The sequence below is a fragment of the Salvelinus fontinalis genome, chromosome 22 (genome assembly GCF_029448725.1).
Source record: "Salvelinus fontinalis isolate EN_2023a chromosome 22, ASM2944872v1, whole genome shotgun sequence".
NCBI lineage: Eukaryota > Metazoa > Chordata > Actinopteri > Salmoniformes > Salmonidae > Salvelinus > Salvelinus fontinalis.
The window spans coordinates 13,832,623-13,904,711 of record NC_074686.1 but is presented as its reverse complement, the minus strand read 5'-3'; the positions used below and the strand labels follow the sequence as shown (position 1 = coordinate 13,904,711).

Sequence of the window (72,089 nt, the reverse complement as noted above, 5' to 3'; positions counted from 1 at the left end):
ATCTCCCCTACATCTTCTTCCTCCCTCCCCATCTCCCCTTCCTCCCCTCACCTACCTTCTCCTCTAACCTCTCCTCTCTCTCCCCCTACCTTTCTCCCACTTCCCCTCTCCCCCCTTCCTCCCTCTCCCTCTCCGTCCCTCCCCCTCCCTCTCTCTCTAAGCCTGTGGGGAGGAGGGGAACGTGTTGTGGGCGGCGCAACATTAAATTGATTCCCCCTGCTTCAAGAACCATGAGGCGCGATGTTAAATTGCTCCCCCCCACGAGAGCCCCCAGGGGGCACCACGCCTGCTGCTCTCTGAACGAGCAGGTCTCAGCCTGGAACCAATCTTCCCAGGTCAGTGCGCTCAGGGGGGAGCATTTTTATGACGCGCACACTGAGGAGGCGGTCGGTCGATGAAGTGTTTTGAATAGAGGAAGAGTGAAACTGAGAGATGGAGAGGGACTTTTTTTAAAGGAATGAAAATATTGTAAAAGAAACTAATGTGAGAATGAAGAACGAATGTAAATGGTGGCTCTTTTTCCTTTAGTTTTCATGTGTCTTTATTGGTTTCTCCCCCCCTCTGTCTCCCTCCATGATAGCTGCCTGACTACAACTGTGAAGGAGACTAGCATCTTACTGCACCTTCTTTGTTGTTGCGGATCTTTACTTTGTGTTGCAGAGTAGGCTCTAAATGAACTGGGCTCTAAATATAACTAGTTGCAGCTCAGAGTTAGGAAACTCCTGGGATGATCCATGAACCACACAGACAGAAAATGTGTGTATGAGTGGCTTGTCTAACCATTTATACTATGAATGTGTGTGTGTATGAGTGGCTTGTCTAGCCATTTATACTATGAATGTATGAGTGGCTTGTCTAACCGTTTATGCTATGAATGTGTGTGTGTATGAGTGGCTTGTCTAACTGTTTATAATATGAATGTGTGTGTGTATGAGTGGCTTGTCTAACCGTTTATACTATGAATGTATGAGTGGCTTGTCTAACCGTTTATGCTATGAATGTGTGTGTGTATGAGTGGCTTGTCTAACTGTTTATACTATGAATGTGTGTGTGTATGAGTGGCTTGTCTAACCGTTTATACTATGAATGTGTGTGTGTATGAGTGGCTTGTCTAACCATTTATACTATGAATGTGTGTGTGTATGAGTGGCTTGTCTAACCGTTTATACTATGAATGTGTGTGTGTATGAGTGGCTTGTCTAACCGTTTATACTATGAATGTGTGTGTGTAGGAGTGGCTTGTCTAACCATTTATACTATGAATGTGTGTGTGTATGAGTGGCTTGTCTAACCGTTTATACTATGAATGTATGAGTGGCTTGTCTAACTGTTTATACTATGAATGTATGAGTGGCTTGTCTAACCGTTTATACTATGAATGTATGAGTGGCTTGTCTAACTGTTTATACTATGAATGTGTGTGTGTATGAGTGGCTTGTCTAACTGTTTATACTATGAATGTATGAGTGGCTTGTCTAACTGTTTATACTATGAATGTGTGTGTGTATGAGTGGCTTGTCTAACTGTTTATACTATGAATGTATGAGTGGCTTGTCTAACTGTTTATACTATGAATGTGTGTGTGTATGAGTGGCTTGTCTAACTGTTTATACTATGAATGTATGAGTGGCTTGTCTAACTGTTTATACTATGAATGTGTGTGTGTATGAGTGGCTTGTCTAACTGTTTATACTATGAATGTATGAGTGGCTTGTCTAACTGTTTATACTATGAATGTGTGTGTGTATGAGTGGCTTGTCTAACCATTTATACTATGAATGTGTGTGTGTATGAGTGGCTTGTCTAACCGTTTATACTATGAATGTATGAGTGGCTTGTCTAACTGTTTATACTATGAATGTATGAGTGGCTTGTCTAACCGTTTATACTATGAATGTATGAGTGGCTTGTCTAACTGTTTATACTATGAATGTGTGTGTGTATGAGTGGCTTGTCTAACTGTTTATACTATGAATGTGTGTGTGTATGAGTGGCTTGTCTAACCATTTATACTATGAATGTGTGTGTGTATGAGTGGCTTGTCTAACCATTTATACTCTGAATGTGTGTGTGTGTGAGTGGCTTGTCTAACCGTTTATACTATGAATGTGTGTGTGTATGAGTGGCTTGTCTAACCATTTATACTCTGAATGTGTGTGTGTATGAGTGGCTTGTCTAACCATTTATACTATGAATGTGTGTGTGTGTGAGTGGCTTGTCTAACCGTTTATACTATGAATGTGTGTGTGTGTGAGTGGCTTGTCTAACCGTTTATACTATGAATGTGTGTGTGTATGAGTGGCTTGTCTAACCATTTATACTCTGAATGTGTGTGTGTATGAGTGGCTTGTCTAACCATTTATACTCTGAATGTGTGTGTGTGTGAGTGGCTTGTCTAACCGTTTATACTATGAATGTGTGTGTGTATGAGTGGCTTGTCTAACCGTTTATACTATGAATGTGTGTGTGTATGAGTGGCTTGTCTAACCATTTATACTATGAATGTGTGTGTGTATGAGTGGCTTGTCTAACCATTTATACTATGAATGTGTGTGTGTATGAGTGGCTTGTCTAACCGTTTATACTATGAATGTGTGTGTGTATGAGTGGCTTGTCTAACTGTTTATACTATGAATGTGTGTGTGTATGAGTGGCTTGTCTAACCGTTTATACTATGAATGTGTGTGTGTATGAGTGGCTTGTCTAACCGTTTATACTCTGAATGTGTGTGTGTATGAGTGGCTTGTCTAACTGTTTATACTATGAATGTGTGTGTGGCTTGTCTAACTGTTTATACTATGAATGTGTGTGTGTATGAGTGGCTTGTCTAACTGTTTATACTATGAATGTATGAGTGGCTTGTCTAACCGTTTATACTATGAATGTGTGTGTGTATGAGTGGCTTGTCTAACTGTTTATACTATGAATGTGTGTGTGTATGAGTGGCTTGTCTAACTGTTTATACTATGAATGTATGAGTGGCTTGTCTAACCGTTTATACTATGAATGTGTGTGTGTATGAGTGGCTTGTCTAACTGTTTATACTATGAATGTGTGTGTGTATGAGTGGCTTGTCTAACTGTTTATACTATGAATGTATGAGTGGCTTGTCTAACCGTTTATACTATGAATGTATGAGTGGCTTGTCTAACCGTTTATACTATGAATGTGTGTGTGTATGAGTGGCTTGTCTAACCGTTTATACTATGAATGTATGAGTGGCTTGTCTAACCATTTATACAATGAATGTGTGTGTGTATGAGTGGCTTGTCTAACCGTTTATACTATGAATGTATGAGTGGCTTGTCTAACCGTTTATACTATGAATGTATGAGTGGCTTGTCTAACCATTTATACAATGAATGTGTGTGTGTATGAGTGGCTTGTCTAACCGTTTATACTATGAATGTATGAGTGGCTTGTCTAACCATTTATACTATGAATGTGTGTGTGTATGAGTGGCTTGTCTAACCGTTTATACTGTGAATGTGTGTGTGTATGAGTGGCTTGTCTAACCATTTATACTATGAATGTGTGTGTGTATGAGTGGCTTGTCTAACCGTTTATACTATGAATGTATGAGTGGCTTGTCTAACCATTTATACTATGAATGTATGAGTGGCTTGTCTAACAATTTATACTATGAATGTGTGTGTGTATGAGTGGCTTGTCTAACCGTTTATACTGTGAATGTGTGTGTGTATGAGTGGCTTGTCTAACCGTTTATACTATGAATGTGTGTGTGTATGAGTGGCTTGTCTAACTGTTTATACTCTGAATGTGTGTGTGTATGAGTGGCTTGTCTAACTGTTTATACTCTGAATGTGTGTGTGTATGAGTGGCTTGTCTAACTGTTTATACTCTGAATGTGTGTGTGTATGAGTGGCTTGTCTAACTGTTTATACTATGAATGTATGAGTGGCTTGTCTAACTGTTTATACAATGAATGTGTGTGTGTATGAGTGGCTTGTCTAACTGTTTATACAATGAATGTATGAGTGGCTTGTCTAACCGTTTATACTCTGAATGTGTGTCCAGGTGAAGGTGGCTGTTCTGAAGTACATTGAGACCTTGGCCCTGCAGATGGAGCCTCAGGACTTTGTGAACTCCAGTGAGACGCGCCTGGCTGTGTCTCGCATCATCACCTGGACCACAGAGCCCAAGAGCTCCGACGTCAGGAAGGTACTGCACAGACATTTCTGTATGCTGCAATTTGTTGATTATTGGTTGACGCGAACTTTGATTGGTTTCTGGTGTGTGTCTGTCTGTGTGTGTGTTCCAGGCTGCCCAGTCGGTGTTGATCTCGTTGTTCCAGTTGAACACCCCAGAGTTCACCATGCTGCTGGCAGCTCTGCCCAAGACCTTCCAGGATGGCGCCACCAAACTGCTACAGAACCACCTGAGGAACACAGGCAATGCTGCACAGGTAACGACACCTGGCCTTGGCTGTACCCCTCCCAGCAGGTAACGACACCTGGCCTTGGCTGTACCCCTCCCAGCAGGTAACGACACCTGGCCTTGGCTGTACCCCTCCCAGCAGGTAACGACACCTGGCCTTGGCTGTACCCCTCCCAGCAGGTAACGACACCTGGCCTTGGCTGTACCCCTCCCAGCAGGTAACGACACCTGGCCTTGGCTGTACCCCTCCCAGCAGGTAACGACACCTGGCCTTGGCTGTACCCCTCCCAGCAGGTAACGACACCTGGCCTTGGCTGTACCCCTCCCAGCAGGTAACGACAGCTGGCCTTGGCTGTACCCCTCCCAGCAGGTAACGACACCTGGCCTTGGCTGTACCCCTCCCAGCAGGTAACGACAGCTGGCCTTGGCTGTACCCCTCCCATCCTGGCCTGATGAAGGATCTTAGGAGTTGGGAAACTAAAAGGTCCTAGCATGTACTTGATCCAATTATGTGTTACTCTCTCACCCAGGCCCCGACAGGAAGCCCTCTGACACGCCACACCCCCCGCTCTCCTGCCAGCTGGTCCAGCCCCCTCACCTCTCCTACCAACACATCACAGAACACATCCTCACCCAGGTAACATCCACACTCCTCCCAATGTACACGTAGACCCAGGTTACACACACAGACCTCAGAACACACTCATATAATGTTGACCTATTGTGATGGTAATATGACTGATGTGTTGTGTGCAGTGCATTTGACTACGACACAGAGAACATGAACTCAGAGGACATCTACAGTAGTCTGAGAGGAGTGACGGAGGCCATCCAGAACTTCTCCGTCCGCAGCCAGGAAGACATGAATGAACCGGTCAGACGGAGGGAAGGAGAGGAGGTGGGGAGAGAGAGAGAGAGTGTGTGTGTGTGTGTGTGTGTGTGTGTGTGTGTGTGTGTGTGTGTGTGTGTGTGTGTGTGTGTGTGTGTGTGTGTGTGTGTGTGTGTGTGTGTGTGTGTGTGTGTGTGTGTGTGTAGAACCGACATGATGGGATGCATCTTCAAAATGATTATTTATAGTCTGTCAGGTGGATTCTGGGGGATTAAGCCTTCACACACACAATGTTCCTGAGAACAGATATGACCTGCCACTCCCCTTGTTGTGTGTGTGAGACACTGAACCCCATAACCTTCTGACCCCAACTGTTATCGCACTGTCTGGTATCAAAGCATCTCATCCCTACCTTTCTAACAAAGTGGATTTCACTGGAAATAGATTTTTTATCTGGTGGGTGTAAGCTAATATCAGGGGGAAAATAACACATTCAGTATTTTTACAGGTTAAAATACACTACATGACCAAAAGTATGTGGACACCTGCTTGTCGAACATCTCATTCCAAAATCATGTGCATTAATATGGAGTTGGTCCCCCGTTTGCTGCTATCACAGACTCCACTCTTCTGGGAAGGCTTTCCACTAGATTTTGGAACATTGCTGCAGAGACTTGCCACCATTCAGCCACAAGAGCATTAGTGAGGTCGGGCACTGATGTTGGGTGATTAGGCCTGGCTCGCAGTCGGCATTCCAATTCATCCCAAAGGTGTTTGATGGGGTTGAGGTCAGGACTCTGAATAGGCCAGTCAAATTCTTCCACACTGATCTCGACAAGCCATTTCTGTATGGACCTCGCTTAGTGCACGGGGCATTGTCATGCTGAAACAGGAAAGGGCCTTCCCCAAACTGTTGCCACGAAGTTGGAAGCACAGAATCATCTAGAATGTCATTGTATGCTGTAGCGTTAAGATCGTTTCCACTGCTCCAGAGTCCAATAGCAGCTTTACACTACTCCAGTCGACTCTTGGCATTGCACATGGTGATCTTAGGCTTGTGTGCGGCTGCTCGGCCATGGAAACCCATTTCATTAACTTTTACCGCCTCAGAAACCCGGATCCGGGATCACCCCCCACCCCCCCCCCCCCCACACTGATTAGCATCACTAGCATAGCGTCACATTTAAATAGTAGCATCTAAATATCATTAAATCACAAGTCCAAGACACCAAATGAAAGATACAGATCTTGTGAATAAAGTCACCATTTCAGATTTTTTAAATGTTTTACAGGGAAGACAAAATATGTAAATCTATTAGCTAACCATGTTAGCAAAAGACACCCTTTTTCTTTGTCCACCATTTTTTCTCAACACCAGTAGCTATCACCAATTCGGCTAAACTAAGATATTGATAGCCACTAACCAAGAAAAAACCTCATCAGATGACAGTCTGATAACATATTTATGGTATAGGATAGGTTTTGTTAGAAAAATGTGCATATTTCAGGTATAAATCATAGTTTGCCATTGCAGCCAGCATCACAAATCTCACCAAAGCTCCTAGAATTACTACAGACAGCAACGTGTATTACCAATTTACTCATCATAAAACATTTCTTAAAAATACACAGCACATAGCAATGGAAAGACACAGATCTTGTGAATTCAGACAACATTTCAAATTTTCTAAGTGTTTTACGGCAAAAACACAATGAATCGTTATATTAGCATACCACATATGCAAACGTTACCAGAGCATTGATTCTAGCCAAAGAGAGCGATAACTCAACATCGCCAAAATATATTAATTTTTTCACTAACCTTCTCAGAATTCTTCAGATGACACTCCTGTAACATCATATTACACAATCCATATAGACTTTGATCGAAAATGTGCATATTTAGCGGCACAAATCGTGCTTACACAATGGAAATAGTGTTCAACTACTCAAGCAATCTGGCCGGCGCCATTTTGAAAATACAAATATTTTTATCAAAAACTATTTATAAACTTGACTAAAAAAATACAGGTTGGACATGAAATGAAAGATGTATTAGTTATTAATGCAACCGCAGAGTTAGATTTTTAAAATTAACGTTACTAGACATACAGTGTGCGTTACAGCCAGACTAGTGACGCAATAACGGCGTCACTATTCACCATTATTGAGTTTACATTTTTCCACATAAAAACGGAATAACATCATAAATAGCTCTTACTTTTCGACGAGCTTCCATCAGAATCTTGCCATGGTGGTTCTTTGTCCAAAAGAATCGTTGCTTGGTTGTAAAACGTTGCATTCAACTTCTGATAAAGCAGCTAACACTAGCTAGCCATAGCTATTTTGCACCAACGTGTCCAAATCCTCAAGGCGCAATACTGTTGAAATTCCGAAAAATAGCAATATACTCGCATAATCTGATATAACTCTGTTTAAAATAGCTTCGTTATGATGCTTCTAACACCTATGTCTAATTAAATTACAGATGGATACATCTAACGTTTAAAATTGAGCGTTTGAAAATGGCATCCTGAGGTCCACTTCGCGCAATGTTCAGCTTCGAAAGGAAGGCTCCTCTCGCTCCTTGGCCTTTTATAACCTCTGAGAGCTACGCAGCAAGCCCATTCCACTTCTCATTGGTTACTGACATCCAGGGGAAGGCGGGTGCAGTTCATGTCGTTCCATAGGATATTCACAGACTTTCAAAACTGATCTGAAATCAGAGCTTCGCTCTCAGACCATCGCAGTACCTGTCATGGATTTCGCTGTAGAAAGAGTTCTGGGTCACCCACAAACAAAATTCCAACGGCTATAGAAACTAGAAAGTGTTTTCTATCCAATAGAATTAATAATATGCATATTGTACGATCAAGAATTGAGCACGAGGCAGAGAGCTTGTGGGCTTGTGGGGCCTACCACTTCGCGGTTGAGTTGTTGTTGCTCCTAGACATTTCCACTCCACAATAACAGCACTTGCAGTTGACTGGGGCAGCTCTAGCAGGGCAGAAATCTGACGAACTGACTTGTTGGAAAGGTGGCATCCTATGACAGTGCCACGTTGAAAGTCACTGAGCTCTTAAGTAAGGCCATTCTACTACTAATGTTTGTCTATGGAGATTGCATGGCTGTGTGCTCGATTTTATATACCTGTCAGCAACGGGTGTGGCTGAAATAGCTGAATCCACTAATTTGAAGGGGTGTCCACATACTTTTGTATATATAGTGTAGGTTGTGATGGGAGTATCATGCGTGTGTGTCCGAGTGCGTACAGTATGTGAGATGTTATTAATTATGACACCCCTCTCCATGGTATGTTCCAAGGAAGGGCTATGTCCAAGCTGACATTTCCTCTAGAGGTCAGTCTGAAACCTGACCCGCCCACCCATCCTCAACCTGCCAATCAGACTGACTCCATCACCTGACCCGTCAGGGGGTTTTCTGGTTTGAGTGAAAATATTAACAGGAACTGTAACAGATCTCATATCTCTCCTCATTCCATCCACAGAATGATCAAAACCCTATCCTAACCCACACACACCGCTGTGTGTGCGTGCATGCGATGACAGCACTTGACAGCGCTTACATTTCTGTCTATGTCTGTCTGAATCATACCACCCTGTGTGTGTGTGTGTGTGTGTGTGTGTGTGTGTGTGTGTGTGTGTGTGTGTGTGTGTGTGTGTCCCTCCCCCTCCCTCAGGGTGGTAGTGCTGGTGCTGACCAGGTGGATGTAGGTCGTACAGCTCTGGACAACAAGACGTCTCTCCTCAACACCCCTCTGCTCTCCTCTTCTCCCCGGGTGTCCCGTGACCCCTTCACTGACTCCCCCTTCAAACACAGCGTCATAGATACTTCACTAGACGAATCAGACCAGCAAACTGACGGTACACACAAACACACATACAGTACCAGTCAAAAGTTTGGACACACCTACTCATTCCAGGGTTTTTCTTTATTTTAGTACTGAAGACATCAAAACTATGAAATAACACAAATGGAATCATCTAGTAACCAAAAAAGTGTTTAACAAATCCAAATATATTTTATATTTGAGATTCTTCAAAGTAGCCACCCTTTGCCTTGATGACAGCTTTGCACACTCTTGGCAATCTCTCAACCAGCTTCATGAGGAAGTCACCTGGAATGCATTTCAATTAAAGGTGTGCCTTGTTAAAAGTTAATTTGTGGAATTTCTTTTGAGCCAATAAGTTGTGTTGAGACAAGGTAGGGGTGGTATACAGAAGATAGCCCTATTTTGTAAAAGACCAAGTCCATATTATGGCAAGAACAGCTCAAGTAAGCAAAGAAAAACGACAGTCCTCTTAGACATGAAGGTCAGTCAATCCGGAAAATGTCAAGAACTTTTAAAGTTTCTTCAAGTGCAGTCGCAAAAACCATCAAGCGCTATGATGAAACTGGCTCTCATGAGGACCACCACAGGAAAGGAAGATCCAGAGTTACCTCTGCTGCAGAGGATAAGTTCATTAGAGTTACCAGCCTAAGAGAGGCCTCTCAACATCAACTGTTCAGAGGAGACTGTGTGAATCAGACCTTAATGTTCGAATTGCTGCAAAGAAAACACTACTAAAGGACACCAATAAGAAGAGACTTGTTGGGCTGAAAAACACGAGCAATGGACATTAGACCGGTGGAAATCTGTCCTTTGGTCTGATGAGTCCAAATTTGAGACAGCCGTGTCTTTGTGAGACGCAGAGTAGGTGAACGGATGATCTCCGCATGGGAGGTTACCACTATGAAGCATGGAGGAGGAGGTGTTTTACTGGTGACACTGTCTGTGATTTATTTAGAATTCAAAGTACACTTAACCAGCATGGCTACCACAGCATCCTGCAGCGATACGCCATCCAATCTGATTAGTGGAACTTAGTGGGACTATCATTTGTTTTTCAACAGGACAGGGACAGCAATTTGACCAAGAAGGAGAGTGATGGAATGCTGCATCAGATGACCTAGCCTCAACAATCACCTGACCTCAAATCAATTGAGATGGTTTGGGACGAGTTGGACCGCAAAGTGAAAGAAAAGCAGCCAACAAGTGCTCAGCTTATGTGGGAACTCCTTCAAGACTGTTGGAAAAGCAATTCAGGTGAAGCTGGTTGAGAGAATGCCAAGAGTGTGCAGAGCTGTCAAGGCAAAGGGGGGCTACTTTGAAGAATCTGAAATATATTTTGAGTTGTTTAACACTTTTTTGGTTACTACATGATTCCATATGTGTTATTTCATCGGTTTGATGTCTTCAGTATTATTCTACAATGTAGAAAATAGTTAAAATTAAGAAACTCTTGAATGACTAGATGTCAACTTTAGACTGGTACTGTATATTCATTTACACTAACACACACATGTATTCATATACACACACAAAATGTCTTGAAGTGTAATATGGATAGATACTGATTGCCATCAATTTATCAATCTCAACCCTTTTTGGCTGTTGCCCCTGACAGACAGCAGCATTGACCAATCGGAGCTGGTGTCTGAGCTGCTGAAGGAGCTGTCCAATCACAATGAGCGTGTGGAGGAGAGGAAGGCAGCGCTTTGTGAGCTCTTGAAGCTGATTCGAGAAAACACCCTGCAGGTCTCCTGGGATGAACACTTCAAAACCATCCTCCTGTTACTACTGGAGACGCTGGGGGACAGAGAGGTACACACACACACACACTCAATATGTGCATCAATGCAACGAACACACTTTGACCAAACTCTCTCTCCCCTCTTCAGCATGTGATTAGGGCGTTAGCTCTGCGTGTTCTGAGGGAGATTCTGAGCCGCCAGCCCTGGAGGTTTAAGAACTACGCTGAACTCACCATCATGAAGGCCCTGGAGGCGCACAAGGACCCACACAAAGAGGTACACACACACACTCTGTATAACACACACGCACGTACACACACACTCCTTATAATATACACACACTCCATATAATCACTCTCACATACACCCATACATTCACTCTCCTACTGTCGTTCCTGTGTGTGTATAGGAGCTATTGTAAATCTGGTACTATAACCCTGTTCCTGTGTCTGTAGGTGGTGCGAGCGGCAGAGGAGACTGCCGCCATGCTGGCGTCGTCCATCAGTCCAGACCAGTGTATCAAGGTGTTGTGTCCCATCATCCAGTCAGCTGACTACCCCATCAACCTGGCTGCCATCAAGATGCAGACTAAAGTTATAGAGAAGGTCCCCCATGAAGGACTAGTCAGCATGCTGCCTGAGATAGTCCCCGGACTCATACAGGTAACACACACACACATACAGGAAGCACACACACACATACAGGTAGCACACACACATACAGGTAGAACGCACACACATACAGGTAGCACGCACACACATACAGGTAGCACGCACACACATACAGTTAGCACACACACACATACAGGTAGCACACACACACACACACACACATACAGGTAGCACACACACATATACAGGTAGCACACACACACACACACATACACATACAGGTAGCACACACACACACACACACACACACACACATACAGATAGCACACACACATATACAGATAGCACACACACATACAGATAGCACACACACATATACAGGTAGCACACACACACATACAGGTAGCACACACACACATACAGGTAGCACACACACACATACAGGTAGCACACACACACATACAGGTAGCACACACACACATACAGGTAGCACACACACACATACAGGTAGCACACACACACATACAGGTAGCACACACACACATACAGGTAGCACACACACACATACAGGTAGCACACACATACACACATTCAAGTAGCACACACACACATACAGGTAGCGCACACACACACACACATACAGGTAGCGCACACACACACACACATACAGGTAGCGCACACACACACACACATACAGGTAGCGCACACACACACATACAGGTAGCACACACACATACACACATACAGGTAGCGCACACACACACACATACAGGTAGCGTACACACACACACACACAGGTAACGCGCGCACACACACACACAGGTAACGCGCGCAAACACACACACAGGTAACATGCACACAGGTAACGCACACACATCAGGTAGCGCACACACACACACATACAGGTAGCACACACACACATACAGGTAGGACACACACATACAGGTAGAACGCACACACACACACACACATTCAGGTAGCGCACACACACACATTCAGGTAGCGCACACACACACACACACACACACACACACACACACACACACACACATACAGGTAGCGCACACACACACATACAGGTAGCGCACACACACACATACAGGTAGCACACACACACATACAGGTAGCGCACACACACACACACACATACAGGTAGCGTACACACACACACACAGGTAACGCGCGCACACACACACACACACACACACACAGGTAACGCGCGCACACACACACACACAGGTAACGCGCGCACACACACACACAGGTAACGCACACACATCAGGTAGCACACACACACATACAGGTAGCACGCACACACATACAGGTAGCACACACACACATACAGGTAGCACACACACACACACACACACATACAGGTAGAACACACACACACACACACACATACAGGTAGCACACACACACACATACACATACAGGTAGCACACACACACATACAGGTAGCACACACACACATACAGGTAGCACACACACACACACACGCATACAGGTAGCACACACACACACACATACAGGTAGCACACACACACACACACACTCACATACAGGTAGCACACACACACACATACATACAGGTAGCACGCACACACACACACACACACATACAGGTAGCACACACACACACACACACACACACACATACAGGTAGCACACACACACATACAGGTAGCACACACACACACACACACACATACAGGTAGCACACACACACACACATACAGGTAGCACACACACACACACACACACTCACATACAGGTAGCACACACACACACACATACAGGTAGCACACACACACACACACACATACAGGTAGAACACACACACATACAGGTAGCACACACACATACAGGTAACACACACACACACACACACACACACACACACACATACATGTAACACACACACACATACAGGTAGCACACACACACACACATACAGGTAGCACGCACACACACACACATACAGGTAGCACGCACACACACACATACAGGTAGCACACACACACACACACACACACACACACACACACACACACACACACACATACATACAGGTAGCACGCACACACACACACACACACACACACACACACACACACATACAGCTAGCATGCACACACACACACACATACAGGTAGAACACACACACACATACAGGTAGCACACACACACACACATACAGGAAGCGCACGCACACACACATACAGGTAGCGCACGCACACACACATACAGGTAGCGCACGCACACACACATACAGGTAGCGCTCGCACACACACATACAGGTAGGGCGCACACACACACATACAGGTAGGGCGCACACACACACACATACAGGTAGGGCGCACACACACACACACATACAGGTAGGGCGCACACACACACACACATACAGGTAGGGCGTACACACACATACAGGTAGCGCACACACACACATACAGGTAGCGCACACACACACATACAGGTAGCACACACACATACAGGTAGCGCACACACACACATACAGGTAGCGTACACACACACACACACACACACACACACACACACACACACACACACACACACAGGTAACGCGCGCACACACACACACAGGTAACGCACACACATCAGGTAGCACACACACACATACAGGTAGCACGCACACACATACAGGTAGCACACACACACATACAGGTAGCACACACACACACACACACATACAGGTAGCACACACACACACATACACATACAGGTAGCACACACACACACATACACATACAGGTAGCACACACACACATACAGGTAGCACACACACACACACACATACAGGTAGCACACACACACACACACACATACAGGTAGCACACACACACACACACACACACACACATACAGGTAGCACACACACACACACACACACGCATACAGGTAGCACACACACACACACATACAGGTAGCACACACACACACACACACACACTCACATACAGGTAGCACACACACACACATACATACAGGTAGCACGCACACACACACACACACACATACAGGTAGCACACACACACACACACACACACACACACACATACAGGTAGCACACACACACATACAGGTAGCACACACACACACACACATACAGGTAGCACACACACACACACATACAGGTAGCACACACACACACACACACACTCACATACAGGTAGCACACACACACACACATACAGGTAGCACACACACACACACACACATACAGGTAGAACACACACATACAGGTAACACACACACACACACACACACACACACACACATACATGTAACACACACACACATACAGGTAGCACGCACACACACACACATACAGGTAGCACGCACACACACACATACAGGTAGCACACACACACACACACACACACACACACACACACACACACATACATACATACAGGTAGCACGCACACACACACACACACACACACACATACAGCTAGCACGCACACACACACACACATACAGGTAGAACACACACACACATACAGGTAGCACACACACACACATACAGGTAGCACACATACACACACATACAGGAAGCGCACGCACACACACATACAGGTAGCGCACGCACACACACATACAGGTAGCGCACGCACACACACATACATGTAGCGCTCGCACACACACATACAGGTAGGGCGCACACACACACATACAGGTAGGGCGCACACACACACACATACAGGTAGGGCGCACACACACACACATACAGGTAGGGCGCACACACACACACACATACAGGTAGGGCGCACACACACACACACATACAGGTAGGGCGCACACACACACATACAGGTAGCGCGCACACACACATACAGGTAGCGCGCACACACACATACAGGTAACGCGCACGCACACAGGTAACGCGCACACACAACGCACACACATACAGGTAACACACACGCATACAGGTAACGCACACACACACATACAGGTAACACACACACACATACAGGTAGCACACACACACATACAGCTAACACAACCTCGTTATTCAGGGTTATGACCCACTGTCATGTTATGGAGGGCTATAACCCTTCTATCGTGTAATACAGGCTAATAACCCCTCTATGTCATGTTATGCAGGGTTATGACAACTCTGAGAGCAGTGTGAGGAAGGCCTGTGTATTCTGTCTGGTGGCCCTCTACGCAGTCATAGGGGAGGAGCTAAAACCTCACCTCAACCAACTGTCTGGCAGCAAAGTGAGTGACCATGCCCACTTGCTACTAACCAGACCCATTATCTGTGTTCCAATACATCCACGCTAGCATACTTAATTCTTCAATTCATCAATTCATTTTAAATTACTGGATCAGGAGGATTCCAGAAGAACTGCTTCAGTTCTACAACCCAAACTCTCTTCCGCCTCTCCCCCTCTCTTCTCTCTCTCCAGTTGAAGTTGTTGAATCTGTACATCAAGCGTGCCCAGTCCGGCTCCAGTGGTGGTGAGCCCCCTGCAGACAGCCTATAGAGCAGATGAACAGCCCACGGGACAACTATGGAGCTGCACTCTCCCTCTGGAGACTTTTAACACAGACACACAAGGACACACTCTTACATGGATGCACAAACACATACATGCTTACATGAACACACACGTGCACTTACTTACACGCTTACATGAACACACATACGCTTATACGTACATCTGCTTACACATAAACATGCTGATAAGAAGGCTGACACACACACACTGTCCTGGACCCCCCCCCTCCTGTTACCTCCAAGTCGCCTACTGCAGGGCACTCTGCAATGCACTCTGGGAGGAGAGGAGTGTTGTAGTTCCCCTCACTGACGTTGAAGATCCAACCTGCTCTCTGAGATTCACCCCTGACGTCGACACACCTCGCCCTCTGACCCCGATCTCACTCTGAAGCCTCAACGCTAACGGTTTTAACTTTGGTTTAACTTCCTGATTCTAGTAGAATAGGGGAGGGGCCGGAACAGCAGCATGATGTAGCCACACCCCAGGCAGGACAAATAGATAGATAGAGGGAGGGAAGCGGGTAGAGGAGCATGTATGTGTGTGAGAGGAGGGGGGTGTATATCTGTGGTCAGTCAGCCTGTCCGTTATAGTGGTTGAGTGGGTTTTAGCCCCTGAAACTGAAGGCAAATCTGAAATGGCACCCTAAACCCTACGTAGTAGACTACTTTTGGCCAGAGCTACATAGTGCCACCACATATAGCTCTGGTCAAACTATAAGGAGTAGGGTGCAATTTCGTCTCAAAGCATTCTCTGTCCGTCGAATGGTGATAGTTCCACCCTGTGGCAGTGGGAACATGGTACGACCTTCCCTGCACAGCACTAATGCTCATAAGCGGGTCACAGTAGATCATAACTGCTCTTAGCAGCTACGTAGGCAGTGAGTGTGAGGTATAGGAGGCATAATGTGCTTGGCTATGCATGACGATGATTTTAACAAGATCTTTTTATCCGGAGCCTATTAACTGTCACAGTAGAAGGGAGGGGGTGAAATTAAAGTTAATGATGTCCACCCCTTTCAGAGAAGTCCATGGTACCTTCCACTGCTCCCCGCCATGTCTTGGATGAGCTCATTTCAGACAGAAAGAGGGGGAGAGGCTTATATACATCAAACTATGACCAGACATGGCTTATTATTATTAATATTATTATTATCACCTAGTGGATATGTAACTATACATGATATTATAAAAAATGGAATAATATCCGATAATGACGTCATTTAGGAGAGTCCCTGAAGGACGTGTGCGCTCTGCGTCCTGATCTATTTTATTTTCTGTTGCGCGTTCCGTAGTCTCTCTCACGTTAGTTTCCCCACCGGGGAGACATGTATTATTTACTGATCAGAAACTGTTGAGTCACCTTTCGCCCCCTCCTTCTCTTCTTTTTCCTTTCCTCGCTTCTGCTTCCTCTTGTTGTCATTCTCTCCCTCTTTTTGTGACATTCTAGTCTTCACTGTGTTTCCCTCAGTGCATTTACAAAGCTGTGCTTACAATAAAATGAAAAATAAAGAAAACTTGTACAGACCATAATAAACATGGTTTCTGTCTGTTACTGTGAGGGACAACTGTTCTGCTAACACACACACACACACACACACACACACACACACACACACACACACACGTGTTCTACAATTAAACCAAGTCGTGTCCCTTGCGCACTGACTGGAATCAACTGGTAATTATTTACCAGAGGACAACACAGGGAAGATACTTTTGCTGGACAGTGTGTGTGAATGTGTCTAAATGTGAAAGCTGCAGGATAGATGGTCAACGTGAAAGCTGCAGAATAGATAGTCTACCTGAAGCTGAACTATAACCTCGTATTAGGCTCGGAATGTGTGGTTGGGAGAGGTAACTTCAGTAGTAGGCTGTTGTAGTGGTTGTTACTGGATCTGTCCTGGAAGGACAATGTGAAAAGAAAATATCTAAGCCAGTAGAGAACAGTTTGGGTTGTCCCTTCAATGTGAATCCGGATCAAATGTGTGGCCTTTCACATTTCCTCTCAAACTTAATTAAACGCTCTTGTTTATTTTGATCCAGTACAATGATCATACAGTGCAGAATGGAAAGAATTCAGACCCCTTCACTTTTTCCACATTTTGTTACGTTACAGCCTTGTTCTAAAATTGATTAAATTAAATGTTTTCCTCATCAATCTACACACAATACCCCATAATGACAAAGCGAAAACGTTTTTTAGAAATGTTTATTTGCATAAGTATTCAGACCCTTTGCTATGAGACTAGAGATTGAGCTCAGGTGCATCCTGTTTCCATTTATCATCCTTGAGATGTTTCTACAACTATGAGTCCACCTAGGGTAAATTCAATTGATTGGACATGATTTGGAAAGGCACACCTGTCGATTTAAGGTCCCACAGTTCAGTGCATGTCAGAGCAAAAACCAAGCCATGGGGTCAAAGGAATTGTCCGTAGAGCACTGAGAGCACTGAGACAGATGTCGAGGCACAGATCTGGGACAGGGTACCAAAAAATGTCTGCACCATTGAAGGTTCCCAAGAACACAGTGGCCTCCATCATTCTTAAATGGAAGAAGTTTGGAACCACCAAGACTCCTCTTTGAGCTGGCCGCCCAGCCAAACTGAGCAATCTGGGGAGAAGGGCCTTGGTCAGGGAGGTGACCAAGAACCCGAGGTCACGCTGACAGAGCTCCAGAGTTCTGTGGAGATGGGAGAACCTTCCAGAAGGACAACCATCTTTGCAGCACTGCACCAATCAGGCCTTTATGGTAGAGTGGCCAGATGGAAGCCACTCCTCAGTAAAAGTCACATGACTTCCCACTTGGAGTTTGCCAAAAGGCACCTAAAGGACTCTGACTATGAGAAACAAGATTCTCTGGTTTGATGAAACCAAGGTTTAAGTCTTTGGCCTGAATGCCAAGCATCACGTCTGGAGAAAACCTGGCACCATCCCCATGGTGAAGCATGGTGGTGGCCGCGGCCATGCTGTAGGGCTGTTTTTTAGCGGCAAGGACTAGGAGACTAGTTAGGATTGAGGGAAAGATGAACGGAGCAAAGTACAGAGAGATCCTTGATGAAAACCTGCTCCAGAGTGCGCATGACCTCAGACTGGGGCGAAGGTTCACCTTTCAACTGGACAACAACCTTAAGCACACAGCCAAGACAACACAGGAGTGGCTTCGGGACAAGTCTCTGAATGTCCTTGAGTGGCCCAGCCAGAGCCCGGACTTGACCCGATCTAACATCTCTGGAGAGACTTGAAATTATCAGTGCAACGACGCTCCCCATCCAACCTGACAGAGCTTGAGAGGATCTGCAGAGAAGAATGGGAGAAACTCCCCAAATACAGGTGTGCCAAGCTTGTAGCGTCATACCCAAGAAGACTAGAAGCTGTACTCGCTGCCAAAGGTGCTTCAACAAAGTACTGAATAAAGGGTCTGAATACTTACGTAAATGTTATATTTCTGTTTTTGCTTTGTCATTATGGGGTATTGTGTGTAGATTGAGGGGGGGACTAATTTGATCCATTTTAGAATAAGTAACAATGTGGAAAAAGTTAAGGGGTCTGAATACTTTACGAATGCACTGTTTGTGAGGCATGGGATATTGGCATAACACTATGTTGGAGACCAAGGTTCATAGCAGTTTCTATATTCACTGGTTAATATGTGACATTATCTGATTCTTAACTCAAGATAAGGGTGGGTAGTCCTGCTATTGCAGGAGTGAATATTCATGACGGATTTATGTTCTTTATAAATGCACAGTGACCTCTTACAGCATGAAATCCAGACACAGGGTTAGTGGTTAACATGTGTGTCCTAAAGAGCCTCTGTGTCCCCATCCCAAATATCTCTCACTACAATCACTCCCACTAAATACATCTGAATTCACTTCTGTTGGCCTTGGTCCAACACCGCATCTATCCATTCCTCTCTTTTCTATAATAGGAACACAATGTTCTCTGGGAGCAGAGGGGTGTGAACATGCTAGCCTGTAGTAGCTGACTATTTTCACTGATTTATGTCTCTGTTGAATTATGCATTTGTGTATTATGATTATGAAAATGTATGTGATGGGTTGCCTGTGCCTGCTATGAACTGGTCACATCGGTGTTATAACGTCGATGGGTTGACGAAAGCTCCGAGGGAGCCCATTGGCTGAGCTGGGTGCGCTTGGCACCAGAGCGGCTCTCTGATTGGCCCAGAGACTCTGTGGCATCTACTGCGGCTGGAAGTTTTTTTTTTGGTTTTGTGAGGGCATAGTCTGTTGAGAAGCCATGTTTATGCTGGCTGCTTTTGTGACAACTGCCACTCTTCTGATGTTTAAAGACTTTTATTTAACCGGCCGGGAACTGTAGCCCTGGTCACACAAGTCCGCGATGAAAAAAGGAGAGAGGTTTCGGAGGGCACAGGAAGCGCTGGCTGCGACCTTCGCATAGGAGGATTCCAAACATCCGTGAATCAAAAGCAAGTGAAGTTTGCTAATGCTACTAGCCTGTAAATGCTAGCTAGTTAATTCGGACGGACATTGCGTGTGAATGCGGTGTGTGGACTGTCAACAACATCCCCCTGCAATTACGTAATGTTGCTAGCTAGCTAGCTAGCTAGGTGGCTAGCTATGGCTGGGTTTGGGATGTTACGGTGTGCCATGTCGCCGGCGAAATTGACTTTCGAGGACCGCAAGTGAGCTAACTATCGCTAGCTGGGTAGCTAGCGTTAGTGGTGCAGGGTTTCGCTAGCAAACGGTTATTTAGCATGCTGCTGGTAATCAACCCAACGTAATGGTTGTGGATTCTGTTGTTAACTAGCTAGCTAACGTATGTCTGTTAACTTTACCTAGCTAGTTAGTCTGTTTGTTGTCTTCACATCAGTCCAGATTTCTACTTTCACTTGCCAGCCATATTGTAACCAATTATGGCGATATATCACCCGGCTAGTGGAGCGCTATCAATACACTGTTATTCGATCTTCAGTTAGCTACCTACAGTAGTTATCTAACAGCAGCTAACTAGCCATCTTCTTAGCCAACCACCAGTAGCTAGCAGTTAGCCAGTAGTAGCAAACAACTATCTAACTAGCTACCTTGGTTAACTTTCTCTTAAATCTTCTCTAGTCCACCAGCAGCGGTTTATTCTCCCGCTAGCTGCGGTCCCTTCCCCGGAGGCAATCTGGCGGCCCTTCGGCTAGAGGCGGAGGAGAAGGAGCTGGGGGCCATGGCATGGGTGCTGAAGATGGACGATGCCACCATCGAGTCAGGGCTGGTACACGACTTCGATGCCAGTCTGTCGGGCATCGGGCAGGAGCTGGGGGCTGGCGCATACAGTATGAGGTTAGAGAGACCGTTTGGTATACAATATAGATATATCAGTGTGTCTGGACATGGGATGGAAGCTACAAACTGTTCCCACTATGTCTCCTAAACCCTGGGATTTACCCAATATGGAGGAATGACATTTTGTGTGTGTTGTATCCCATCCCCTCTGTGTGGTATGTGCGTGTTGGTCTTTGTTTTGGAGTGTGTTGGGATGGAGGGGGCCGTCACAGCAGGTTGCCATGGAGGACAGAAGGCTTAAATACCCTACTAGACACAAAGAGGGATGAGGGGGAGGGGGGTGTAGAGTGGACATCGGCAGAATGTAGGGAACATAAACCCTAAGCACAGTGAGGGAGGGGGGATAAGCTCTCCCCCACCACCTCTCTCTGGGTGGCAGTGGCACCTCTTGGAGTGATGACAACATGGTGTAACTGGGGTTACTATTGCAGCAATGAGCTGGGATGCTCAGGGGAGTTTGTAACTGTACCAGTCAGATCATCCACAATGGAACAGTCAGGAAAAGACACACACACACCTTCAGTGTCACACACACACACAGTTATGAAACACCACCCTCACAGTACCGCAACAGCCCTATGTGTGCATGTGTGTTTTCCCCACAAATGTTTTTGTGAAGTAGGTTGTGTTTCTGTGCGAAAGAGTTCCAGGACTGTCAGCTGTCTTATCATGATCCTCCCTGTGTGTGTCTCACATGTTTAGAGAGCAGCTGTGGTGCTCAGTAGGAACAGAATGTCTGTTTGTCAGTGGAGTCGGCTCCTCGTGTGTCAGGAAGCAGATGCAGTTTCCTTGGCAGCAATGCTGAGTGGGGAAGCGGCTCTGCAACTGGCATGCCATGCAGGAGGCATTGGGGTTGGGTTAGGGTGGGACAGGAAGAATACAGTACACTGTCTGCAGTAGTTGTTTATGAGGGGTCTGTTCCAGAGTGTGAATTATACCATATTCAGGGGATCTATATTTTTTTTGTGGGACCTTGTTTGTGTGGACGTGCTTGCGTATGCAATAAACAGTAAAGACATGTCGTTTACCGGTAAAAAAAAACATCCTACCTTTTTAATTTGGCATGAACACAGACATTCATGATGTTTTCATCTTATTGTCAAACAAATCTCTTAAAAAAAATGGCCTCCCTGCGCATGTTGGTCCACTCCAAAATAATTCCAGCATCCAAACTGTACACATGCGCCATTTGATTAATGGAACGAAACATCTGTTACAAATCACAAGTATAATGACATTTGTCGTTTGTTATTGGGTCTACACTCTTGTAACCTTAATTTATTGGTGCCTTACTGACAATCAAACTTTTTTTTTGTAGAAAGAAAAGTTGGGACATGAAATTCCAACTTGTAGCTCAGTTGGTAGTGCATGGTACCTCTAACCCCAGGGTTGTGGGTTTGATTTCCGCAGGGAACCAGTACGAAAAAAGTATTTAAATATATGAACTCACTACTGTAAGTTGCACTGGATAAGAGTGTCTGCTAAATGACACAAATGTAACATTAAATACGGGACCTTCGCGGGATGACAAGTGCACCCACCCACATGGATTGTTTTGTTTAAACCATGACATGGCAGTGGACTTGTTTGTTTAATTTGGAATAAACTTTTTATTTTAAGATATACCACTCTAGCAGACTAATTCACACTATGGTCTGTTCCAATAGTTCAAGGATTCCTTCCTCTCCCTTCATTGCCTATTTTCTTTCACTGATCTGACATGACTGGATTGATGGAAGCTATTTAGTGAATAATGTTCACCTATCCAATCTTGTCAGATTATTCGTGTTTACTTCAAGGTAGAGGAGGTCTTCTACAGCTTGACTTGACCTAAGAGCATTATGTGGACTTTAAATTCAGACTGCCAACTCCCCCCACATTTTCAAAGTGAACTTAATTAACCTGAGCTGTTCCAGGGACCATGAACACATTTCTTGGCATATAGAAGAGACTTTGGTTACCCAGGCACACACACACTTCTGCCTGGCGCTAGGATCTGTTAGGGTGAGCTGGGGACAGGCTGTCTGTCTGGAGCTGGTGCCAAGTGGATGTGTGCAGGTTGTCAGACTGGCTCGTGTGTTGTAAAACAGAAAAGTATTTTCCAGTGGGACACTTCAAACTGTTGCTGTTTCAACAGGGCTACTTAGTCTTACTTGCCCTAACTATTCTCTCTCCCACCATCTCTCTTTGTCTCTCCAGTGATGTGCTGGCCCTGCCAATCTTTAAACAGGAGGACTCCAGTCTTCCTTCAGACTGTGAGAGCAGCAGTCTCAACCCTCCCTTCCAGTACGTTCTTTGTGCTGCCACCTCCCCTGCTGTCAAACTACACGATGAGACGCTCACCTACTTGAACCAAGGTGACTTACTCACTCACTCACTCACTCCTGTCATGGGAAACTACCTTAACTATGCTGTAAACAAACCCACACTCACATGGTAATGCTTAATAGCTCTCCACCAATAGCAAGAATGGATGTTGTCTGTTTTCAAACAGCAGAGATACACAATCACTCAAACCTCATCTTAACCCCCTCTGTGTCTCAGGCCAGTCTTATGAGATCCGTATGCTGGACAACCGAAAGCTGGCAGAGTTACCAGAGATCAACAACAAGAGTGTCAAGGTCAGAAATGTTAAGATTGCAGCTTTTCTGTGTGCGTGGTTTCTTTGTCGTTGTGTTATGATCGTTGTGGTCGTTGTGTGGGTGTTGTTTCATAACTGTGTGTGTGTGTGTGTAGAGCATCGTTAGGGTGGTGTTTCATGACAGAAGACTCCAGTACACAGAGCACCAGCAACTGGAGGGGTGGAAATGGAATCGCCCTGGAGACCGTCTCCTAGATATTGGTAAGAACACTTAAGTGTGTGTGTAGTAGTCAGTACATGTGATGCCTTAGGGGGGGGGGGGGGGGGGGGGGGGGGTTTGTTTTTCGTTCTGTATGTAATACTAATTTGTTGTGTGTGTGTGTAGACATCCCTCTGTCAGTGGGTATTGTGGAGGCGAAGGCAAACCCTGCTCAGCTCAACGCTGCCGAATTCCTCTGGGACCTCAACAAGAGAGCCTCCGTGTTTGTGCAGGTAACACACCAATCCACACACACACACACTTCCCTGTAGTCACATTGACTTTCCTCTGTCTCTCTTCTCTCCATCTTTGTGTGTAGGTTCACTGCATCAGTACAGAGTTCACCCCTAGGAAGCATGGAGGAGAGAAGGGAGTTCCCTTCAGGATCCAGCTGGACACTTTCAGACAGGGAGACAACGGAGAGTACACTGAACACCTCCACTCTGCCTCCTGCCAAATCAAAGTCTTCAAGGTACCCACACACAGGGCGGCAGGTAGCCTAGTGGTTAGAGCGTTGGGCCAGTAACCCAAAAGGTTGCTAGATCGAATCCCCGAGCTGACAACGTAAAAATCTGTCGTTCTGCCCCTGAACAAGACAGTTAACCCACTGTTCCTAGGCCGTCATTGTAAATAAGAATTTGTTCTTAATTGACTTGCATAGTTAAATAAAACACACACACACATTCTCTGAACAGTCAATCACACTTACACACTTTGACATACTAAGTCAGATGACAAGCCTGCACCGGATTTAACATTCTGCATTCCCTCTTTCTCTCTCTATCTCTCTCTCTTTCTTTCTCTCCTCCCCCCAGCCAAAGGGGGCAGACAGGAAACAGAAGACTGACAGAGAGAAGATGGAGAAACGAACGTCTCAGGAAAAGGAGAAGTACCAGCCCTCCTACGACACAACCATACTATCAGAGGTTAGTCAGTCTGGGGGTTTGAATGGCATTTAATTAGGACTGGAAAACTAGAAGGCACTTAAACAGAGTTTGCATGTATTGGAAGTGTCACTTACAGGTATTAGTAGGCAAGTTTTGTATTTGTTTTGTTTGCAGTCAGATTGTGAGTGTGCATGTTTGTGTGTGTGTGTGTTTGTGTAGATGAGGCTGGAGCCCATCATAGAGGAGGCAGGAGACTATGAGCTGAAGAAGTCCAGCAAGCGGACGCTGCCGGCTGATTGTGGGGACTCGCTGGCCAAGAGAGGCACTGTAAGTGTCCTATATATTATACAGTAAATTAGGAAAGTATTCAGACTCCCTCCATTTTTCCACATTTTGTTATGTTACCGCCTTAGTCTAAAATTGATTAAATTGCCCCCCCCCCCCCCCCCCCCCCCCCCCCAATCTACACCCAATACCCCATAATGACAAAGCAAAAACTGTTTTTTAGAGATGTTTGCAAATGTATTAAACAAAACTAAAACTGCTTGTCATAGCAGAAACCAAGCCATGAGGTCGAAGGAATTGTCCATAGACCACTGAGACAGGATTATGTCAAGTCACAGATCTGGGGAAGGGTACCAAAACATTACTGCAGCATTGAAGATCCCTAAGAGCGCAGTGGCCTCCATCATTCTTAAATTACAGAAGTTTGGAACCACTAAGACTCCTCCTTGAGCTGGTCTCCCAGCCAAGCTGTGCAATCGGGGGATTAGGGCCTTGGTCAGGGAGGTGTCCAAGAACCCGATGGTCACTCTGACAGAGTTCCACTGTGGAGATGGGAGAACCTTCCAGAAGGACAACCATCTCTGCAGAACTCCACCATTTTCAGGCCTTTATGGTAGAGTGGCAGTAAAAGTCACATGACAGCCCACTTGGAATTTGCCAAAAGGCACCCGAAAGACTCTGACCACGAGAAACAAGATTCTCTGGTCTGATGAAACCAAGATTGAACTCTTCCACCTGAATGCCAAGCGTTCCGTCTCAAGGAAACTTGGTACCCTCCCTACGGTGAAGCATGGTGGTGGCAGCATCATGCTGTGGAGCTGTTTTTCAGTGGCAGGGACTGGGAGACTAGTTAGGATTGAGGGAAAGATGAACGGAGCAAAGTACAGAGAGATCCTTGATGAAAACCTGCTCCAGAGTGCGCATGACCTCAGACTGGGGCGAAGGTTCACCTTCCAACAGGACAACGACCCTAAGCACACAGCCAAGACAACGCAGGAGTGGCTTCGGTACAAGTCTCTGAATGTCCTTGAGTGGCCCAGCCAGAGCCCGGACTTGACCCGATCTAACATCTCTGGAGAGACTTGAAATTATCAGTGCAACGACGCTCCCCATCCAACCTGACAGAGCTTGAGAGGATCTGCAGAGAAGAATGGGAGAAACTCCACAAATACAGGTGTGCCAAGCTTGTACCCAAGAATACTCGAGGCTGTACTCACTGCCAAAGGCACTTAAGATCAGCCCCTTTACTCAGTACTTTGTTTATGTAAATGTGATATTTCCTTCATTTTTTATTTCTATATATAAACGTGCAAACATTTCTATAAACCTGTTTTTGCTTTGTCATTATGGGGTATTGTGTGTAGATTGATGAGGGGGGAAAACTTTTTAATCCATTTTAGAATAAGGCTGTAACGTAACAACATTTGGAAAAAGTAAAGGGGTCTGAAAACCTTCCAAATGCACTGTATATCCTATCCTATCCTTGACTTATTCCACATTTTGTTGGTACAGCCTGAATTCAAAATCTACACACAATATCGCATAATGACAAAACGAAAACATGTTTTTGGATAAAAAAAAAAAAAGTGTATTAAATTAAATACAAAAATATCTAATTTACCAAAGTATTCACACCCCTGAGTCAATACATGTTATAATCACCTTTGGCAGCGTTTACAGCTGTGAGTCTCTGGGTAAGTCTCAAAGAGCTTTGCACACCTGGATTGTACAATAATGTCACATTTATTCTTTTAAAAATTCTTCAAGCTCTGTCAAATGTGTTGTTGATCATTGCTAGACAGCCATTTTCAAGTCTTGCGATGGATTTTCAAGCTGATTTAAGTTAACTGTAACTAGGACACTCGGGAACATTCAATGTTGTCTTGGTAAGCAACTCCAGTGTATATTTGGCCTTGTTTTAGGTTATTGTCCTACTGAAAGATGAATTTGTCTCCCAGTGTCTGTTGGAAAGCAGGCTGAACCAGGTTTTCCGCTATGATTTTGCCTGTGCTTAGCTCTATTCCATTTCTTTTTATCAACAAAAAAAACTTCCTAGACATTGCCAAGCATACCCATAACCTGATGCAGATGCCAAGCATACCCATAACCTGATTCAGATGCCAAGCATACCCATAACCTGATTCAGATGCCAAGCATACCCATAACCCGATGCAGATGCCAAGCACACCCATAACCCGATGCAGATGCCAAGCACACCCATAACCCGATGCAGATGCCAAGCACACCCATAACCCGATGCAGATGCCAAGCACACCCATAACCCGATGCAGATGCCAAGCACACCCATAACCCGATGCAGATGCCAAGCACACCCATAACCCGATGCAGATGCCAAGCACACCCATAACCCGATGCAGATGCCAAGCACACCCATAACCCGATGCAGATGCCAAGCACACCCATAACCCGATGCAGATGCCAAGCACACCCACAACCCGATGCAGATGCCAAGCACACCCACAACCCGATGCAGCCACCTCTGTGCTTGAAAATATGAAGATTGGTGCTCAGTGATGTGTTGGATTTGCCCCAAACATAACGCTTTGTATTCAGGACATTAAGTTCATTTCTATGCCACATTTTTTACAGTTTTACTTTAGTCCCTTATTGCAAACAGGATACATGCTTTGGAATATTTTATTCTGTACAGGCTTCCTTCTTTTCACATTGTAGTTACTCCACAATACCATCCTAAATGACAATGTTGTTGATCCATCCTCAGTTTTCTCCTATCACAGCCATTACACTGTTTTAAAGTCACCATTGGCCACATGGTGACATCCCTTAGCGGTTCCTTCTTCTCTGTCAAATTAGTTAGGAAGGACGCCTGTATCTTTGTAGTGACTGGGTGTATTGATACACCATCCAAAGTGTAATTAAAAACTTCAACATTTTCAAAGGGATATTCAATGTATGTTTATTTTTTCCCATCTACCATTAGATGGCCTTTGCGAGGCATTGGAAAACCTCCCTGGTCTTTGTGGTTGAATCTGTGTTTGAAATTCACTGCTCCACTGAGGGACCTTACAGATAATTGTATGTGTGGGGTACAGAGATGAGGTAGATATGTTAAACACTATTGTACACATTGTGACTAGTTAAACAAAAGTTTACTCCTGAACTTATTATTAGGCTTGCCATAACAAAGGAGTTGAATACTTATTGACTTAAGACATTTCAGCTTTTTTCTTTTATTAATTTTTTTGAGAAACATCATTCCACTTTGACATTATGGGGTATTGTGTGCAGGCCAGTGATACAAAATCTCAATTTGATCAATTTTAAATTCAGACTGTAATATAACAAAATGTGAGAAGTCTAGGTGTGTGAATACTTTCCGAAGGCACTATATATTATATAAACATCCTCCACTCCTGTCAAGGCAGTGAATATAATATGTGGAGTGGTTTGATGCTTGGTAATTGGTGACGGTAATGCTCAGTAGTATTATGGCAGTGTGTTGTCTCTCTCTCCTCTCTGGTCAGTGTTCTCCGTGGCCTGATGCCTACATCAGCTCTCCACAGACAGCTGGCCCCTCTTTCTCCTCTACACCGCTCTCCACATACACTGCCTCCTCTGTACCTGACAGGTAGGCCCGTGTGTGAGAGTGAGAAAATTCTTTGTGGACATAGTGAGATAATGCTGACTGTGACTGTTGTATTTCAGTGGCCCCTCGTCGCCCAATCACCAGACAGACCCTGTCAGCCAAGTCGTCACAGAGGTTAGTATACATCACAAACACACACGGACGTGTCTCAAATCCTGTAAAAACTTCTCATTTAACAAAAGCCTCCAGTTTAGGTTATATTTATGTTGAAATTCATTGTTATCCCCCCCAACACACCCTCTTCTCTTTATCTATATCCCTCTCTCCAACAGCTCAGTCCTACGGCTACCATCAAGGAGGCTCAGAAGTGGCTTGTCAAGAACCGCTTCAACACATATGCACGACTCTTCTCCCACTTCTCAGGTACACACACACACTTCACATTGTGTAGGTTATTTTGTAGGAGTTATTAAAGTCAACCTTTTGTAATGTCATCCAGAGATGGCGCTCCTAGTGGCCGGGGACTTTAATGCAGGGAAACTTAAATCAGTTTTACCTCATTCCTAATAGCATGTTAAATGTGCAACCAGAGGGAAAAAGAACTCTAGACCACCTTTACTCCACACACAGAGACACGTACAAAGCTCTCCCTCGCCCTCCATTTGGCAAATCTGACCATAATTCTATCCTCCTGATTCCTGCTCACCAGCAAAAATTAAAGCAGGAAGCACCGGTAACTCGATCAATAAAAAAGTGGTCAGATGCTAAGCTACAGGACTGTTTTGCTAGCACAGACTGGAATATGTTCCGGGATTCTTCCGATGGCATTGAGGAGTACCCCACATCAGTCACTGGCTTTATCTATAAGTGCATTGATGATGTCGTCCCCACACTGACCTTACGTACATAACCCAACCAGGATCCATTGATTACAGGCAACATCCGCACTGAGCTAAAGGGTAGAGCTGCCGCTTTTAAGGAGTGGGACTCTAACCTGGAAGCTTATAAGAAATCCTGCTATGTCCTCCGACGAACCATCAAACAGGCAATGCGTCAGTACGGGACTAAGATTGAATCGTACTACACTGGCGCTGACGCTCGTCGCATGTGGCAGGGCTTGCAAACTATTACAGACTACAAAGGGAAGCACAGCCACGAGCTGCCCATTGACATGAGGCTACCAGACGAGCTCAACTACTTCTATGCTCGCTTCGAAGCAAGTAACACTGAAACATGCAATGAGATCATCAGCTGTTCCGGACGACTGTGTGATCACGCTCTCCGCAGCCGACGTGAGTAAGACCTTTAAACAGGTCAACATTCAGAAGGCCACAGGGTCAGACGGATTACCAGGACGTGTACTGAGAGCATGCGCTGACCAACTGGCAAGTGTCTTCACTGACATTTTCAACCTCTCCTGGTCTGTAATACCAACATGTTTCAAGCAGACCACCATAGTCCCTGTGCCCAAGAACACCAAGGTAACCTGCCTAAATGACTACCGACCCATAGCACTCACATCTGTAGCCATGAAATGCTTTGAAAGGCTGGTTATGGCTCACATCAACACCATCATCCCAGAAACCCTAGACCCACTCCAATTTGCATACCGCCCCAACAGATCCACAGATGATGCAATCTCTATTGCACTCAACACTGCCCTTTCCCACCTGGACAAAAGGAACACCTATGTGAGAATGTTATTCACTGAATACAGCTCAGTGTTCAACACCATAGTGCCCTCAAAGCTCATTACTAAGCTAAGGACCCTGGGACTAAACACCTCCCTCCAACTGGATCCTGGACTTCCTGACGGGCTACCCCCAGGTGGTAAGGGTAGGTAACAACCCATCTGCCATGCTGATCCTCAACACGGGGGCCAATCAGGGGTGTGTGCTCAGTCCCCTCCTGTACTCCCTGTTCACTCACGACTGCATGGCCAAGCACGACTCCAACACATCATTAAGTTTGCTGATGACACAACAGTGGTAGGCCTGATCACCGACAATGATGAGACAGCCCATAGGGAGGAGGTCAGAGACCTGACCGTGTGGTGCAAGGACATCAACCTCTCCCTCAATGTAATCAAGACAAAAGAGATGATTGTGGACTACAGGAAAAGGAGGACCGAGCACACCCCATTCTCATCGACGGGGCTGTAGTGGAGCAGGTTGAGAGCTTCAAGTTCCTTGATGTCCACATCACTAACGTGGTCCAAGCACACCAAGACAGTCGTGAAGAGGGCACGACAAAACCTATTCCCCCTCAGGAAACTAAAAAGATTTGTCATGGGTCCTGAGATCCTCAAAAGGTTTTACAGCTGCACCATCGAGAGCATCCTGACAGATTGCATCACTGCCTGGTATGGCAACTGCTCGGCCTCCGACCGCAAAGCACTACAGAGGGTAGTGCGTACGGCCCAGTACATCACTGGGGCCAAGCTTCCTGCCATCCAGGACCTCTATGTGTCAGAGGAAGGCCCTAAAAATTGTCCGACTCCAGCCACCGTAGTCATAGACTGTTCTCTCTGCTACCTCATGGTAAGCAGTACCGGAGCGCAAAGTCTAGGTCCAAGAGGCTTCTAAACAGCTTCTACCCCCAAGCCATGAGACTCCCAGACTATCTGCAGTGCTCCCCCCCCCCCACGCTGCTGCTACTTTCTGTTATCTATGCATAGCCACCGGTGCCCCACATATTGACTCTGTACCGGTACCCCCTGTAGATAGCCCCTCTATTGTTATTTACTGCTGCTCTTTAAATATTTGTTATTCTTATCTCTTACTTTTTTGGGGGTCTTTTCTTAAAACTGCACTGTTAAGTGCTTTCAAGTAAGCATTTCACAGTAAGGTCTACACCCATTGTATTTGGCGCATGTGACAAATAAAATGTGATTTGATGTGTAGGTTGTGACTTAATGAAGTTGACCCGGGATGACCTGGTTCAGATCTGTGGAGCTGCTGATGGAATCAGACTCTTCTACACACTCAGATCCAGGTGAGTGAGGGTGAGTGAGTGAGGGTGAGTGAGTGAGGGTGAGTGAGTGAGGGTGAGTGAGTGAGGGTGAGTGAGTGAGGGTGAGTGAGTGAGGGTGAGTGAGTGAGGGTGAGTGAGTGAGGGTGAGTGAGTGAGGGTGAGTGAGTGAGGGTGAGTGAGTGAGGGTGAGTGAGTGAGGGTGAGTGAGTGAGGGTGAGTGAGTGAGGGTGAGTGAGGGTGAGTGAGTGAGGGGGTGAGGGGGTGAGTGAGGGGGTGAGGGGGTGAGTGAGTGAGGGGGTGAGTGAGTGAGGGGGTGAGTGAGTGAGGGGGTGAGTGAGTGAGGGGGTGAGTGAGTGAGGGAGGGAGGGAGGGATGAAATGTGATTCGGAACATGAATAATCATATTTGCCTTGGGAAAATGTATGTGAAAAATGTAAGTGAATGTAAATGTATGTGAAAAATGTAAGTGAAATGATCACCAAAGTGCCTTTTCACCCACTCTGGGCAGAGTGTTTGATACCTGGCAGAGTGGGTGAACACCCTAGAGAGGGTTGAGACAGGTTATGTGAATCTGTGCATCTCTGATTTATATTCCTGTTTATCTGTGTATAACGTGTATGTATCCTTGCAGGTCGGTGCGTCCCAGGTTGACCATCTATGTGTGTCAGGAGTGTGACGTGGAGAGCCCCCTGCTGGAGAGACGCTGCGACAGCGAGAACGGAGAGCACAGTGACTCACCTAACTTATATGGTAGGTGTGTCTCACAGGCAGGCGGTGGCACCTTAATTGGGGAGGACAGGCTCATAGTAATGGCTGGAACGGAATCGATGGTATGGAACGCATCAAGCACATGGTTCCCATGCACTCCGTTCTAGACATTGTTATAAGCTGTCCGCTCCTCAGCAGACTCCTGTGGTCTCTTTGTACTTTTGATCTCGTGGATGGTCAGTCAGATATTTACCAACTCTGGCGAGGTGACTGCTTTCTTATTGTTTGAACTACAGAGTGCAGCTTTTAAAGATACGGTATATAGTCCCTCAAAAAGGGGAAATAACCACAAATGTTGCTGGGAAAAAGAAATGAACTAAAGCTGAAATAAATATTCTTGTTCATGTGTGCTTTCCTCTTTTTCATAAAGAATTACAATAGGAGTTTGGCATTATACCACCACAATTGTTTACCTACGGATAAAGCAACTTTTTCTGTGAGGACTAATTTGGAATATACTGTACACACCTCTGTGTGTCTATTTATAGAAGCATCAGTGTGCCTGTGTGTTTTAATGGGGGTGTGTGTTTTAATGGGTGTGTGTGCAGTGTACCATGCTCTATACCTGGAGGAGCTGACGGCTGCTGAGTTGATCAGGAAGATGGCGTGTGTGTGTAGTGTTCCACTGGGACAGATCAACCAGGTCTACCGACAAGGACCCACAGGAATACACATACTGCTGAGTGACCAGGTACACACACACATACTACTGAGTGACCAGGTACACACACACATACTGCTGAGTGACCAGGTACACACACACATACTGCTGAGTGACCAGGTACACACACACACATACTGCTGAGTGACCAGGTACACACACACATACTGCTGAGTGACCAGTTACACACACACATACTGCTGAGTGACCAGGTACACACACACATACTGCTGAGTGACCAGGTACACACACACACATACTGCTGAGTGACCAGGTACACACACACACACACACACACACTGCTGAGTGACCAGGTACACACACACACACTGCTGAGTGACCAGGTACACACACACACACTGCTGAGTGACTAGGTACACACACACACACACACTGCTGAGTGACCAGGTACACACACACACACACTGCTGAGTGACCAGGTACACACACACACACACACTGCTGAGTGACCAGGTACACACACACACACACACACTGCTGAGTGACCAGGTACACACACACACACACACTGCTGAGTGACCAGGTACACACACACACACACACACTGCTGAGTGACCAGGTACACACACACACACACACACACTGCTGAGTGACCAGGTACACACACACACACACACACTACTGAGTGACCAGGTACACACACACACACACACACTGCTGAGTGACCAGGCACACACACGCACACTGCTGAGTGACCAGGCACACACACGCACACTGCTGAGTGACCAGGCACACACACGCACACTGCTGAGTGACCAGGCACACACACACGCACACTGCTGAGTGACCAGGCACACACACACACACACACTGCTGAGTGACCAGGCACACACACACGCACACTGCTGAGTGACCAGGCACACACACACGCACACTGCTGAGTGACCAGGTACACACACGCACACTGCTGAGTGACCAGGTACACACACGCGCACTGCTGAATTTTATCTTTGACAAAGAAGAGCTGACATTCTTTGACCATCAGGTGTTTGCATTATATTTACATACTGCCTCTGTTACACAATGCTGTGTCCCATCATAAACCGTCCCCCTTCAACTCACTCAGGAAGTGTGCCATTCAAATCACTCCCAAACTCCACTAGCTGTGATGGGCAGTGTGTTATCTACCCATTTTAATTCTTTATCAGTATAACCCTCACATGATTACATTGTCTTGTAGTTATAAGATTTTTATTTAATGTTTATCAAAGATTTAACAGTAACATCCCTTGTTTTTATGAGTATTTAATGTTGAAGTTAATTCATGTTGTTCCCCAGGTGGTTTATAACTTACCTGATGAGAGCTGCTTTCTCATTGGCACACTCAAAGGTATGTTGATAGTCTGTGTGTCTGGCCCTAGACATTTCTTTACTGGTCTTTTCTAGTTTCTGTTTCCCATGTTTAGCCTCCATGCTAACACTACGTCTTGTCTTTCTCTCTCTCCCTCTAGATGAAACGGGGGAGGGGCTCCATCTGGTTTTGAAGTAGCGATGGAGGACGAGAGCATGATGACATCACTGAAACCTCCTCCCTCCGTGACGAGCAGAGCAGCCTCCCTCTCTCTCTCCTATCGTTCAGATTGCTATGTGTAAGGCAGAAGGACAGAGGGACTGAACTGAAGCCATGTTAACGTTAGAATCTGACGCGGGTGTGACCACTGTTTCATATTGAAAACACTATTACTGAGGGGGGGGGGCGTGTGGCGTGTTTTATTCTCTCCATTTCTTTATAGTTTTATAAGTGGGGAGGGGTAGGCTGCCCCCCACAGAGAGGCTCATAGAGGCAGTGCTATAGGCTTCAGCCAGGGCTAGGCCAGTAGTCAGTGCTGTAATGCCATGTGACTTGAACATACAGATTGATGGACAGACAGACGGACCCCAGCCGCTTGATCTCATTTGCTTTGACTGAGACTCGACCACTTCCACGGAAGCAGAGCTGGCAACAAATAAACTCAAACAGAACACTGTCTAGAACACGTGTCAAACTCATTCCTCTGAGGGCTGAGTGTCTGCAGGTTTTTGCTCCACCCTTGTACTTTATTGATGAATTAAGGTCAGTAATTAGTAACTAACTCTCCTCACCTGGTTGTCTAGGTCTTAATTGAAAGGAAAAACCTGCAGACACTCGGCCCTCCCAGGAATGAGTTTGACCCTGATCTAGAACAACAGTCTGTGTATATTGTGTAGAACACAGTAGTCTAGATATGAATGTTCTAGATCTGTTCCCAGACATTCTAGAACTAGTGAGGATGGGGGTCCTCTTAGTCAATCAAGTCAAGATTTTGTGGACTGTTAGGGGTGTTAGCATTCTGTTAGCCAGTGTCTAACAGGGCCTGTTCTGGTCATATGAACTAAGTCTGATACCATAATATACAGCCAGCTTTCATAGACTAGACATAACACAGTAAATCCGGGACACTCAAATTAGTATGATACACTACATGACCAAAAGTATGTGGACACCTGCTCGTCAAACATCTCATTCCAAAATCATGGGCATTTAATATCGAGTTGCCCCCACCCCCCTTGCTGCTATAACAGTCTCCACTCTTCTGGGAAGGCTTTCCCCTAGATGTTGGAATGTTTCTGCAGGGACTTGCTTCCATTCAGCCACGAGCATTAGTGAGGTCGGGCACTGATGTTGGGCTATTAGGCCTGGCTCTTAGTCTGCCTTTCAATTCATCCCAAAGGTGTTCGATGTGGTTGAGGTCAGGGCTCTGTGCAGACCAGTGAAGTTCTTCCACACCGATCTCGATAAACCATTTCTGTATGGATCTCTTTGTGCACGGGGGCATTGTCATGCTGAAACAGGAAAGGGCCTTACCCAAACTGTTGCTACAAAGTTGGAAGCACAGAATAATCTAGAATGTTATTGTATGCTGTAGCATTAAGATTTCCCTTCACTGGAACTAAGGGGCCTAGACCGAACCATAAACTGTCCCAGACCATTGTTCCTCCTCCATCAAACTTTACAGTTGGTACTATGCATCGGGGCAGGTAGCGTTCTCCTGGCATCCGCCAACCTCATATTCGTCCGTCAGACTGCCAGATGGTTAAGCGTGATTCATCACTCCAGAGAACGCGTTTCCATTGCTCCAGAGTCCAATGGCGGCGAGCTTTACACACTCCAGCCAACACTTGGCATTGCGCATAGTGATCTTAGGCTTGTGTGCGGCAGCTCGGCCATGGAAAACCATTTCATGCGCTTCAGCACTTGGTGATCCCGTTCTGTAAGTTTGTGGCTTACCACTTTGCGGCTGAGCCGTTGTTGCTCTTAGACGTTTCCACTTCACAATAACAGCACCTACAGTTGACCGGGGCAGCTCTAGCAGGGCATACATTTAACGAACAGACTTGTTGGAGAGGTGGCATCCTATGACAGTGTCACGTTGAGTCACAGCCATTCTACTGCCAATGTTTGTCTATGGAGATTGCATGGCTGTGTGCTCGATTTTATACACCTGTCAGCAATGGGTGTGTCTGAAATAGCCGAATCCACTAATTTGAAGGGGTGTCCACATACTTTTGTATATATAGTGTATGTTATGTATGGTATGGTTACATAAGACCAAAGGTTACTTTAAGCAAAAATGAAAGGTGCGTGTTCAAATATCATCACGGACAACTTGATCATTTTAGCTAATTAGCAACTTTGCAACTACTTAGTACTTTTTAGCAACTTTGCAGCTACTTAGCATGCTGGCTAACTCTTCCCTTAATACCTCCTAACCTTAACCCCTAGCCTAGATATCGTTAGCAAACTAGCTAATGTTAACCACCCTTAGCTAACGTCAGTGGTGGAAAAAGTACCCAATATCCATACTTGAGTAAAAGTATAGATACCTTAATAGAACGTTACTCAATTAAAAGTGAGTAGGACTGTATAATACTACTTGACTAAAAGTCTAAAACTATTTGGTTTTAAATATACTTAAGTATCAAAAGTATAAATAATTTATAATTTCTTATATTAAGCAAAGCAGACAGCACCATTTTCTTGTTTATTTAAATGTATGGATAGCCAGGGGCACACTCCAACACTCAAACATTATTTACAAAAGATGCATTTGTGTCTAGTGAGTCTGCCAGACCAGAGGCAGTAGGGATGACCGACCACGTGTTCCCTTGATACGTGCTTGAATTTGACAATTTACCTGTCCTGCTTAGCATTCAAAATGTAATGAGTACTTTTGGTTGTCAGGGAAAATGTATGGAATAAAATGTACAATATTTTCTTTAGGAATGTAGTAAAGTAAAAGTTGTCAAAAATAACAAATACTCCAAAATACTACTTAAGTAAAAATACTGTGAAGTACTACTTATGTACTTTACACCACTGGCTAACGTTAACTACAACAAATTGGAATTCTTAACATATTGTACATTTTGAAAAGTACAAATTGCATATCGTAACATAAGAAATGGATGATGGACATCCACAAATTAGTGCATATCATATGAAACATAACATTATTTTTTTATTTAACTGGTCAAGTCGGTTAAGAAAGAATCTTATTTACAATGACGGCCTACCCCGGCCAAACCCGGACGACCGAGGCCGATTGTGCACCACCCTATGGGACTCCCAATCACGGCCGGTTGTGATACTAAATTAAGTGTCTCGGATTTACGTACAGATTAATACTGAGACCACGTTGTAATATTCCCCAGCCTGCATAGACATGTCTAAGCATCATGGATACTTGTTTCACCCCACTCAAGTCTCTTAAATGACATATATTTCATATTTTTACTGTCTCTTTGATTGTTTTTAGTTTGGATTTTGATGACGGTAGTTTGTCTTGTGTAAGATAATGTGTCTCTGATGCCATACTTCTCACTGTTTGCTAGGCTCCGTTTTTTTTTCTCACACACATACACTCCCCTACATGTTTATTTGGACAGTGAAGCTAGAACTTTTGATTTGGCTCTATACACCTGGCTTTGAGTTCAAATGTTTTGTTGAGGCGACAGTACAGAATGTCGCCTTTTATTTGAGGGTGTTTTCATACATGTTTTACCATTTAGAAATGAATGCACTTTATGTATCTAGTCCCTCCATTTTGAAGGTGTCAGAAGTATTGTAGACTTTAAAAACAAATAGTAAATAAGGATGGAAAATGTTTTTGAACACTTCTACATTTAATGTGAATGTTACCATGGTTACAGGTAATCATGAATGAGTGAGTGAGAAAGTTAGATGCACAAAGATCATACCCCCAAATCATGCATACCTCTCTCACCATTACCAATCACAGGAGGGTATCATTTATTTTGGGGGGGTTATGATATTTAAGCCTCTAACTTTTTCACTCATCATTATTCATGATTTATCCATGATTATCTGTAATAATGGTAGCATCCACATTAATATAGATGTGTTCAGAAACATTTTTTACAATAAATGTGACTCCAAAATGACAATACTTTATTTACCACTAATTTCTACTGGGCACAAAATAATCTGAAACAAACTGCAAATGCATCCAACAAGTTTGTAGAGTCACAAGCTTGATGTAGTCATTGCGTGATAGGAATATGGGGCCAAATACTAAACTTTTGATTTAATTGAATACACTATATTTCTAGTTGTCCAAATACTTATGACACCTTCAACTGGGGGGACTAGATACATACAGTGCTTTCATTTCTATGTGATAAAACGGATATGTATGAAAATACCCTCAAATAAAAGGTGAAATTCTATATGTCACCTCCATAAAACATTTGATCTCAAGTTCAAAATGCTGTAATATAGAGCCAAATGAAAAGGTTTAGCTTCACTGTAGGGGAGTGGACACACTGACTACTCAGACTATTGACATGAAGGAGAGGGGCAAGGCTTAAATAAACTCACTATGAAATGGACCAAACTGATTTGGAAAGAAGTAGATGTTAGAACAGGTTGTGTGTCTGGTGGTGAAACCAGGGGCGTATCCAAGGTGTAGCCTTCCTTCACCCCTAACAGGATGGGCTGGGAACTCTGTTTTCTTAGATCTGTCACTGGCTGTATAGTTAGTTGTTTACTGCAGGCAGTGGAAACTGTGGCTGTGTGAGTATGTGTGCATGTGTTTATCTCCCCCTACCCCCCAGCAATTATTGCAAAGGTTAACTTAGTTTAATTTCAGTAGTTATCACTGCTTTCCCACTTAGCATGAACCCTGCTTAGTTTGCCTTTTAGTAAAGAGCATGAGTTGGGCGGAGGAGAGTAGGAAAGTTGTTGTTTTTTGTCCGAAAAGAGTGTAGCCCAGTCGTCCCTATTTTCTCCCCCAGAAATAAAAGACCAAGTCTGCACTGAAAACCACAGAAGTCCAACTTGATGTAGTGTGTTGTTTGTGAACCACGCCCTTCACGGAACCTGGGAGAAATAAAGTGAATATTATTAATAATGTTGAAGTGAAACTGAACATCACCTCCATTGTGTGTCACCTGCTTCAACAACACCAAAGACTGAGGAGCACAGGGGCCTGTTCAGGATGGTGCATAATTACAGAACGTTAAGATAGAAATGTATGGTGTTGAACGGATATGATCGTCTGCCAGATAAAATAGGGATTCATGTAAGCTCTATTCGTTCTATTTTTTTATCTGCAACGTTCAGAACATATACACCCCAGCTCTACAGACCTGGGTCAAACACAGAATGCTGGGAGCCTTTCACACAGAAATTGATGTGTAATACAGTGATACCTGTCCTAGTTCTACCAACCTGTGTTCCCTGTCTCTGTGAGGAGGTGATCACTGTGTTTCTTACAGCCTACAGTCAAACTGGAGATGCACACATACTTCTGTTCTGGAAATAAAACTATTTCTTAAAGATGGTGTGTTTATATGATTGTGATAGGGCCACATACCATAACATGCTATGAACGATAACACAAATTGTATAGAAAACATTAATAAATGTAAACTCAGCAAAAAAAGAAACATCCCTTTTTCAGGACCCTGTCTTTCAAAGATAATTTGTAAAAATCCAAATAACTTCCCAGATCTTCATTGTAAAGGGTTTTAACACTGTTTTCCATGTGTGTTCAATGAACCATAAACAATTAATGAACATCCACCTGTGGAACAGTTGTTAAGACACTAACAGCTTACAGACAGTAGGCAATTAAGGTCACAGTTATGAAAACTTAGGACACTAAAGAGGCCGTTCTACTGACTCTGAAAAACAAAAGAAAGATGCCCAGGGTCCCTGCTCATCTTTGTGAACGTGCCTTCGGCATGCTGCGAAGAGACATGAGGACTGCAGATGTGGCCAGGGCAATAAATTGCAATGTCCATACTGTGAGACGCTGAAGACAGCTCTACAGGGAGACATGAGGGACAGCTGATCGTCCTCACAGTGGCAGACCACGTGTAACAACACCTGCACAGGATTGGTACATCCGAACATCACACCTGCGGGACAGGTACAGGATGGCAACAACAACTGTCTGAGTTACACCAGGAGCGCACAATCAGTGCTCAGACTGTCCGCAATAGGCGGAGAGAGGCTGGACTGAAGGCTTGTAGGCCTGTTGTAAGACAGGTCCTCACCCGACATCACCGGCAACAACGTCGCCTATGGGCACAATCCCACCGTCGCTGGACCAGACAGGACTGGCAAAAAGTGCTCTTCACTGACGAGTCGTAGTTTTGTCTCGCATGGGGTGATGGTCGGATTCGCGTTTATCGTCGAAGGAATGAGTGTAACACAGAGGCCTGTCCCCTGGAGCGGGATCGATTTGGAGGTGGAGTGTCCGTCATGGTCTGGGGCGGTGTGTCACAGCATCATCGGACTGAGCTTGTAGTCATTGCAGGCAATCTCAACGCTGTGTGTTACAGGGAAGACATCCTCCTTCCTCATGTGGTACCCTTCCTGCAGGCTCATCCTGACATGACCCTCCAGCATGACAATGTCACCAGCCATACTGCTCATTCTGTGCATGATTTCCTGCAAGACAGGAATGTCAGTGTTCTGCCATGGCCAGCGAAGAGCCCGGATCTCAATCCCATTGAGCACGTCTGGGACCTGTTGGATCGGAGGGTGAGGGCTAGTGCCATTCCCCCCAGAAATGTCCGGGAACTTGCAGGCGCCTTGGTGGAAGAGTGGGGTAACATCTCACAGCAAGAACTGGCAAATCTGGTGCAGTCCATGAGGAGGAGATGCACTGCAGTACGTAATGCAGCTTGGTGGCCACACCAGATACTGACTGTTATTTTTTATTTTGATCCCCCTTTTGTTCAGGGACACATTATTCCATTTCTGTTAGTCACATGTCTGTGGAACTTGTTCAGTTTATGTCTCATTTGCTGAATCTTGTTATGCTCATACAAATATTTACACGTTAAGTTTGCTGTAAATAAAAGCAGTTGACAGTGAGAGAACGTTGCTTTTTTTGCTGAGTTTATTAAGCTGCAATATGTCTTTTTTGGGCAACCTGACCAAATTCACATAGACATGTGAGTTATAGATCTGTCATTCTCATTGAAAGCAAGTCTCAGAAGCAGTAGATATGTGCGCTATTTGTATGCGTCCCTTGAGTGTTTTTTTGCTTCTTGTACTTTCGGTTTTGTACACCAGCTTCAAACAGCTGAAAATACAATATTTTTGGCTATTGAAAATATATTTCACAGCAGTTAAGATCGTACAATGATTCTCTACACTACATAACTGAAATTAGGGAAACTTTTAGAATTTTAGCCACCAAGAAATGGCGGAGCGATTTCTGCATATTGCACCTTTAAATATAAATAATCATAGACATGTCCTGTCTAAATATAGCCCTTAATGTAAGCATCCAATAACATGAAGAAAAAAATACATCGAGATATCAGAAACCTGTCTTGCCCCTGTCCAGCCCTCACTGCGTCTGCGCAGCTCGCTCTATGCGTCAACGTCTTCTGACGTTTGCACCAGAATCCAGGAAGTGAGGAGTCGCTTGTTGTTTTTGCCGATTGATAGTCCTTTCACATTTTATTTGTTACTTTTCGCGGGCCAAAAATGGCGACTTTTATTTCTGTCCCGTTAAAGAAGTCGTCTGAAGTCGAACTAGTTAAACCGCTCTCGAAATTCGTTACGGCGACATACCCAACGGGCGAGGATCAAGCTGAGTATATCCGATCCGTGGAGGAGTTGAACAAGCTGCGCAAGAGTGCTCTGGGGAGGCCGCTCGACAAACACGAAAGCTCGCTGGAAATCCTCCTGAGGTTTGAAATATTGCCGCACTGACGTAACTAGCTAACTCCAGCTAGCCACCTAACAGTTAACTAGCTATTTCACCTGTTTGGAAATGGCTAGGCTGCTAGTTAACTCCATTGCCGCACCCTGAAATTCTCGGAAGCAGTTTTTCCTTTTGAGTCATGTGTTTAACAATTTATTAGAAGTTAACGCATTGACAATCAATGTCCATGTGATGCTTACTGTAATTTCTCAATAACGATTTTCTACATGTAAAATGAACCTGCTGTCAATTAGTAAAGTAACTAGCTAGCTTGTTTAGCTAACCAGTTAACTAACTTTTATGTTAGCCAATTCCAATAAACATCAACATAAAACAGTGACAATTAAGTAATGGCTATTTCCTTGCCAGAAGTTACCGACCCTACAGTTACGCTTGTTTACAGTGGTATGCACTGTGGTCAGAACGCAATCATGGTTATATTAAGACATCATAAAGCCTGCACAGATATGGGGATGGGATATACCACTGTACTCCAAAATGTACCTTTATCCACACTGCTCCATTGAGAAGATTGAAAATGCCCTTTAGTCCTCATGCTGACTAGCAGTAGCCACTGCAGTCATTTTGCTAACTTTCATGAGGATGGAAAGGGCAGTTTTATGGGAAACAAGCAGTATTTCAATCTTCTCGATTGAGCAGTGTGGATAAAGGTAAAATGTGGATTACAGTGGCATATCCTATCCCTGCATTGAGGTACTTTTTCTGACCCTTATCTTGCGCCTGCTCCACAGTGTCTTAATGTAACCATAGTTGCGTTCAGACTACAGTGCAGATGTGTAAACAAGCGTAATGGTAGGGTATGTATCTTCTGACAGGGGTATTTCCCAGCTGGCATCCTCATGAGTCAGTTTGACCAGCCCAATATCAAATTTGAATGTGTCATTGTCAAATTTTCTAGCGTCATCAAAATCTCCACGTTTCTAGCTAGTGTTAGTTTCAGGAGGGTTACAGTGGTGCAAAGAAGTATTTAGTCAGCCACCAATTGTGCAAGTTCTCCCACTTAAAAAGATGAGAGAGGCCTGTAAATTTCATCATAGGTACACTTCAACTATGACAGACAAAATGAGAAAACAAAATCCAGAAAATCACATTGTAGGATTTTTAATTAATTTCTTTGCAAATTATGGTGGAAAATAAGTATTTGGTCACCTACAAACAAGCAAGATTTCTGGCTCTCACAGACCTGTAACTTCTTCTTTAAGAGGCTCCTCTGTCCTCCACTCGTTACCTGTATTAACGGCACCTGTTTGAACTTGTTATCAGTATAAAAGACACCTGTCCACATCCTCAAACAGTCACACTCCAGATTCCATTATGGCCAAGACCAAAGAGCTGTCAAAGGACACCAGAAACAAAATTGTAGACCTGCACCAGGCTGGGAAGACTGAATCTGCAATAGGTAAGCAGCTTGTTTTGAAGAAATCAACTGTGGGAGCAATTATTAGGAAATGGAAGACATACAAGACCACTGATAATCTCCCTCGATCTGGGGCTCCACGCAAGATCTCACCCCGTGGGGTCAAAATGATCACAAGAACGGTGAGCAAAAGTCCCAGAATCACACGGGGGGACCTAGTGAATGACCTGCAGAGAGCTGGGACCAAAGTAACAGCCTACCATCAGTAACACACTACGCCGCCAGGGACTCAAATCCTGCAGTGCCAGACGTGTCCCCCTGCTTAAGCCAGTACATGTCCAGGCCCGTCTGAAGTTTGCTAGAGAGCATTTGGATGATCCAGAGGAAGATTGGGAGAATGTCATATGGTCAGATCAAACCAAAATATAACTTTTTGGTAAAAACTCAACTCGTCGTGTTTGGAGGACAAAGAATGCTGAGTTGCATCCAAAGAACACCATACCTACTGTGAAGCATGGGGGTGGAAACATCATGCTTTGGGGCTGTTTTTCTGCAAAGGGACCAGGACGACTGATCCGTGTAAAGGAAAGAATGAATGGGGCCATGTATCGTGAGATTTTGAGTGAAAACCTCCTTCCATCAGCAAGGGCATTGAAGATGAAACGTGGCTGGGTCTTTCAGCATGACAATGATCCCAAACACACCGCCCGGGCAACGAAGGAGTGGCTTCGTAAGAAGCATTTCAAGGTCCTGGAGTGGCCTAGCCAGTCTCCAGATCTCAACTCCATTGAGTTGAAAGTCCGTGTTGCCCAGCAACAGCCCCAAAACATCACTGCTCTAGAGGAGATCTGCGTGGAGGAATGGGCCAAAATACCAGCAACAGTGTGTGAAAACCTTGTGAAGACTTACAGAAAACGTTTGACCTCTGTCATTGCCAACAAAGGGTATATAACAAAGTATTGAGAAACTTTTGTTATTGACCAAATACTTATTTTCCACCATCATTTGCAAATAAATTCATTAAAAATCCTACAATGTGATTTTCTGCATTTCTTTTTCTCATTTTGTCTGTCATAGTTGAAGTGTACCTATGATGAAAATTACAGGCCTCTCTCATCTTTTTAAGTGGGAGAACTTGCACAATTAGTGGCTGACTAAATACTTTTTTGCCCCACTGTATGTGGGGGTGGTTTCAGGATGGCTAACATTACCTCCTGTGCTATAAAGACTCAGACCTCTTGGAAGGTCCCTCACTATCGCTTCTTGATAGATACTCAACTGATCCAAGATCTAGGTGGGAGGATGCAACATACATAACTTTCAGAGTAGAAATAGGCTATGCTATATAATGTACATTTAATATAGTCTGCCTGCCTCGGAGGCATTATTCAGCTAAATCCGAGCCATCTCATCTAAAAAGAATACCCACACTGGTAGATGGTAGGAATGTTTTGCATTGAGTTCCATGGAGGAAACTGGACTGTTATTTGGTTAACAAACCTCCGCTACCCAACCAAAGAAGTGTCTCCAGTCCTGTGTGCTATCACCACACGTATCTTGGAGTGGTGAACTATTGACTTTTCTGATTTTCTATCCACAGTTTCTCCAGCCAGTCATCTATTCTATACAGTAGGCTACTAGTGATATGAGCAGGATTTAGACTTTGCTCCCCTGTATAGAATCAATTGACTAATAGTTTAGCATCGTATTGTCCACAGAGCATTATTTAATACTAGTGCATTACAATAGTTACAATAGAGCCTTGGCATCTCTGTTTGCTCTAAGGATTGTTTGCTGGAGGAACTTATTCAATGTTAGTATAGGCTTCCTAACTACAAGGTGGGATAGGGACATGCTATTGCTGGCCTACAGTATGTTAACTTTCTGGCTACGCTTTGATATACAGAGTGGGTAGATGCCTAGGAGGTGAATCTTAGCATTGTAGCCTCTTAGCTCTCAGCTCATGTACAGAGCGAGCCATGTGCCAGGTAGCTATGGCAACGGGCCTTGTATTCTATATCCCTTTCACAGCCCTGCAGACAGACTGCCATTGTGTCAGCAGCAGTAGACTAGTCACCAGCAGACCTGGCTAGGACAGAACTCTAAACGGTAAAAAATGATATTTTACATCAAATACTTGAGGTGCGCACCTTCCACTTGAACTACCCCGGTGTAATGGATCCAATGGAAATGTACCCAAAAATGCAAACTCTGTATGTACTTTGGTTCCATAGCATGACTAGGTAGTCACAACCTTGCTAATCTTAGTGTAACCATGGTAATCATTGTTTGTACCTAAAACGCTTCAGTGCACCCACCTAGCGACCGCTCTTCTCCTCCCTCTCCCTTCCTCCCTACTCTTCTACCTTCCCTCTCTCCTTATTTTCCCATTCTCACACTGCACTTCTGTAAGTACCCCTCATTCCATCCTTCCTTACAATTTCTTCATTCCCTCTCTCTGACCTGAGAGTCAACTATAGTACCAGGGTTGTGCCTCCAATTAGGTGCCTTTTGTCCGAGACGATACCAGTATCGCAATTAGGGATGCACGATATATTGGTGAACATATCGGAATCGGCTGATATTAGCTAAAAATGTCAACATCGGTATCGGCCGATGTCTAGTTTAACGCCCGATGTGCAAAACCATGTCACAGCTAACGTACCTATATAACGAAGGTACATGACGTAATGACGGCACGTAAAATTTTGCGCAACACAGCATTCCTAAACTAGCCCACAATGTCTGCTGTGTGGCTCGAGCAGTCAACAAGTCAAAATTTCAGCCAAACAACTCAAAGGCGAAATCCATTAAAGCCAAGATAATGGAATTAACTTCCCTTAATAATCAAACATTCTGTGTCGTGGGTGATGTTGGCTTTCGCCAACTGGTCGAGCACCGGTTAACAATACCAAGTGCGCTATTTTTCCGATGTTGCCCTACCGGAGTTACACAGTAATAGCGTCACTGCTATGAGCTTCACAACATACATACTATGAAACACCGTTTGGGTCTTTGCGTGTCAAAAAAGATACAGTTGCACTGTTAAAGCTGTACAAAAAAGTCAACAAACAAGCAAACACCGGCCACGAACAATGTGTTTACAATGCCGCTTTGGTAATAAAGCATAATTTGTTCGACCGCAACTTCTGGGGTAGCTAGCTTTAGCTTTGTATCTAGCTAGCACCAATACAACCAGCCTGAAATCAATAACCAGTAGGAACTGCAGCCATTTTCATTATTCTTAGCAATGATTTAGGAATCATTGTAAGTAAGTATTAGCTAGGTTGCCACTTGTTGTTCGCCTATTGAAATTTAACTTCAGTTCATGAAAATAAATAGCTAGCCAGCTACTTAACCCTGTTGCTCAAAGCTAACGTTATAAGCAGCCAGCTAGCTTCATCTGGCTAGTGAGGCTCGACCGAACTGGGTTATGTGAAGCTAGCCACAATAAGGATTAGGCACAATAGTGGAATTTGCGGTTTGCCTTCAAAATAAAAGTATGGCATTGACAGTGATGCAAATAAATACAACTAGTAGAATTATGTCATACTTTTATTTTGAAGGCTAACCGCAAAGTCCACTATTGTGCCTAATCCTTATTGTGGCTAGCTTCACAGATGGGTCCAACCACCATTAATCAAATAAGAACTGTCTTATAAATTAGGGTTATTTTAGATGATGACACCTAGCTATATAGTTAGCTAGCATAATTCTACTAGCTAGCTAACTATAGCTACTGAAACAGATTATGTTGTGTTATTTGACACGTCAAATAGTGTTAAATAGTATATTTTTTTGATACGCAAAGACCCAAACGGCGTTCCATAAAAATCCTGGTTGAGAATGAACTGACTGAACAACGAAACAGCACAGCAAGTTAGTGAAATAAATAGGTTTTGATTATGTTTTACTGGTAATGGGGACATACGTAAATGCCAACAAAATTACTTTTTGGTCAGTCTGTGTCTGTGTGTGTAAACTTTATTTAACTAGTCAAGTCAGTTAAGAACAAATTCTTATTTACAATGACGGCCCGGACGACGCTGGACCAAGTGTGCACCGCCCTATATTCATGTGATCCAGCCTGGATTCAAACCAGGGACTGTACTGACGCCTCTTGCATTGAGATGCAGTGCCTTAGACCGCTGCGTCCGTGTGTGTGTTAACTATTTAACTGTACCAGAATGTTCAAAAGGCCGCTCACATTTAAAATATCGGTTATCTGTATTGTTTTTTGGGGGCAAGGAAAATATTGGATATCGGCCAAAAATGTCATTGGTGCATCACTAATTGCAATACTTGTTAGTGTCGCGGCAAGGAAACAAAACACGAAGTGGATTTATCTTTATGGGGGAAAACGCCCTAATGTTGGAAACAAACAACATTATGTTGACATCCAGAGTCACATGTATTTATTTTCCAAGCTATAGCACACAATATTCTACTTACAGATGTTTTTTTAAAGGACCAAAGAGTTTGGACTGGTTCGTGTTTACATTTTTGCCATAGAAAAAATATTGTGATACTGGCATCGTCACAACCCTACAATGAAATAGAAATAGTTTTTTTTAAATCTAGCCTGCCTATCTATGGGTAACGGGTTGACGTGTTATACTCGACCTGCTCAGTTTTTCACCACAAAACACCAGAAAATGGCCAAAAGGTGCTTTAACACTATGATTTGACTATTAGATGGTCAATGTTTGTTTATATATATATATTTATTTTTTTAAGGAATAGTTTCACCATATTAAAACGAGAGTTACGTTCATGTAACAGGGTTGACCTTAAAATGAGGAACATGTTTATTTTACCTAAGAATGAATCACATTATTATTTATTTAATCTTCAGAATAAATAGGGCTTTACAATGATGGTGTAAACTTGGAGACTTTTTGGGGTTAACTGGTTAAAATCTTCCTAGAAGTAACAGAGGATGCTTTATTCATATAAAAAAAATCAGATTTATTGAATTTTCCATGTTGACCAAATTGAAGGAAACTTAATTTAATATAAAAGGCTTTTCAAATATTTGTGCAAAATTTCTACTTAAAATATCAAAAGGAGGTAAAAGGCACTAATATCGTGGAACGACCCACCGGGAATACCAACAGTAGTAAAAAGGGGATTCTCTCAGTCACAAGATTCTCTCTCTGTCTTGTCATTCCAGGAGAATGGAATATTCCATATCACAGAAGCATATAACTGAAGCATATTAACACAAGTGATAGTCACTCCACTCTCTGACTCACTGTCATATCTCTGAGCCAGTGCAGCTTTCCCAACACACTGTTGTTGGTAGGCCTGGGGGGTATACTGTATAACAGGGTATTTGGAACTACCACGGGATTTTTTAATAGTCTATACTGTTGAAACTATTTCATTTGGGGTTTTAAATTATTTAGTTTTTTACACATTTGAATATTTGTAGCTACTTTTTAAGTAAATTCCTGCACTTAACTTGTGCAATACATTAGAAGATAAAGAAGATTGCGCTCTTTATTTCACCTGTCACAATTTTTCATTATGAAGCTTAACAGTAGTCCCCTGTTACGTGGTGTTTGTTTACAAGCACACAAGGACGAAAGACTGGAGCCTTGTGAGTCACTCACAGCATGTGCCAGGTGATCTAGTTACAGTATAGAGTTCACAACTAAATGTTTTCCAACTAGGTATCTTATATCTATTAACTGTCTAAAATTTACTAAATGGTTTGCAGTTGTGTATTTGGTTTGTTCATTTAGTAGCTATCTAGCTAAGTGGTTAAATTATTCCAAAATCAAGCTCCGCTTGGAAATAGTAGAGAATCCCCTCCTGAATCAAGAGCCTTCCTGTCTAATACAGTGCATTCGGAAAGTATTCAGACCCCTTCACTCTTTCCACATTTTATTACGTTACACACTTATTATAAAGTGTAATAAAAAAATCCTTATTTATCTACACACACTGCCGCATAATGACAAAGCGAAGAAACGTTTTTTTATACATTTTTGCAAATGTATCAAATTAAATCAAGTATTCAGTAATCAGACTCTTTGCCAGGTCGCAGTTGTAAATGAGAACTTGTTCTCAGCTAGCCTACCTGGTTAGAGAAAGGTGAAATAAAAATATGAGACTCGAAATTGAGTTCAGGTGCATCCTGTTTCCATTGATCATCCTTCAGATGTTTCTACAACTTGATTGGAGTCCACCTGTGGTAAATTCAATTGATTGGACATGATTTGGAAAAGTGCACACCTGTCAATATAAGATCCCACAGTTCACAGTGCATGTCAGGGCAAAAACCAAGCCATGAGGTTGAAGGAATTGTCCATAGAGCTCTGAGACAGGGTTGTGTCAAGGCACAGATCTGGGACAGGGTACCAAAAAAAATATGCAGCATTGACGGTCCCCAAGAACACATTGGCCTCCATCATTCTTAAATGTAAGAAGTTTGGAACCACCAAGACTCTTCCTAGAGCTAACTGCCCGGCCAAACCGAGCAATCTGGGGAAAAAGGGCCTTGGTCATGGCGGTGACCAAGAACCCGATGATCACTCTCCACAAAGTTCCTCTGTGGAGATGGGAGAACCTTCCAGAAGGACAACCATCTCTGCAGCGCTTCACCAATCAGGCCTTTATGGTAGAGTGGCCAGACGGAAGCCACTCCTCAGTAAAAGGCACATGAAAGCCCGCTTGGAGTTTGTCAAAAGGCACCTAAAGACTCTCAGATCATGAGAAACAAGATTCTCTGGTATGATGAAACCAAGATTGAACTCTTTGGCCTGAATGCCAAATGTCACGTCTGGAGGAAACCTGGCACCATCCCTACGGTGAAGCATGGTGGTGGCAGTATCATGCTGTGGGGATGTTTTTCAGCGGCAGGGACCTGTATCGAGGGAAAGATGAACGGCGCAAAGTACAGAGAGATCCTTGATAACCTGCTCAGGACCTCAGACTGGGACGAAGGTTCACCTTCCAACAGGACAACGACCCTAAGCACACAGCCAAACAACGCAGGAGTGGCTTCAGGATAAGTCTCTGAATGGCCTGGCCAGAGCCCGGACTTGAACCCGATCAAACATCTCTGGAGAGACCTGAAAATAGCTGTGCAGCGACGCTCCCCATCCAACTTTGCAGATCATCTCAAGCTCTGTCGAGAAGAATGGGAGAAACTTCCCAAATACAGGTGTGCCAAGCTTGTAGCGTCATACCCAAGAAGACTAGAGGCTGCCAAAGGTTCTTACTGAGTATAAATAAAACAACCCTGAAATATCACATTTACATAAGCATTCAGCAGGTAGCCTAGTGGTTAGAGGCAGGTAGCCTAGTGGTTAGAGGCAGGTAGCCTAGTGGTTAGAGGCAGGTAGCCTAGTGGTTAGAGGCAGGTAGCCTAGTGGTTAGAGCGTTGGACTAGTAACCGAAAGTTTCCTAGATCGAATCCCTGAGCTGACAAGGTAAAAATCTGTCGTTCTGCCCCTGAACAAGGCAGTTAACCCACTGTTCCTAGGCCATCCATTGCAAATAATAATTTGTTCTTAACTGACTTGCCTAGGTAAATAAAGGTTAAATACAACATTCCAGAGTATCCTGGAATGGCACAAGGCAGATATGAGAATCTGGATTCCGCACAAGCGTAGTTGGTCAATAACAGTCAATAACATCTCTTTTTTCTGTAGGTATTATGATCAGCTGTGTGCCGTGGAGCCCAAGTTTCCCTTCTCTGAAAACCAGGTACATAAAACCTGTCATCCACTCAATACAAAATACACACTGTTGCTGAAAACAATAGAATACAGTATGTGTCTGCGTGGTACAGAGAATCACGTCACACATGAAACACTAATAAAAAATAAGATTTGTTTGATAATGTTGCTAATCTTTCTTTCTGTGTTCCTGCAGCTGTGTCTAACCTTCACATGGAAAGATGCCTTTGATAAGGGCTCACTGTTCGGGGGATCAGTCAAACTAGGTACGCTACACACACACATACGTGGCCTGCGGGCATGGTTGTTCCAGTAGGTGTAGGAGGCAGTAATATTGTATGATGTGTGTGCGCTCCTTGTCTTTTTCAACATATCAAGGTTTCCGTTACCCGGCTTTTGGCCGATCAAATAAATGAAAAGACGGTAAATTAAATCGTAGCCGGCCAAATAGTCCAGGGCTGCCTATCATAAACCCAGATTTCACGCTTCAGCACCATTCTCTCACTCATTACACTCTGCCTTACATGCATGCACCTGCTGCTGAAGAGAGAGGGGCTTTTGCCTGGGCTACTGTTAATTGCGAAGATGGAGACCTTTTTCATTTAAGTAAAATGAAAGTTAGAGAGTATGCCTACAAGGGGGAATGTCCTCCGTATGGACAAGTTTTATATTGTAGGTGACAAAGACGAGAGAAACGTTGGTGTGGCTAATGTGCAATTCGCTCATTGTTATTATTTTAGGCCTATTTAGTCATCTAAACCAGTTCTTTAAATATGCAAAACATGTTTTGTTTCATTCTGTTGAGTCATTTTTGTTGGCTAAATTCAGTTTGATTTGTCTTTTTTATTGTATGCTCTGTGTTTAGTTAGGTTATAAGTAGGCCGGTTGTAAAATGAATATTGTTCGCATATTGCTGTCATAGCCTGTTCAAAGCTTCTGTTTAAAAAGTGGTTTGTTTAATTCTGTTGAGCCATTTTCTTTAGCTAAATTAAGTTCCAACTGTAATGTTGTGTTTGCTGCAATATAATATCCTGCTTGTATTTTCCCTATAAACAATGGCTAGACTTAATTACTTTTGGTCTGGCTGTTATACTGCCGGCCTATGATATGAAGGCAGTGTGTACCGGCAGTCCAACTGACTTGCACTCCCTGAACTTGAGGCGAGGAAGAATGTTTTAGGCCTACCATAGTTACTCCTGTAATCTAACAATAATACTTATCTTTATAAAAAAATATTCTGATAGAAAATGTACGAATTAGCTGTACAGTTGTGGCCAAAAGTTTTGAGAATGACACAAATATTAATTTTCACAAAGTCTGCTGCCTCAGTGTCTTTAGATATTTTTGTCAGATGTTACTATAGAATACTGAAGTATAATTACAAGCATTTCATAAGTGTCAAAGGCTTTTATTGAAAATTACATAAAGTTGATGCAAAGAGTCAATATTTGCAGTGTTGACCCTTCTTTTTCAAGACCTCTGCAATCTGCCCTGGAATGCTGGCAATTAACTTCTGGGCCACATCCTGACTGATGGCAGCCCATTCTTGCATAATCAATGCTTGGAGTTTGTCAGAATTTGTGGGTTTTTGTTTGTCCACCCGCCTCTTGAAGATTGACCACAAGTTCTCAATGGGATTAAGGTCTGGGGAGTTTCCTGGCCATGGACTCAATGTTGATGTTTTGTTCCCCGAGCCACTTAGTTATCACTTTTGCCTTATGGCAAGGTGCTCCATCATGCTGGAAAAGGCATTGTTCGTCACCAAACTGTTCCTGGATGGTTGGGAGAAGTTGCTCTCGGAGGATGTGTTGGTACCATTCTTTATTCATGGCTATGTTCTTAGGCAACATTCTGAGTGAAACCACTCCCTTGGCTGAGAAGCAACCCCACACATGAATGGTCTCAGGATGCTTTACTGTTGGCATGACACAGGACTGATGGTCGCGCTCACCTTGTCTTCTCCGGACAAGCTTTTTTCTGGATGCCCCAAACAATCGGAAAGGGGATTCACCAGAGAAAATTACTTTACCCCAGTCCTCAGCAGTCCAATTCCTGTACCTTTTGCAGAGTATCAGTCTGTCCCTGATGTTCCTGGAAAGAAGTGGCTTCTTTGCTGCCCTTCTTGACACCAGGCCATCCTCCAAAAGTCTTCAGAGGAAGAACAATGATTCCAAGCATCACCCTCATTTTGAAGCTTCCAGTCTGTTATTCAAACTCAATCAGCATGACAGAGTGATCTCTAGCCTTGTCCTCGTCAACACTCACACCTGTGTTAACAAGAGAATCACTGACATGATGTCAGCTGGTCCTTTTGTGGCAGAGCTGAATTGCAGTGGAAATGTTTTGGGGGGATTCTGTTCATTTGCATGGCAAAGAGGGACTTTGCAATGAATTGCAATTCATCTGATCACTCTTCATAACATTCTGGAGTATATGCAAATTGCCATCATACAAACTGAGGCAGCAAACTTTGTAAAAATTAATATTTGTGTGATTCTCAAAACATTTGGCCACAACTGTATAGCAGACGCAGTAGCCTATCTGACAAGGATAAAGAAATGCATGTCCTGTCATATCATTCCCCCAGCATATCTCCATCTCTCTCTCTCTCTGGGGCTAGGCCTAAGCTTTTCTTTCTTTTATATTTATGGTGTCGGATGAGATGGCAGCCATTTTACGGGCTCCTAACCAATTGTGCTATCGTGTGTGTTTTTTCACGTTATTTGTTACTTATTTTGTACATAATGTTTCTGCCACCGTCTCTTATGACCAAAAAAAGCTTCTGGATATCAAGACAGTGATTATTCACCTCGTACTGGACGAAGATTTTTTTCTTTAATGTGTCTACATGCGAAGGATTTACTTCAGACACCAGACAAGGCTCAAATTCCCGTCATTTGCATGAAGAAGAGACAGAGATTTCGAGGACGTAGGTCGGTGTGCCTTGTAATGATCCGACGGCGAGTGTGTAGTCCGCCTCTACCATCAGTCCTATTAGCCAACGTTGGATAATAAACTGGATGAGCTCCGATCAAGACTATCCTACCAACGGGACATTAACTGTAATATCTTATGTTTCACTGAGTCGTGGCTGAAAGAAGGACATGCATAACATACAGCTGGCTGAGTTTTCCGTGTATCGGCAAGACGGAACATCTGCCTCCGGTAAGACAAGGGGTGGCGGTCTGTGTCTATTTGTAAATAACTGCTGGTGCACTAAATTAATATTAAGGAAGTCTTAAGGTTTTGCTCACTTGAGGTAGAGTATCTCATGATAAGCTGTAGACCACACTATTTACCAAGAGAGTTTTCATCTATATTTTTCGTAGCTGTCAATTTACCACCACAAACCAATGCTGGCACTAAAACGGTCCACCTCTAAAATCCTCAAATTTCATTGCGGTGGCGATTGTTTTGGCTTTCAGTCGGATCTGCACAGTTGAAACACCTCGGCCGTCTGCTCTCTGTGTGTTGACCCAGTCTTCAAGCTGTATGGTTGGGGTTGGGGTATGTACTGTACATACCCCAACCAGAGGCCATGGATTACAGGCAACATCCACACTATTTAAAGGGTAGAGATTCCGCTTTCAAGGAGTGGGACTCTAACCCGGACATTTATAAGAAAGCCCGCTATGCCCCACCACCAACCATAAGACATGCAAAGCGTCAATACAGGACTAAGATTGAATTGTACTACACTGGCTCCAACGCTTGTCGGATGTGGCAATGCTTGCAAACTATTACGGACTACAAAGGGAAGCACAGCCGCGAGCTGCCCAGTGACACAAGCCTACCAGACGAGCTAAATGACTTCTATGCCCGCTTCAAGGCAAGCAACACTAAAGCATGCATTAGAGCACCAGCGGTTCCGGGAGACTGTGTGGTCACGCGTTCCGTAGCCGATGTAAGACCTTTAAACAGGTCAACATTCACAAGGCTGCAGGGCAAGACGGATTACCAGGAAGTGTACTCCCGAGCATGCGCTGACCAACTGGCAAGTGTCTTCACTGACATTTTCAACCTGTCCCTGATGGAGTCTGTAATACCAACATGTTTCAAGCAGATCACCATAGTCCCTGTGCCTAAGAACACCCAGGTAACTTCCCTGAATGACTACCAACCCGTAGCACTCAAGTCTGTAGCCATGAAGTGCTTTGAAAGGCTGGTCACAGCTCACATCAACACCATTATCCCAGAAACCCTAGACCCACTCCAATTTGCATATGGCCCCAACAGATCCACAGAAGACGCAATCTCTATTGCGCTCCACACTGCCCTTTCCCACTTGGACAAAAGGAACACCTACGTGAGAATGCTATTCATTGACTACAGCTCAGTGTTCAACACCATAGTGCCCTCAAAGCTCATCAATAAGCTAAGGACCCTGGGACTAGACACCTCCCTCTGCAACTGGATCCTGGACTTCCTGACAGGCCGCTCCCAGGTAGTAAGGGTAGGTAACAACACATCTGCCACGCTGATCCTTAACACGGGGGCCCCTCAGGGGTGCGTGCTCAGTCCCCTCCTGTACTCCCTGTTCACCAATGACTGCATGGCCAAGCACGACTCCAACACCATCATTAAGTTTGCTGATGACACAACAGTGGTAGGCCTGATCACCGACAATGATGACACAGCCTATAGGAAGAATGTCAGAGACCTGGCAGTCTGGTGCCAGCATAACAACCTCTCCCTCAATGTGATCAAGAAAAGGAGATGATCATGGTCTACAGGAAAAGGAGCATGCCCATTCTCATCGACGGGACTCTAGTGGAGCAGGTTGAGAGCTTCATGTTCCTTGGTGTCTACATCACCAATGTGGAGAGAGTCGTGAAGAGGGCATGACAATGCCTATTCTCCCTCAGGAAAAGATTTGGCATGGGTCCTCAGATCCTCAAAATGTTCTACAGCTGCACCATTGAGAGCATCCTGACTGGTTGCATCACCGCCTGATATGGCAACTGCTCGGTCTCCATCCGCAAGGCCCTACAGAGGGTAGTGCGTACGGCCCAGTACATCTCTGGGGCCATGCTTCCTGCCATCCATGACCTCTATACCAGGTGGTGTCAGAGGAAGGCTCTAAAATTGTCAGACTCCAGCCACCCTAGTCATAAACTCTTCTCTACTACCGCATGTCAAGCGGTGCAGGAGTGCCAGGTCTAGGTCCAAAAGGCTTCTTAACAGCTTCTACCCCTAAGCCATAAAACTCCTGAACAGCTAATCAAATGGCTACCCGGACTATTTGCATTGACCCCACACCCATTTTTTACGCTGCTGCTACACTCTGTTTATTATCTATGCATAGTCACTTTACCTCTACCTACATGTACATATTACCTCGACTAACCTTGATTCTGTACCAGTACCCCTTTTTATATAGCCTCGCTACTGTTATTTTATTGTTGCTCTTTAAAAAATGTTTAAAAAAAACATTTTACATTTTATTTTTTATTTATATTTTACTACAGTTTATTTTAGTAAATCATTTCACACTTTTTTTTTTTTTCTTTTTTTTTCTGATTGTTAAGGGCTTGTAAGTAAGCATTTCACTGTAAGGTCTATTCAGTGCATGTGACAAATCAAATTTGATTTGTTCTTTTTAAATATTAATTTCATACAGTAGATGCCTATAGGCCTATGCATGCAATTCCCTGATGCATTTAGTGATAAATCTCTGACAGCTGAACCGTAAGGTGGACAATTGATATTTGAGGAAAGTTAAAACCAATAAAACAGACTATAAAGTTCTGCATATGCTAAACATCGAAACACAAGGGATAGTGTTTTTGTAGTTTGTTGAAAGGCTGGATTTAAGGACACGTAAGTGTGGCTCATTTGGCCAATATCCCTTGTTTATTGATTGCGCTGGCTGCGTGGATGGATGCCCTAATGGGTTACTTTCCCAATGCATATGGATGACCAGTACAGTTCTCAAATGTCAGATAAATGTCAAATCTTTCAGGTCACTTGTCCGGTGCCAAATGTTCCTCATGGAAACCCTGCAACATACCTAAATTATTACCTGTCTATGGCATGTGTAGAGCTGGGCTGGCGTGTCTTATCTCACAGTGAGAGGTGAATCTCTGTAACCCTATTGTAACCCCATCAGCCTGGTGTGTGTGTGTGTGTGTGTGTGTGCGCGTTTTAGCCCTGGCCAGTCTGGGCTATGAGAAGACATGTGTGTTGTTCAATGGAGCAGCGTTGGCAAGTCAGATCGCTTCAGAACAAAACCTGGACAGCGATGAAGGACTGAAGGCCGCAGCCAAATACTACCAGGTACTACTACAGTAATGCTACAATACTACAAGGTTCTATAGTAACACTACTATTTATACCACATCTAATTACTACAGTACTACGAATACTACAGCCAAATACTACCAAATTCTATAGTAATACTGATATTACTACCAGGTATTACTACAGTACTGCTAATGATATTACAGCCAATGACTACCTTTTTTATAATAATTCTTAAATTCTACATAGTAATAATATAACCAATACCCCCCCCCCTTTTCTGTCTTTCCATCTCTCTCTGTCATACACTCTCTCCCTCCTCCACTCCCTCCAGTTGGCGAGTGGAGCATTTGGTCACATTAAGGACACAGTGCTGTCCGCTCTGAACAGAGAGCCTACAATGGACATCTCTCCTGAGACCGTAGGAACCCTCAGTCTCATCATGCTGGCTCAGGCACAGGAAGTCTTCTTTCTCAAGGCTACTTCAGGTACACACATACGTCACACACACACACACATGCTATGCACACACATTACCCGTGTGTGTGCATAAATCAAGTAACCATGGTATCGCCCTACAGATAAGATGAAGGATGCCATCATCGCTAAACTGGCCAATCAGGCGGCAGATTTCTACAGCGACGCCTTCAAGCAGTGTCAGTACAAAGAGAACCTGCCCAAGGTGTGTGTGTGTGTGAGGATAACCCTCAGGGTGTGGAACTTTCCCCATTTCTCTCGTTCTTATTGGTCTCTCACTACCTAATAATGAGCTTCTGAAATTATGTGTTTGAAATCTGACTGACCTGTCTTACTACTAAAAGACGCTCACAGACACACACACGGTCTGGGGTGGGAATACATGGGCTGGACTTTGCAGACACACACCCACTACTTTGTAATAAAGTTTGGGTGAATGTTGCAGAAAGGTTAATCACTTACTCATTGCCTGTCCTGTTCTGTTCTCTCCCGTTATCCTCCGCTCTCTGCATCCCTCGTGGTGGTGTGTGTGCATGTGTTCCTGATTTGGCTTCTGTGACGTGAAACTCGTTCGTGATTTGCTCTTGGCGGTGTTCTTTGGTTTTCCTTTTGTTTGCGTGTATGTGTTTTGGTTTGCCCCGTGTGCGTGCGTGTGCGCACTGCTCTGTGGTTGCTTCTCCCTGGTCAGTGTATTTATTTCCAGGAGGTGTTGCCGGTGCTTGCAGCTAAACACTGCATCATGCAGGCCAACGCTGAGCTACACCAGTCTATCCTCGCCAAGCAGAAGAAACACTTTGGGGAGGAGATCGCTCGCTTGCAGGTACACACACACAGCGCAACTCTAACCCAGTGGTTCTTACAGTGTAGCCAACCTGAAAATGTAGTGATTTTCTTATGACCAAATACAGTGGCAAGAAAAAGTATATGAACCTTTAAAATTACCTGGATTTCTGCATAAATTGGTCATCAAATTTGATCTGATCTTCATCTAAGTCACAACAATAGACAAACAGTGTGCTTAAACTAAAAACACACAAATTATTGTATTTTGTCTATATTGAATACATAATTTAAAAATTCACAGTGTAGGTTGGGAAAAGTATGTGAACCCCTAGGCTAATGACTTCTCCAAAAGCTAATTGGAGTCAGGTGTCAACTAACCTTGGAGTTAAAGCAATGAAACGAGATTGGAGATTTTGGTTAGAGCTATCCTGCCCCATTTTATTTTATAAACACGCACAAAATTTGAGTTTGCTATTCACAAGAAGCATTGCCTGATGTGAACCATGCCTCGAACAAAAGAGATGTCAGAAGACCTAAGATTAAGAATGGTTGCCTTGCATAAAGCTGGAAAGGGTTACAAAGGTATCTCTAAAAGTCAGTACATGGTAAGACCAATTTTCTATAAATGGAGGAAGTTTAGCACTGTTGCTACTCTCCCTAGGAATGGCCGTCCTGCAAAGATGACTGCAAGAGCACTCAATGAGGTTAATCATAGTGTCAGCTAAAGACTTACAGAAATCTCTGGAACATGCTAACATCTCTGTTGACGAGTACGATACGTAAAACACTAAACAAGAATGGTGTTCATAGGAGGACACCACGGAAGAAGCCATTGCTGTCCCAAAAAAACATTGCTGCACGTCTGAAGTTTGCAAAAAAGCACCTGGATGTTCCACAGCGCCACTGGCAAAATATTCTGTGGACAGATGAAACTAAAGGAACACACAACACTGTGTGGACAAAAAAAAGGCACAGCACACCAACATCAAACCTCATCTCAACTGTAAAGTATGGTGGAGGGAGCATCATGGTTTGGGCTGCTTAGCTGCCTCAGGGCCTGACAGCTTGCTATCATCGTCGGGAAAATGAATTCCCAAGTTTATCAAGACATTTTGCATGAGAATGTAAGGCTATCTGTCTGCCAATAGAAGCTCAACAGAAGTTGGGTGACGCAACAGGACAACAACCCGAAAGACAGAAGTAAATCAACAACAGAATGGCTTGAACAGAAGAAAATACACCTTCTGGAGTGGCCCAGTCAGTCCTGACCTCAACCCGTCTGAGATGCTGTGGCATGACATCAAGTGAGCGGTTCACACCAGACACCCCAAGAATATTGTGGAACTGAAACCGTTTTGTAAAGAGGAATGGTCCAAAATTCCTCCCGTTGTGCAGTTCTGATCCCCAACTAAAGAAAACGTTTGGTTTTCCTCCTGCCAAAGGAGGGTCAACCTGTTATTAAATCCAAGGGTTCACATGCTTTTTCCAACCTGCACTGTGAATGTTTACACGGTGTGTTCAATAAAGACATGAACAGTTATAATTGTTTGTGTTATTAGTTTAAGCAGACTGTTTGTCTATTGTTATGACTTGGGTGAAGATCAGATTTTATGAATAATTTATGCAGAAATTCAGGTCATTCTAAAGGGTTCACCTACTTTTTCTTCCCACTGTAAACACAACCACTCAACCAAAGTCTTCATACTTTGTTTACTCTTCTCTATTCTCTCGTTCTCTCCATCCCTCAGCAAACTAATTAGTGAAGAGTCTAGCCCTGCTTTATGATTGACAGCGCGAAGGATCCGACTATCATTCACTCCTCTATTCTCTCCTTCCCTGCAGCATGCTACAGAGCTGGTGAAGACGGTAGCGTCTCGCTATGATGAGTACGTCAGTGTGAAAGACCTTAGTGATAAGATCAGCCGTGCTCTGACTGCCGCTAAGAAGGACAATGACTTCATCTACCACGACCGCGTCCCCGAGGTCAAAGACCTGGAACACATCGGCAAGGCAGCGCTGGTCAAGGCTACCGCCATCACACCTCCGCTCAGCGCCAAGTTCACTGGTGAGAGACCGAGTACACACACAACCGCTCAGCGCCAAGTTCACTGGTGAGAGACCGAGTACACACACAACCGCTCAGCGCCAAGTTCACTGGTGAGAGACCGAGTACACACACAACCGCTCAGCGCCAAGTTCACTGGTGAGAGACCGAGTACACACACAACCGCTCAGCGCCAAGTTCACTGGTGAGAGACCGAGTACACACACAACCGCTCAGCGCCAAGTTCACTGGTGAGAGACCGAGTACACACACAACCGCTCAGCGCCAAGTTCACTGGTGAGAGACCGAGTACACACACAACCGCTCAGCGCCAAGTTCACTGGTGAGAGACCGAGTACACACACAACCGCTCAGCGCCAAGTTCACTGGTGAGAGACCGAGTACACACACAACCGCTCAGCGCCAAGTTCACTGGTGAGAGACCGAGTACACACACAACCGCTCAGCGCCAAGTTCACTGGTGAGAGACCGAGTACACACACAACCGCTCAGCGCCAAGTTCACTGGTGAGAGACCGAGTACACACACAACCGCTCAGCGCCAAGTTCACTGGTGAGAGACCGAGTACACACACAACCGCTCAGCGCCAAGTTCACTGGTGAGAGACCGAGTACACACACAACCGCTCAGCGCCAAGTTCACTGGTGAGAGACCGAGTACACACACAACCGCTCAGCGCCAAGTTCACTGGTGAGAGACCGAGTACACACACAACCGCTCAGCGCCAAGTTCACTGGTGAGAGACCGAGTACACACACAACCGCTCAGCGCCAAGTTCACTGGTGAGAGACCGAGTACACACACAATCGCTCAGCGCCAAGTTCACTGGTGAGAGACCGAGTACACACACAACCGCTCAGCGCCAAGTTCACTGGTGAGAGACCGAGTACACACACAACCGCTCAGCGCCAAGTTCACTGGTGAGAGACCGAGTACACACACAACCACTCAGCGGGAGCACACGTTTGCTTTTTGTGTAGATGTCTAAAAGTGTTTGTAAATGTGTGGGTTAGTTTCTGATGTGTGTGTCTGTATAGACTTGTTTGAGAAGATGGTGCCCATGGCTGTGCAGCAGAGTATGAGTCTGTACAGCCAGAGGAAGGCTGAGACCGTCAACAGACTGGTAGGAACTATGAGGGAAGCTACTAACCTCTGCAACGGGTATGGATGTTACTTTGATCATTTAACAATTGAATTGTTTTTTTGTCTACTGTATTAATTTCAGTACATTACATTATCAATACAGTCAACAGCACCCGGTTACGTCATCATACACTGAGTGGACAAAACATTAAGAACACCTTCCTAATATTTTTTTTATTTAACCAGGTAGGCAAGTTGAGAACAAGTTCTCCTTTACAACTGCGACCTGGCCAAGATAAAGCAAAGCAGTTCGACACATACAACAACACAGAGTTACACATGGAGTAAAACAAACATACAGTCAATAATACAGTAGAAAAATAAGTCTTTATACAATGTGAGCAAATGAGGTGAGATAAGGGAAGTAAAGGCAAAAAAAATGCCATGGTGGTGAAGTAAATACAATACAGCAAGTAAAACACTTGAATGGTAGATTTGCAGTGGAAGAATGTGCAAAGTAGAGATAGAAATAATGGGGTGCAAAGGAGCAAAATAAATAAATACAGTAGGGGGAGAGGTAGTTGTTTGGGCTAAATTATAGATGGGCTATGTACAGGTGCAGTAATCTGTGAGCTGCTCTGACAGCTGGTGCTTAACCTTTCACGAGCCTCTACCCCGGGTCCGGGAGCCCCCCCCCCCCCCCCCCCCCCCCCCCCACTGATTAGCATCGCTAGCATAGCGTCACAATTAAATAGTAGCATCTAAATATCATTAAATCACAAGTCCAAGACACCTAATGAAAGATACAGATCTTGTGAATAAAGCCACCATTTCAGATTTTTAAAATGTTTTACAGGGAAGACACAATATGTAAATCTATTAGCTAAACACGTTAGCAAAAGACACCATTTTTCTTTGTCCACCATTTTTTCTCTCCACCAGTAGCTATCACCAATTCGGCTAAACTAAGATATTGATAGCCACTAACCAAGAAAAAACGTCATCAGATGACAGTCTGATAACATATTTATGGTATAGGATAGGTTTTGTTAGAAATATGTGCATATTTCAGGTATAAATCATAGTTTGCCACTGCAGCCACCATCACAATTCTCACCAAAGCGACTAGAATTACTACAGAGAGCAACTTGTATTACCAATTTACTCATCATAAAACATTTCTTAAAAATACACAGCACATAGCAATGGAAAGACACAGATCTTGTGAATTCAGACATTTCAGATTTTTTAAGTGTTTTACTGCGAAAACACAATAAATCGTTATATTAGCATACCACATATGCAAACGTTACCCGAGCACTGATTCAAGCCAAAGAGAGCGATATCGTTATCATCGCCAAAATATATTAATTTTTTCACTAACCTTCTCAGAATTCTTCAGATGACACTCCTGTAACATCATATTACAACATACATATAGAGTTTGTTCGAAAATGTGCATATTTAGCCACCAAAATCATGGTTAGACAATGACAAAAGTAGCCCAGCTGGTCAGAAAATGTCGTGCACCATATTAGACAGTGATCTAGTCTTATACATAAATACTCATAAACTTGACTAAAAAATATAGGGTGGACAGCGATTTGATAGACAATTTAATTCTTAATACAATCGCGGAATTACATTTTTTAAATTATCCTTACTTTTCAATACAGGTTGCGCCAAGCAAAGCTACACCTAACAAAATGGCGGAACGTGCGTTTAACATTTTTCTACAGAACAACGATTTATCATCTTAAATATTTCTTACTATGAGGTGATCTTCCATCAGAATCTTGGGCAATGTATCCTTTCTTGGGTCTAATCTTCTTTTGGTCGAAATATGTCCTCTTGTCTGTCGAAATGCCCACTAACGTTCGACCGGGACCCCGAAACGTGCCCGGCGCTTCAAAGTGCACAACAAAGCAATGCCTCAAAATCGCACTAAACGGATATAAATTGCTATAAAACGGTTCAAATTAACTACCTTATGATGCTGTTAACACCTATAACGAGTAAAAATATGACCGGAGAGATATTACTGGCTAAACTAAAGCTTGGAAGGAGGCGAGTCGGATGTCCTTCGCGCGCCACGCGCAGGCAGCCAAAGGAAGTTACTTCTGGTATTTGGTGTTTTATAGAGGCACTGATTGCGCAATCGACTCCATTCAAAGCGTCATCACTTACTGACACCCAGGGGAAGACGTAAGCAGTGTCTGTTTCTCCATAGCATTTACAGTGACCTTTAAACTGACTCCAGATCAGTGGCCAAGATGTTTGAAATCTGACTCCCTATCATGAAAAGTGCTGTAGATTGAGTTCTGTTTCACTCAGAGACAAAATTCCAACGGCTATAGAAACTAGAGAGTGTTTTCTATCCAATAATTATAATAATATGCGTATTGTACGAGCAAGAATTGAGTAGGAAGCCGTTTAATGTGTAGAGCAAATTATGCTAATGCGAAACAGCACCCCCTATAGTTGCAAGAAGTTAAAGCTAGTGAGGGAGATAAGTGTCTCCAGTTTCAGAGATTTTTGTAGTTCGTTCCGGTCATTGGCTGCAGAGAACTGGAAGGAGACGCGGCCAAAGGAAGAATTGGTTTTGGGGGTAACCAGAGAGATATACCTGCTGGAGAGTGTGCTACAGGTGGGTGCTGCTATGGTGACCAGCGAGCTGAGATAAGGGGGGACTTTACCTAGCAGGGTCTTGTAGATGACCTGGAGCCAGTGGGTTTGGCGACGAGTATGAAGCGAGGGCCAGCCAACGAGAGCGTACAGGTCGCAGTGGTGGGTCGTATATGGGGCTTTGGTGACAAAACGGATGGCACTGTGATAGACTGCATCCAATTTATTGAGTAGGGTATTGGAGGCTATTTTGTAAATGACATCGCCGAAGTCGAGGATCGGTAGGATGGTCAGTTTTACAAGGGTATGTTTGGCAGCATGAGTGAAGGATGCTTTGTTGCGAAATAGGAAGCCAATTCTAGATTTAATTTTGGATTGGAGATGCTTAATGTGAGTTTGAAAGATGAGTTTACAGTCTAACCAGACACCTAGGTATTTGTAGTTGTCCACATATTCTAAGTCAGAACCGTCCAGAGTAGTGATGCTGGACGGGTGGGCAGGTGCAGGCAGCGATCGGTTGAAGAGCATGCATTTAGTTTTACTTGCATTTAAGAGCAGTTGGAGGCCACGGAAGGAGAGTTGTATGGCATTGAAGCTCGTCTGGAGGTTAGTTAACACAGTGTCCAAAGAGGGGCCATAAGTATACAGAATGGTATCGTCTGCGTAGAGGTGGATCAGAGACTCACCAGCAGCAAGAGCGACATCATTGATGTATACAGAGAAGAGAGTCGGTCCAAGAATTGAACCCTGTGGCACCCCCGTAGAGACTGCCAGAGGCCCGGACAACAGGCCCTCCGATTTGACACACTGGACTCTGTTGGTGAACCAGGTGAGGCGATCATTTGAGAAACCAAGGCTATCGAGTCTGCCGATGAGGATGTGGTGATCGACAGAGTCGAAAGCCTTGGCCAGGTCAATGAATATGGCTGCACAGTATTGTTTCTTATCGATGGCGGTTATGATATCGTTTAGGACCTTAAGCGTGGCTGAGGTGCACCCATGACCAGCTCTGAAACCAGATTGCATAGTGGAGAAGGTATGGTGGGATTCAAAATGGTCAGTAATCTGTTTGTTGACTTGGCTTTTGAAGACCTTAGAAAGGCAGGGTAGAATAGAATAGGTCTGTAGCAGTTTGGGTCAAGAGTGTCCCCCCCTTTGAAGAGGGGGTTGACCGCAGCTGCTTTCCAATCTTTAGGGATCTCAGACGATATGAAAGAGAGGTTGAACAGGCTAGTAATAGGTGTTGCAACAATTTCAGCAGATCATTTTAGAAAGAAAGGGTCCAGATTGTCTAGCCCAGCTGATTTGTAGGGGTCCAGATTTTGCAGCTCTTTCAGAACATCAGCTGACTGGATTTGGGAGAAGGAGAAATGGGGAAGGCTTGGGCGAGTTGCTGTGGGGGGGGTGCAGTGCTGTTGACCGGGGTATGGGTAGCCAGGTGGAAAGCATGGCCAGCCGTAGAAAAATGCTTATTGAAATTCTCAATTATAGTGGATTTATCGGTGGTGACAGTGTTTCCTGTCCTCAGTGCAGTGGGCAGCTGGGAGGAGGTGTTCTTATTCTCCATGGACTTTACAGTGTCCCAGAACTTTTTTGAGTTTGTGTTGCAGGAAGCAAATTTCTGCTTGAGAAAGCTAGCCTTGAGTTGCACCCCCCCCCCCCTTTGCCCTCAGAACAGCTTCAATTCATCAGGGCATGGACTCTACAAGGTGTCGAAAGCATTCCACAGGGATGCTGGTCCATGTTGACTCCAATGCTTCTCACAGATGTGTCAAGTTGGCTGGATGTCCTTTCGGTGGTGGACCATTCTTGATACACACAGGGAACTGTTGAGCGTGAAAAACCCAGCAGTGTTGCAGTTCTTGACACAAACCGGTGCGCCTGGTACCTACTACTATACCCCGTTCAAAGGCACTTAAATATTTTGTGTTGCCCATTCACCCTCTGAATGGCACACATACACAATCCATGTCTTAATTGTCTCGGCTTAAAACTCCTTCTTTAATCTGTCTCCTCCCCTTCATCTACACTGATTGAAGTGGATTTAACATCAACAAGGGATCATAGCTTTCACCTGGTCAGTCTGTCATGGAAATAGCAGGTGTTCTTAATGTTTTGTACACTGTGTACGTCGTATTTATTGGTGGTGAATTGTGTTAATAACTAAACAGTGTGTTGGCATGTCTATATTGATCATGTATTGATAATTTAACAACAGTGTCCTGGCATCTCTGAACCTGCCTGCGGCTCTGGAGGACCTGTCTGGAGATTCTATCCCACAATCCATTATTGAAAAGGCCCATGCCATCGTCCAGCAGGGGGGGCTACAGAGCATAGAGCAACTGATCAGAGACCTGCCGGAACTACTGACACGCAACAGAGAGATCCTGGATGAGGTGTGTGTGTACACACACACACACACACACACACGCGTTCGTATACCCATGATGTGTAATGTGTGTGTGTTTGTAGTCTCTGAAGATGCTGGATGATGAGGAGTCGACAGACAGCGAGCTGAGATCCAAGTTCAGCCAACGCTGGAACAGAACTCCCTCTGGAGACCTCTACAAACCACTCAGAGCGGGTACACACACACACACCTACTCATGCCTACACACACATCCAAAAACAAACATACTGATATGTGTGGTGTTGTGTACTACCTTGGAATCAAATTATATTTATTTCTGCTTCTCTGCCTCCCTCGGTCCAGAGGGTGGTAACTTCCGTAGTGTGTTGGACAAGGCAGTGCAGGCTGACCAGGTGGTCAGGGAGCGTTATAATGCACACTGTGAGATGATCGCTCTCCTCTGTAAACCTGAGGCTGAACTCACCGCTGCCATACCTTCAGCCAACCCTGCTAAGACATTGCAGGGCAGCGAGGTGAGGGATTTTGTGTGTGTGTGTGTGTGTGTGTGTGTGTGTGTGTGTGTGTGTGTGTGTGTGTGTGTGTGTGTGTGTGTTCTAACTATGTATTCTCTCTCCCTCTAGGTTGTGAGTGTGTTGCGTTCCCAGCTGTCCCAGCTAGAGGAGGTGAAGAGAGAGAGGGAGGTGCTGGAGACGGAGATTAAGGGTGTGACCTTTGACATGTCCTCCAGCTTCCTGACGGCTCTGGCTCAGGACGGGGCCATCAATGAGGAGTCACTGTCAATGAGCCAGCTGGACCAATCATACGGCAGCTACAGCCAGAGGGTTCAAGCCAGCCTCCGCTCTCAGGAAGAGCTGTTGGGCAACGTGCAGGTAGGCTACAAACACACACTCGCCTAAACACCCCTATACACAATTTCAACAAATACTTTTTTCAGATGGCGAGAAATGTTACTTTATCGATTCTTTCCTTCCATCTCCAACTGTTGATTGTCTCCCCCCAGGCATCTCACCAGGAGTTCTCCAGTCTGAAGCAGTCCAACTCGGAGGCTAATGATCGTGAGGAGGTGTTGAAGAAGCTGGCCTCGGCCCACGACAGCTACGTTGAGATCACCAGCAACCTCAGAGAGGGCACCAAGGTAACTGTCGCCTAGGGAACGGCAGGAAGGGTTGTTTCTAGGGAATGGGTGGGTTGTCCAGGGAAAAGGAGGGCTGTTTCTAAGACGGTGTCACTCAACAATACACATTTTTGTTCTAACCCCGGAAAAACAACCGGTTGAACTTGACAAGGGCTTGATGATTGGATGACTTTGGTTGTCTCTGTCTGACCAATCACCTTCTCGCTCTCTGTAGTTCTACAATGACCTCACAGAGATCCTGCTGAAGTTCCAGAACAAGTGCAGTGACATCGTCTTCGCCCGCAAGACAGAACGGGATGAACTGCTGAAGTATGTGGTGGTGATGTCGTCTCAATAACGATGCTGCAGTTATGAATATTTGTAATAATCACTGTATTGTGTTATTAGTGAAATGTCATTGATTATGTTTTTATGTGATTGGTGATTTATGTGAACTAGAAGTGACCATGACGAGCAACTGATGTTGGGGTTGCCTTGGTGACCACTGACTGACATTGCTGTTATTGTGGTTACCCACCCAGGGATTTGCAGCAGAGCATCGCCAGGGAGCCCAGTGCCCCGTCCTTCTCTGTCCCTGCCTACCAGACTAACCCCACCCCCACCGCCACTGGACCAACCCCCGCACCAAGGACTGTCTTCGTAAGTAGCCAATCACAGCTGGGGGGCTCCTCCCTCCAGCCCAATCAGAAGGCAGCTCTGTGCCAATGATGATTCAATTAAACTTGCCCGGTTCACTGGGTGGGCGAAATTTGCATCGGGTGAAAGCGATTGCATTCGTTTGTAACCGAGCCGTCTCCCGCTTGCGAGTTGTGTGCCCCTTTCAAAGCCGATGGCGAAGTTGGCTCAACAGAGTGACGTATGTGAAGCACGTGGAGTATTGACTTAATGCTAAAGTGTTTGCTCTTGATAAAATAAACATATGTGCTTTATCTTACCAAGGAAAACTAGTTTGAAAATTCAAACATATATTGTATGTTTCTCAACGATGCACAATGCTGCCTTGTTGACAATGACTGTTTGATTTGAGCAGCTTCACCTGGTCTTGACGGGCCATAGCCCGGTTCAGCCTGACGAACTCCCTCAATCACGACAGAGACATGACCGTAATATTGTGACGTTGTAAAAATATCCCTTTTCAAGCAATCAATGAAATGTTTGTTAACCCCTTTACATCAGCAGTTGTCACAAGGTTTACTATTTATCTGTTTTGACTGATTTTTATTGACCTCTGATCTTTCCCTCTTCCGTTTCCAGCAGCCTCAGCAGCCCCAGGCGAAGGCCCAGCCTCCCGAGCGGCCCCCTCCCCCTGCCTTCCCCCCCCAGGCCGCCTCCGCACCAGGCAACCCTCCCAGTAACCAGCCTCAACCAGTAAACCCCCCACCCATGGCCCCTCCCTCACAGGCCCAGGGACCACCTTACCCCACATATCAGGGATACCCCGGGTGAGTCAATCAAATCAATCAATATCCTTATTGTCCTAGTTGGTAGGCTGTGTGCGTTGCACAACTGTAGTCCGTCTGTTGTTGGTCTCACTTCTGTTAACTCTCTCTCTTCTAACTATCCCTGTCTTCTCATTTTCATACACACTAACCTCTCTTTCTCTGTATCTCCAGGTATGCCTACCAGATGCCTATGGGTTATAACCCGTATGCAGCGTACGGCCAGTACAACATGCCCCCCACTATGCAGCCTAACATGCAGCCCTACGTCCCCTATCAGCAGGCCCCAGCACCCGGACAAGGGGGCTACCCTGGGGTCCCCCCCACACAGCAGCACCCCTACACCTACCAACAGCAGCCCCAACAACCACCACCACAGCCATACTACCCACAACAATAACTACTCTATCACTACTCTCCTCCATTCCTCTCCTCTGCTATCCCTACTCCGACCGACAGTGGAAACCATGCTACTACGCCCAGCAATAACTCCTCAATCGCTCTCTCTCTCTCTCTCCCTTCTTCCTCTCCCTTACTTACGTTTCACTTCTAGCACTCCACCTTTGCTCCCTCCCTCCTCTACCATTTCTCCCTCCCTCCTCTACCTTCTATCCCTCCCTCTACCTTTTCTCCCTCCCTCCCTCCTCTACCATTTCTCTCTCTCTCTCCCTCCTCTATCCTCTCTCCCTCCTCTACCCTCTCTCTCCCTCCTCTACCCTCTCTCTCTCTCTCTCCCTCCTCTACCCTCTCTCCCTCTCTCTCTCGCTCTTCTTCCATCCCTCCATTTACACTTACTCCCTCTACATTCTCATCTACCAACCAGCTCCTCTGTTATTTTTTTTATATTATTTTTCTAATTATTGCGTTAATTCTTTAAGTCCTAACTTTTCTTCCTGATCTACCTGACTTCCTGGTATGGGCCTAGGTCAAAAATATACAGGTTAGGATAAGAGGATTCTAATATTCTATAAGTCTTTGCATAAATGCAGAAGAATTCTAAACAATGGGACTAGCAATGCGAGCGAAAATGACTGGAAGTGAATTTTAGCAGTACAGAAAGTTTGCCATCAAGTGGAAAAGGAACACAATTGTAGTGAATTTCAGCTAACTAGTCAGCAAACACATAGCATAACTGTTTTACTGTCATTCTATTCATTTAAATGTGTTTCTAGTTATCTACAGACCCTTTATTTTTCAGACCAATTGTCACATTTTCAATGCTAATCCTGTAGAATCAGCAGTGGCACTGGTCCAATTAATTTGTTTATTTTCTAATGCTGCCGCATGGAATTATTGATTATTGCGTTGTCCTAAACTGTATATATCCGGCCTAGATATAGAACACTAGAGGAGCGGCATGTCATTCTTGGATGAGCGGGGCGTGGCCTATATAGGCATGATTCCTTATTTGGGAGCGAGTGGGAGGGTCACATTCAATGTCACTGAATGAAGAACCTGAGGACCCAGAGTTGTATTCAGTAGGGAGAAAACATTTAGAAATGGAATAAAATGGGGATTTACAGCTTGAACTTGTGCAATAAGAAGCAATTCTTCCTTGTCTGTTTTCAAACCGTTTTGCTACTGAATACGACCCAGCTACGATCACTCAGCTTAACGCCTGGCGCTTCTATAACAACTATATCATATTTTTGTAATGTATAATACTTATGTAATAATCCAATAAAAATGGCCTGTCGGTTTTTCTAATTTATATAAGGACTGTTGGAGATGCACTCTGTCTCTGTCTCCCTCTCAATTATCACTCCTCTCTATTATCACTCCCCTCTCCATCACTCCTCTCCCCTCTCTCTGTGGGAATGTGTCTTTCTGTTTTACAATCAGAGTAAAGCTGTAAATGGCTGTAGATGTTTTTCTGGGATAAAGGTTATTATATATAAAGACTGTGGTTAACCCAATGACACAGCGTTTTTCTTTGGTTCTAATGTGATTAAAACACCTCTGTATACCAGACACCTGTGTGTGTGTCTCTGAGTATTTTACTTTCTGATGAACATATTCTTTGGTCTTCAGCACCCTAGACATATACCATTTTATACATCTTTGCCCAGTCTGCTAAAAGCTACGATGCAATATTCTACATTATGTTGCTGTAGTTAAAGGTAGTAGCCAAGAGAGGGCAGGCATTTTTATTTTATTTAACTTGGCAAGTCAGCTAAGAACAGATTCTTATTTACAATGACGGCCTACCAAAAGGCCTCCTACGGGGCCTGGGATTAAAAATTACAAATAAATACAATATATAGGAGACAACACTACATAAAGAGACCAAAGACAACAACATAGCAAGGCAGCAA

The 72,089-nt window shown here is 44.4% G+C and overlaps 3 protein-coding genes across 29 annotated transcripts in view; all 3 read left to right on the top strand.

The window, feature by feature from the left end:
- Nucleotides 1-17,498, top strand: part of clasp2 (cytoplasmic linker associated protein 2) — a 112,972-nt gene extending 95,474 nt beyond the window's left edge. For all 25 annotated transcript variants that reach the window (XM_055876564.1, XM_055876557.1, XM_055876560.1 and 22 more), the window contains 10 exons: nucleotides 4,039-4,182; nucleotides 4,283-4,426; nucleotides 4,929-5,035; nucleotides 5,155-5,296; nucleotides 8,928-9,111; nucleotides 10,696-10,892; nucleotides 10,970-11,098; nucleotides 11,278-11,484; nucleotides 15,565-15,681; nucleotides 15,873-17,498. In XM_055876564.1, the coding sequence (XP_055732539.1) occupies nucleotides 4,039-4,182; nucleotides 4,283-4,426; nucleotides 4,929-5,035; nucleotides 5,155-5,296; nucleotides 8,928-9,111; nucleotides 10,696-10,892; nucleotides 10,970-11,098; nucleotides 11,278-11,484; nucleotides 15,565-15,681; nucleotides 15,873-15,950 (1,449 nt within the window). In that variant the 3' untranslated portion in view covers nucleotides 15,951-17,498. The remainder of the gene's footprint in view (nucleotides 1-4,038; nucleotides 4,183-4,282; nucleotides 4,427-4,928; nucleotides 5,036-5,154; nucleotides 5,297-8,927; nucleotides 9,112-10,695; nucleotides 10,893-10,969; nucleotides 11,099-11,277; nucleotides 11,485-15,564; nucleotides 15,682-15,872) is intronic.
- Nucleotides 17,499-20,276: 2,778 nt separating this feature from the next.
- ubp1 (upstream binding protein 1) lies at nucleotides 20,277-35,454 on the top strand. 2 transcript variants are annotated; one of them, XM_055876576.1, is made up of 17 exons: nucleotides 20,277-20,416; nucleotides 21,063-21,278; nucleotides 23,481-23,638; nucleotides 23,826-23,902; nucleotides 24,018-24,123; nucleotides 24,248-24,354; nucleotides 24,441-24,593; nucleotides 24,937-25,047; nucleotides 25,228-25,335; nucleotides 28,800-28,903; nucleotides 28,981-29,035; nucleotides 29,194-29,284; nucleotides 31,765-31,855; nucleotides 32,466-32,584; nucleotides 33,151-33,293; nucleotides 34,563-34,614; nucleotides 34,736-35,454. In XM_055876576.1, the coding sequence occupies exons 2-17, from the start codon at nucleotides 21,163-21,165 to the stop codon at nucleotides 34,771-34,773; spliced, it is 1,629 nt and encodes a 542-aa protein (XP_055732551.1). In that variant the 5' UTR covers nucleotides 20,277-20,416; nucleotides 21,063-21,162; the 3' UTR covers nucleotides 34,774-35,454. The 2 variants fall into 2 exon arrangements, with proteins under 2 accessions (XP_055732551.1, XP_055732550.1); XM_055876575.1 differs by lacking the exon at nucleotides 20,277-20,416 and adding an exon at nucleotides 20,479-20,632.
- Nucleotides 35,455-42,161: 6,707 nt separating this feature from the next.
- pdcd6ip (programmed cell death 6 interacting protein) lies at nucleotides 42,162-71,490 on the top strand. 2 transcript variants are annotated; one of them, XM_055876547.1, is made up of 18 exons: nucleotides 42,162-42,476; nucleotides 51,530-51,584; nucleotides 51,753-51,822; nucleotides 57,705-57,832; nucleotides 58,131-58,284; nucleotides 58,378-58,478; nucleotides 58,977-59,093; nucleotides 60,899-61,121; nucleotides 62,159-62,282; nucleotides 67,048-67,225; nucleotides 67,302-67,413; nucleotides 67,543-67,712; nucleotides 67,821-68,069; nucleotides 68,201-68,335; nucleotides 68,550-68,644; nucleotides 68,857-68,974; nucleotides 69,590-69,777; nucleotides 69,949-71,490. In XM_055876547.1, exons 1-18 carry the CDS (start codon nucleotides 42,271-42,273, stop codon nucleotides 70,172-70,174), a joined length of 2,649 nt encoding a protein of 882 aa, XP_055732522.1. In that variant the 5' UTR covers nucleotides 42,162-42,270; the 3' UTR covers nucleotides 70,175-71,490. The 2 variants fall into 2 exon arrangements, with proteins under 2 accessions (XP_055732522.1, XP_055732521.1); XM_055876546.1 differs by having other exon boundaries at nucleotides 58,962-59,093.
- The last annotated feature ends 599 nt before the right edge of the window (nucleotides 71,491-72,089 follow it).

Excerpts from the sequence above, each read along its gene's own strand:
- ubp1 (XM_055876575.1), top strand. The coding sequence starts at position 20,568 with ATGGCTGGGTTTGGGATGTTACGGTGTGCCATGTCGCCGGCGAAATTG. Across the intron at positions 20,633-21,062 it reads TTGACTTTCGAGGACCGCAA|TCCACCAGCAGCGGTTTATT; the intron begins GTGAGCTAACTA and ends AATCTTCTCTAG. Across the intron at positions 32,585-33,150 it reads TGACTCACCTAACTTATATG|TGTACCATGCTCTATACCTG; the intron begins GTAGGTGTGTCT and ends GTGTGTGTGCAG.
- pdcd6ip (XM_055876546.1), top strand. The coding sequence starts at position 42,271 with ATGGCGACTTTTATTTCTGTCCCGTTAAAGAAGTCGTCTGAAGTCGAA. Across the intron at positions 42,477-51,529 it reads TCGCTGGAAATCCTCCTGAG|GTATTATGATCAGCTGTGTG; the intron begins GTTTGAAATATT and ends TTTTTTCTGTAG. Across the intron at positions 62,283-67,047 it reads GCTACTAACCTCTGCAACGG|TGTCCTGGCATCTCTGAACC; the intron begins GTATGGATGTTA and ends ATTTAACAACAG.